Here is a 72,089-nt window from a genome sequence, read left to right as displayed (position 1 = left end):
TCCACTAAAACAGAAAAGCTTTATTGGTATTATTGTCCACAAACACAGTAAGGAAAGTTCTTGCCTTGGTTATAGAGCAGCACTGTCTAATAGAATGTTCTTTGGTGATGGAAACATTCTATATCTGCACTGTCCAATACAGTAGCTGCTAGCCACATGCAGATAATAAGCAACTGAAATATGGCTAGTTTGACGGAGGAATTGAATTTTTTATTATATTTAATTTAATTTATTTCAATTTAAATTAAGAGAATCGCAATGACTAAGGGCTACCATATTCTAGAGCATCATTCAGGGGATTTTAGTGTCACACTTAGCCTTGAACGTGTGGGTCTGCCATTTACCACCGCTATGACATCCAGTTTCTTAGAGTCTCAGTTTCTTGATATGTAAAATAGTTATATCTACCTCCTAGAATAAGTGCAATAATATGTGCAAAGAGCCTGACTTAGTGCAGCTTATAAATATCAGTTCTCTAGCATCTCTACCATCTGGACTGAATGGCTCTTAGACAGACACAGAGCAGAGAGAACCTAGTATCTCTTCTTAGATTTCACAATGAAAAACCAGTCCCTCAATGTTCTTGCTTGCTGTACTTGCTCCACTGTAACTGTTAGTCTGGATTGGAAATGTGATCTTCCGTTCTGACAGAGATACCTGATAATGTCTAAGAATCCCTCAAAAAGCCTGAAACTAAGAGAATCCTTGGAACCATCATATACTCATAGAGCTGCTTGTGGGATGCAGGCCCCTGACAGGCTGTGCTCATGGAGAGCCTATTTGTTCGTGCTCCTCTCTGGTGGTGGCCAAGATCCAAGCAAACTCTTGTAGCTTCCTCATCAAAAAGCAATTACTGAGGGCCAATGTTCCAATAGTCTTGTGATCTGGCATCAATATCTTCATCAAAGAACTGGCTTTAAATACTCAGAACTCCTGGGAGTACCTCATTAAATTGAGAACCCCTCACAATGATATATGTATCAAAAGAGGAAGCAGATAATTTCATGTATCAAATAGAATTGCAGTCTCTTCCAAAACCTGCAAGGACACGGAAGGTGCAACCTCAGGACAAATTTGAGCAAAAAATTATAATAACCCCAGGTCTGCTACATCGAACTTTGGAAATAGAGATTGCTGTAATAGCACTCCTAAAATTGGAACTTGACTTCAAAAGGGCAGGATTGGGTTCAAGAAACTCGGTTAGCAGCCTCAGCCCTTTTCTGAAGTTATCCTCTCTGGTGAGGAAAACTTTTACTATCATATCTTTAATTTGCTACTTTAAAGATTTTAGACAGGTTGGCTTCTAACCAGGTTCTTAGCATACTGGCTTTTTGGACATCCACACTATATGAGAATAACATATCATGATTTTAATCCAAAAATAGGAAGGACCACACATCTTCTCAACCATTATAACCCATATGAATTTGGTGGGGGGGGGGATAATCTGGGGAATTGTGGATAAGAAATATCGATTTTATTCAATTCATGGCTAATGCAACACAAAGGAAAGAGAACAAAAAGGTGCTCAAATTAAGTGAGACTGTAGTGCAGTGGTAACAGCAGAAGGTTGGTGTTATAAAATGCATCCTCATCACTCAGGAACTGTGGGATTTGGGTCCAGTTACTTGACTTTTCTGAACCTCAGTGTCTATATTATGGGAATAATACTACTTTATTTTGAGGAGTTTAGGAATTAATTATGTGCAGAGTGCTTAGCACAATAATTACCATGGGGTGATAGTCTAAAAGACTTGTGCTCTTCACTCCTTAAATATCTCAAAATGATATTACGATATTCCATTTAACTTCCACATTTAGCCCCTGTCTATCCAAAAGTATTTACTTTACCTTTAAGCTAGTTTTCAAAAGTGAATTAATCATATACTAAGCCAGGACACAAACTTCAGCAGATCTGGGATTTAGCATTCATAAGCCACGAAGTTCAAGTAATAAGGATTTGGTTTTATCCATGAGGCACGAATTAAAGGAATAAAACATCCATACTATGGGCCCTGGACACCTTTTTCCTAGATTGGTGCAATTTCTTCTTCATTGAAGTCCACCCATTTATCTTTGTTACCAAGGAGATCTCCACTGTGGGTTCTGACTCCATCAACCCCCTTCTCCCTTAGGAACATCTTATTACATCACAGAGAAACAAGACCCTTGTGAATGGCTACAAAGACCTCTCACAATCACAATTACACACAAGGAATGTTCCACTTCCTTTGTTTCCTTCTACTTCCCTTGGCTGGCTCTTCTCATGCCAGTTTGACCATCATCTTATTCCTCCACTAAACAAACTCTCACCTGTGAGCTTGACTCAGTGGTTTAGATGGAATTAAACATAGACTGGGAACAATTGAAATAATGACTTTTCCAACTCTGAAGTGATTTTAAGGTAACACAACCAAACTTTCTAAGCCGTTGCTTCCTCCTCCTCCCATCCTGGCCATTCCATTCTTTTCAGCAAGTACCAAATGAACACACACACACCCTTTCACCTGCTCCTCCTTATGTCCTCCTTTCTGACACACTTGCTCCACAAAGCCTTATCCAGAACAGAAAGTAAACCTCTTTAGTTTCTTATTAGTTAAAATCACAATGTATAAAAATTCTTCCTAGTCTGATCGTTTGGGACACATTGTAACCACTTCATTTGTAGAGCACCCAAACCAGTGCCAAGCATGTAATTAGCACACCGTAAATACCTGTTAATTGATGGACAATGTTAATATTATCCATTCTTCTCATTTCACATACTTGTTCAGTGTTTTACCTGTTGTCACTTTATCCTCTGTGCCTACCTCCATTGTTGTTTTCTCTTAAACTACAAGCTGCAAAGTGTAGGAGCCAAGTTTCTTTGACTCACTGTAGATAATGGGCTGCAGAGAGTTGCTGAAACAGGCTTTTCAACTGATTGATTAATAGAACGATTGATGGATGTATAGAGGAAAGGGTGAATACATTACAGCCTTCTCCATGTGCTATTCCAACAGACTAAATTTACCAAAGGGGTCCTGCTCTCTCTCTGCCCCCTGAACAAAACGTCAGAGGTAGGTGAGAGAGAGGGGTCAAGGGAAGCCCCCCCTACTGCACACAATAGAGGAGGAGGCTTGGAGAGGACACGGCTTCTTCGGCTCATTGCTCATGACATCTTTTGAGGCACGGTAGTTATTTTATATTATTTCTTGGTCACTTTCTTGGGATAACTTGCATTTTTTAAGTTAAAAAAGTACAAACAAACTAAACTAACAAAACCTAAGCCACACACTTCTTTTTTTTTTTTTAAGCCCCAAACTTTTTAACTTTGGGTTTCAATAAGTGCAGCTGATTCTCTGCTATTTGTAGAGTATTTATTAATTTCCTAGGCCAGTATACATTCAATCTACAGAAGGACTTTGTTTCATAAACCAAAAAAAGGTAAAAAGAAATAAGCAAAATCTTTGAATTGCCAGATTGAATTCAGGTGGCAAGTTAATTTCAAATATAAACTAAGGATCTTGGGGGTCCAAAGGTATTAAAAGCTATTTGGCAACAAAATTTTTGACCAGATTGTTCTGACCAGATGAAGAGTGGGCAGGCCTGGACACACGGAAACAAGTGACAGATCTTAGGGTTTTTGTGAATTCTGGCTGGAAATACGGAGCTGTGCCTCTGCTGGTGTTTATTCCTACAAATGCCACATGCAACACACAAGGAGGATGAGTTCTCTCAGGAGATACACTCTATGGGCATTCCCAAGGCACTAACAGAAAATCCGTTTTTCTCTCTGCCACTCAAGAAAACATATCAGAATCTAATAAGTGAATAAACTAGAATATAGTCAAATTTTTAAAAATTATTTACTTGATAAATATGTATTGAGTATGTACTATGTGTCAGGAATGGTTCTAGACCCTGCAGATATATGGATGAGGGGATTTACATGTTCTCTTCCCTCATGAAGCTTATGCTCACGTCATTTGGGCCCTCGTTTGCTAGTAATCAATTAATTGGACACAGGGCACCATTTGATGCACTCATTCCTTCCTTTTGGCTCCTTGGCACTCCTGGCCCTGTGAAGGGAAGAGTTAGAAGCCAGATCTAACCACATGGAAGGACAGAGCTACAGCCTTAATGAATCTTCGATATCTGCCGTGCGGTGACTTGCGACGGTGGTGCCTGCATCGCCACTTTAGCACTGCAACCATCGTCATGGTTCATGGATATCAAGGGTCTCAGTAGAAGCTGCCATAATATGTGGTTGTAGAAGGATATTTCAATATTTCATGACAGATTTATTCATGTTAAATTGTTAATGCAAAATCAGGTTATAAAACAGTATATGTAGAATGCCACAATTTTAGTTAAAATAAAGAGTATGTGTAGAAAAAGATGGCTAGAAAACATAGCAACATGTTGGCAGTGCTAGCTCTGGGTAGGATCGTGGGCACTCTGCATGCATGAAGGCGCGTGAACACACACATGCACATGCTTTTCAGTGTTTTCTGAATTTTCTATAACGAAAGTGTACTAAATCTCTGACCATAGGGAGAAAATTTTTACCCCTTCCTCTAAGAAAAACTATATCGAATATTGCTGCAATAGAAGATGGGCTCAAATGAATGAGGAGCCAAACTCCTGTGTAGGTAACCTTGTTTTGTAGCTTAGAAGGTGATATTCTTTGGTCTTGTCTGCACTTGGAAATAAAGCTCTGATGTTCTTCTTGTCAAATTTCACCTGAACTTATTGGCTAGCAGCAGCCTAGTGACCATAATTTTTAAACCCTGCTATCAGGTACTGTGTATGGATAGTATTTCAATGCCTATGAAGAATATTTGGTCAGTTCTTCAGTGACATCCTACTAAAATAAATTATGCATTCTACAAAAATGTCACTAAAACTTTTTGCAATTCTATCAAACATAAGACTTTTTGACAACTGATTTTTTTTTTTTAAAAAGGCTTTCTAAATCAACCAAGGTGCTATCCTAACCTGAGACAGATGTATTTTAAAAAGAAAGAGTCTGCCAAAACAAAAACAATGACATAACATATTTTCTTTTGTTTCAGTCTGTTTCTTCCAACCTGAAACCCCCAAAATCTGGAGGAAGTACAAGTCTACTCTCCAGTGGAGGAAAAATAAATGATTGTGTAAACTCTGAGACAGAATCAGCTTTGTCAGAAATTGGCAAATGCAGTTAATGGTTAATTATCTGCAAAGACTTCAGTCTTGTCACTTTTCAATTTGGCTGGTTAGCATTACAGAAAAAATGAGCCAACTTATTTAATTATTAAAATAATTTTTCAGGTCTGATTCTCTATAAAGCTCTTGGACAACTTGTTTTTGTTTTGTATTGTTTTAAGAGTTAATATAATTCCCTCACTCCCATATGGAGAGTTAAGAGCACCTGCACACTAAACCCATCTTCTAATCGGGAAAAAAAACAAAACAAAACAAATTTAAGTTTACAGTTACTTTTTTAAGCCCAGATCTAGGTGCTCTGAGTCTCTGCTGCCATTCAGTGACTGTGCTGAGTGCAGAAAGGGAACTTAAACCTCTCAAATAGAAAGTTGAGTTTAAGAGTTAGTATGAGATTTGCATCAACCATGTGAATTGTCTCGGATTAATAATAGAATCTATACTGAGAAGGGATATGTATAGCTACTATGCGATTAAAATTCTAGATTTAGATATGGATGATTAAAATGAACTACTGATTCTATTTAGAAAAGAATTTCCTCCGGAGAAAAGAGGGTTCGTCTCCTTGTTCTTTACTTCTTTACCTTTGAGCTTTTGGGGGGCCAGAAATGCTAACCTTAATTAATGGAAGATCCACTAGACCCCAGACAAGGGCTTGGCTCCCAGGCCCGGGTCTCCTCCTGGGCCTCTCCCGGGAGTAACGAGCGAGCCGGGCTTCATTACTGGCAGCTGAGGGGAAGGGTCACTGGGAATGGATTTGCGGGGCCCTCATTGAGCGATCACTCCATGCTGAGAAGAGCTGGCCGTGCTCTCGGACACCTGGTCATTAACATTGCTAATTAGCAGCCATTAATCAGGGCGCTCGCTTTTTTTTGTTGTTGTTGCATGTCACCGGCTCAGAGGAACCAAGTGAATAAGAAGATTGTTTCATTACCTCCACAAGAGGTGGAATGAAAGCAGTTCCCATCAGCTCAAGACGAGATGGATTAAGGGAAAGGTTAGACAACAGTTTGAGATGAGCTGAGGAGGGGTGGGTAGGAGGGGGCCGGAGACCTGAGCTGTCTGCTCGGGGAAAATCAGTCACCTATAATTAATGAAATCTTCGGCAACCTAATTCTAATCACCGTGTGAGCGGTCCACCGACAACCAAATTTCTGTATTTTAAGAGCTTTATTTTTTTCAGAGAGTCCGAGGAGTTATTTTCAAGTCATGTTAATCCTGTTTGAAACTCTTACGTTTCTGCCTTCTCATTCTAATTTTTTCCTTCGAAAAGATTATGAAATCATTTACATTTTTAAGAAGTTATAACTAAACTGCATTTTTAGAATACCTTCACAATTTTACCCAAATGAATACACTACGACCAATAGTCAAAGGGGTAGCCTCCAAAAAGTAATTTTATAGTTTTTGTTGATGGTATTAATAAAAAATAAGTGATTTATTCTTAACTTCTAACCAAAAAGGCAAGAAAGAAGTAAAAGCCTCTATTGATTTGTGTATAATGACACTGAGAAGAATAGCTTCAGTCACTAAAAAGGGTTAAAGATTGTGCGTGTGTGTGTGTGAATAAATTGGGATTTTTAATTCAAATGTATTGTGATGAATATGCTTTAATGGAGCATTTTCTCTTCTGGAATGTGTGCTGTAGTGTATATAACATATTATATTTATCTTAATTTCTGGAAAATGGAAGTCTTGGTAACAAACAGGTTGCATGTACCAGCATTTTGTGTTTTTAATCTGGAAAAAAAAAATTGTGAAAATATTTAATTAGCAGCTAGTTAGCAGCTGTGGATTCATTCATTTATTTATTAAAATGTGTTCACCCAAGAGCTGCAAAGCAGATCTCCTCTACTTGTGTGGGAAACTCTGTTAAAGAAGCAGAGACCACTTCATCCAACTTTTTGCCTTGTGTTTGCTGTAAGTTTCTCTGTAGTGGGTTACAAAAGGTAGTTTGTAGTAGCACTAAGAGACTAGGAAGCAGAGGTTGCCCCAGTATTTATTAGTGTTGAGGCCTAATTTAGACACATGTAATAAATATACATTTGCACATATAGTTAACGTACCCCTGCAATTTCAAAGCAAAATTATTCATTTAATATGCCCTACATTTCAAAGCAATAAAAAACTAAATCTGTTTTTTTATGTACCAATTTGTTCTGTTTACAAAGAACTATGAAGTTGTTGGGGTAAGGAAGAAAGTATGTAAAACTAATCTGTGGAGCATTTCAATTGAGTTGGAAATCCGTAATATGATTTCTAGGACTTCATGGGAAAGTTGAACGCTCAAGGGGAAGTTACACAAAGAACAGCTGAGAAAAAGTTGCATTCTGGCACAGAATCATGCAAATGGGGCACATTCTTCAGTTTTCTCTTGATGGATTGCCTCTGAAACCACTGAGCCAAGCTGCAGCAATGCTAATGAGGGAGATGCATCAATGAACAGTGTCATCCCAGGGGCTTCTAAAGGGAACGGGGAGTGGGGGGATCAGAGGGGGTTGGAGGAGGAGGAAGGAAGAAAGGAGAAGGAAAGAAAGAAAGGAGAAAGAAAGAAAGAAAGAAAGAAAGAAAAAGAAAGAAAGAAAAGAAAGAAAGAACGAAAGAAAAAAGAAAAAGAAAAAGGGAGAGCAGTTGAACTTTTAAAATTATTACAGCTAGTCTATTAAAAAACAAAACTAACTTAGGTAGGGATGGAAGGTGCAAAAGGAACAGTGCTATATATACTTATATCCCTTTAAGATTTGGGGGGTTTTAAGAACCAAAATAGAGTGGGAGATAGAAAATTTGTACAAACTGCCTGCTGGACTAAAAATGAAATTAAAGTTGGAGACTAAAATGCTTCTATCCAGAGAATAGTTTGTGGTTTCTTTATTAAGGACTCCAGACTGTAGTGGAAAAGACTTGGGAACCATCTCTGCCAGAAAAAAAAAGTAGCACTTTTGTCTTAACTTCTTTGTAGTTGCAGATTCTTCATTTGAATCATTTTTTGTTTTTTTTAAATCTGTAAACACATACATTTGTAGCTCAGTTACCAGAAATGAAAGACAGTTTGCTTGTCACTCCAGTTGTGTTTTGAAAGATTTTTTATCTTTGAACATATACACAAAAAGATTAGTTTTTTTAAAAAGAACATTTCTCCTTGAGATTAACAAATGATTACTTTTGTAGAGATCTGTGAGCAGATTTTTCTCTTTTCTTGAGTTGCCAATACCTTACATATAACTTGCTTCCATCCCCACCTAGTCAATACCAAAATTGTTAATTTACTTTGCATTTTCCTGCTCTTCTTGGCTTCCAATGAAGTATTTTTTTCTCATGGAAATCAAATCAATAGCAATTATTGAGTTCTTATATGTACAGCACTTAATATCTTTAAAAATAAATTTGTTTTAAAAATAAAAATATGGCTGTTAAATTTCATTTCAGACCCTCTAAAGTGGCATGAAGTTTCTGAACATCGTGAATTAATTCCCCCTGTAATAACACTGCAGTGAGCATAGCCAATTTGGTATTGATGTGAATTATGCAATACACTTTCAAAATGTCCCACTGAAATGTATTCAGTGCTATTTTAATCCAAAGTGAAGTTATAATGTATTACTGTTTTTCTTTAAGTATCTTATTTTACAAGCATGTGATTTTAAAAATGTAAACAACAAACTGTGCTTTCTGTGCTAAGGTGCTTTAATTCAGCTTTTGGTTGTTAGCTCTGCCATTTTAAGCACCTTTCACTAGGTAAATAGACAACTTAAATGGCGGGGGGGGGTAGGAAGCTGTGGGTAAATCTTAATTTCTTTAACCAATGAAGAGTATATAAGGAGCTCTGATCTAATCATCAGTATAGGTTGGTGATGAAATCAAGTCCCCTTTTATTGTTTTGATGGATTTCAACCAAAAGGAGTTAAAAGACTCAGAATTAAAGCTGAAAAAAAAAAAATCCCTAACTCACTGTATTGTGCATTACAGTTCATATGGTATAGTTTCCAAGGCCACCCACAGTTCTGTGATTGCCTAATAGAAGATTCTATCAGCTGCTGTGTACCTAACGACAACTAGATGAGTTAAGAATGAAGTGTGAGCATTCATAGTACTTGTGGACATAAAACAGATTATTCATGTCATTTCAAAGATAACCTTCCTAGCAAAATGCATTCAACACATTTCTAACTATTCAAGTACACCATCTATTGGAATTAGCTAAAAAAATGTTAATTCCTTAGATAAAAAAATAAATTCTATTATATTGAAAGATCTGTCAACATGTATTTAGACAACTTTAAATTATATACTCATGGAAACTGTAAGGTTTCTCACAACATCATATAACAGCACGATTGTGAAGGATGTTATTAATTGGAAGTTCACTATCGTCCATCACAAACCTCAGAGGTCTCAGAGTGTCTCAAAACTTTTGCTGTGAAAAATCTCTAAAGGCAGAATCACAAAATGTCTGGGAGTAAAGGCTGGGGTGAGCCCTGTCTTCTCTCTCCCCAGACTTCCTTCCCCAGAAAAGATGTTTCTTTCAAGTCTCTCGTTTTGTTTATTAAATCACTATGATTTACTCCTCGGGATGGCCATGTCCATTTTACTATAAAAATGATTTAAATTACTACTTAATTTTCTTGCTTCCTTTTAAATCTTAGAGTAAAACTGAAACTCCAGGAAGATGCACCCTGTTGATTTCCCTGGGAATCCTGTGACCCAGGGTGGAAGGAAATGCAACCAAGAAGTCTGCCTCTGGTCTGAAGCCCTGCGACAGGCTCGCCACACGGCTTTGGGCAAGTCGGTCCCTTCGCTGCTTTGGTTCTCATGTGTAAAATGCTGTGGTTAGATTAGGTGTTTGGTCTTTAAAGTCTTTTCACTCCGAGAATGCTATCATAATTCTGTTGACAACTTCAGTTTTTTTTAATGGAGAGAAATGACTACTACAAGAGGAATGACTAACCATGTGAATCTTTTCCAGTAAAGGATTTTAAGAGCACACGGTCGCCATATGTGAAACACAAAATTAAAAACCTACTTACTGTTTTGGCAATTTTAATCCTCCAAAAGTTTAAATATAAAAACCAAGGGGGGAAATATCCTGCTTGGATATCCTTCTGTTTTTGTTTTTTTAAATGCAGTTTAGTTGAGATATATTCACATACCATAAAATCATCCAAAGTGTAAATCAGTTGTTCACAGTACCATCATATAGTTGTGCATTCATCACCACAATCAATTTTTTTAACATTTGCATTGCTCCAAGAAATAAAAATAAAAATAAGAATAAAGATAAAAATGAAAGTAAAAAAGAACACCCAAAACACCTCATACTCTGTTACCCCCTCCCCCATTATTCATTTACTTTTTTGTTCCCCTTTTTTTCCACTCATCTGTCCACACACCAAATAAAGGGAGTGTGGGCCACATTTTCACAATCACACAGTCTTCCCATATGAGCTATATAGTTGTACAATCATCTTCAAGAGTCAAGTATCCTCCTGTTTTTGCATGTCCAGGAAAGCCACATTTAACTGGAAATAAGTAACCATAACCCTTTATTAATGAAAGCTTTTTCTCGGAGCACAGTTCCAGAGAAAGATGCAGAAGGAAATTAAATGACATATGACAAGTTGTTTTTCTCTTAAAAATTTCTAAATTTTGCACACTGCTATTCACCAAATTCAGTGTCCAACATACTCCACATCCTTAATTATGACATTTTGGGTTAGAGCTCAGGCTCTGGAATCAACCCTGAGTTGAAATCCTCCCTCCACAACCGACTTATGGAGTTATTTCTACTCTCTAAACCCCAGTGCTCTAACCTATAAAATGAGGCTAGAAATAATAATACCTCCTAGAGATTGGGGGGAGGATTAAATGAGATAACGTGTGAAAAGTCCCTAGACATAGTGCTTGACCCAAGGTAAGCCCCTCCTTAGCTCTTATTAATACAGTTACCAGATGGTGGGAATCCATATTCCTCTTAAACACTAGAGGCCCATTGTCTGGGGAAGACAGATTCATGAAGCATACTGGACATATTATGACAGGAAGGTGAACCAGCACAATTATCTGCTAAATGTTTCCCACATTATTCTCCAACAATACCCTCTTTTATCAAAACCAAAAAGGCTTCCATACTTCCTACCAAATTCCTCTGGGATGATCCCACCCCAAAACACCATCAGCCTATAAGGACCATCCTCTCCACCGTGACGGCATCTGCTTGCACTTTCACAACCGGTCCCTAGGGATGGGTGCCATGTTACCCCCATCCTAGTCAGCCAAACATAATCCACCCCACCAGCCCCCTCAGGCCCAGTCTGGCAAGTTCTTCCTTAGGCTTCACCCTCAGCTCTGCTGCCACTTGTATGTCCACCTCCACTCAGTCCACCCCAACACAATCTCTTTCAACTGAGATTTCAGTTTGGTACTCTTAACTTCTTCATTAACTCCTTATTTCATTCAGTATCCAGTCTGAACTCCTTTGCTTGGTCTCCAAGTTCCTTCCTTACTTCTTCAGCCTCAACACTCTATCTCTGCCCTCTGTGCTCTATCCTCTCCCCCCAACAGAAAGCTTGCACTTAACCTATAGCAATATTGAGCTACTTCAAGTTCTCAAGAGTCCCCACATTCACTTTCATTTCAGGGTCTTTGGGCATGCTATTCTCTTTTTTTCCTGGAATACTCTTTCCCTCCCTCCTCTATTCTCCCCCTTCAGATCCACCTAGCTAATTCCTTTTTGGTCTTAAGTTCTCATCTTATATGAAGGCCTTTCCTAACTTCAGAAGATTTGATTAGGGTCCTGCTCATGTGTTCCATGGCACTCCAGTCCTTACTCTTATCAGACTTCTCATCAAATGCCATCACAATAGGCCGTGTGCTTGTTTGTCGTGCTCTACATAATAAATTCCTTGGAGGCAGGGGTGGTACTGTTCCCCATGCTACCCCAGCCCCTAGCACAGAGCCTTCACATGTTAAGCCCTCTGTGACTATTTGTTAAATAGATTTCTCATATCTTTATATCTATCAGAGTGCTTAGAACAGTGCTAGGAACAACTTCCGTGCCCAACATAAAACATATTGATTATGAAAGTCATTTTTAATCAATTGTATCAACATTAGAAAGCACCATTAACTAGCCAACCACAGAACAGATACGAACCTAATGAAACACGACACTCACTTTCCTGAGGAACAAGAATGTGATGTTGCAAAGAGGTCACTTGAAGAATTACTAAATTTTCTATTGAACAAAAATTTGCTGACTTGTTTATGCATCATAAAGGCCGTCCCTTACATCCTAGATGCTGAAGAACATGGGCAAGTGTGTTGTGGGGAGATGAGGACCACATAAACACTAGGAATAGCTGGAAAGATTTAATGAAGTCATGACTGGTTGTGTGGAAGAGTTTGGGGCAACTATCTCAAAAAGTGCTTTGTTTATGATTAAGAAAAACTTTGAGTTTTTCAATCCCCGTACCTCTGTAGGATGTGTGCATGTTTATGTATGCGTGTGTGTAGGTAGGATGGCAATTCTCCCCAGTGAATTTTAGGACTCATGCTAATAAGTGCTTTTCTTCATTTCCTCCTCTACCCCAAGTCTTTTAACCAGGCAGACCCTTCTGTACATCAGATGCCTGTAAATCAAGTCTTACACCTCAGCTCTGATCACAAACACTGCTCCAAACCCATCACACTTGACTTTTGACCTTATGCCCATTCCACTTTTTCCAGACTTTTGATCCCATTTTTGGCTCCCATTTTTGCCATTTGGGTCTTAGAATTTGGTTTTCTCAAGTTTTCCCCTTGGTGTTCTCTTAGAACTTTGGTTCCTTATGCTCAATGTTTGACTAATTCTGCTAATGGACCCTGATTCTCCTGGAAGAGCTACTGCTCTTGTCTCCCCTTTACTGGATATATAATTGTGTGTGTGTATGTATAGATACATACAAACACACACACACATATACATGCATATATATATATTTCATAAGCATCAAGAGCCAACTTAAAAAATATAGTCATCCTAGAACCAAATATACCTGGTGGGCACTGGGCCACCAGAGACCACTCCTGCAGTGTTGGACATGCACCACATGTGGACGTGCTGCAGGAGATGACTCTAGGAGGTTCCGGCACGGCATTAGGCACTGTCAGTTCACAAGTGAAGAAGCTATTCTCTTTCCAGTTCTCCTTCAGTCCTTCTGATGACAGTAAGAACAAAGCCTGAGTGCTAATCTTGAATGTGTTTTTCATACTTTCTAACACAGAAGAATTTAACAACTGTTTTCATTTGTTTACCTTTATGGTTGCCTTCTCTTTATTGCAAATCACATATGCTTACCATTTATAGCACCAATATTTAGTAGTAACTAGTGTCCTTTACAAGTACATTATATTTAAAAAGCAAGTGCAATTTAAAGAAAATATTACTTAAACAATAGGACAGAAAGTGTGTGGATAAGATAAAGATCCCAAGCATGGTCACAGACAGTGGAATTTTAGTAAACACTATAATAGGCCAAAGTCAAAAGTCAAAATTACAAATTAGAAGTAAGTATAATTAATAGTTTACTTCTTTTCAGACCCTCAAAATACCAGGTTTTTTTTTTAAATCAACAATAAAAGTGTTTTCATTAATTCTGTAAGCATTCTTACATGGCATTAAAAAAATAAAATAGAATCTCCCCATACTTTCATCACTATCCCTTTCTGCCTCAAAATCATAAAATGATTGTTCCATGGAGTACGGCATTTTGGGGTAACCTCCCTCTTCCCCCTAGAGAAACGGCTCCTTTAGTTCCATAATTACCAAAGGAATAAGCAGAACCTTGGGAAAGCAAGCTGATGTTCAAGAAAATAATTTTCATTGCCAGCACCTAGCTACTTGGCCTTTTTCTTAAGAAGACGGATGAGGCCCACAGCATAATAAAAGACCCTATAGAACCGCATAAAAGTTCCACATGTGCTGCTCCCTGAGTGGCCTTCAAGGGGGTGGGGGCTAGAGGGGGCCACGAGAACAGAGCTAAGAGCAAGGCAAAAAAATCTTGCCTCTGTAGAGGCAGCTCATCTTACACAAAAATTAATTAACAGGATGGGTCCCTGTGTGCATAAGATCTTGTTATCAGCGAAACACAGCAACAATAACAACAGCAATAATAATAATAAAATGAGCCCAAGCAGTTGGGATTTCTGCAATTACAGTGTGAATTGCACGAGAGGATTATGTGAAGTGCTCTTGGCTTGGAGGGGGGAAGCAAGACGCTTTGGCTTGCAAGTCACAAGCAGCTGCTTGGGGGCCGTGCACCTGCTGATTCCAAGGCTGTTTTCACCTCGAGAGGAAAACAGGCCCCTTCTCTTTCCCTTTCACAACCCCCAATCTGAAAACCACGACTAAAAGGGGTGGGGGGAAATGGGAAGGAAAGTAGAGAGGAGAGAAATGTGGAAAAATAAAAGCTAAAAAAGTTCGTCCATAGCAAAGGAGGCTCCTCCACTTAGGAAGAAAATTGCGGCGCTGGAGAGCAAGGGTAAGGATGGGGGGAGGGAAACAAGTGGGAGGGAATGACTTCATTTTAATGCAGCAACAGACAGAGTGCGATCTGATATTGGCAAAGTTTCAACGAAAATGGGGGGTGAGGGGGCGAGAGGAGAAGAAAGGACTCTTTTACTGTTTCATGCTTCTGAGTCTTCCCGAGGAGCATAAGCTCAGCTCGACATTCTGGGAATAGCAATGAGGCCCGCACGACAATCACAACACACTAAATCTGTTTGATGATTCAAACACATCGTGCATCTGCACCCACAAAATAGGACTTCCATTAAATAACCTTGCAGATTTGAGCAGGAAAAGAAGGGAGAGCATGAGAATTTTTAATTAGTAATTCCAAATACAAGCAGTTTTGTAAAAATTAGGTGTTTGCACTACACTTTATTCTAAAGTGAGCTGTAAGCGTGTGCTGTTACAACCTAACCTGTGTGTTCTTCCCTGATATTTGCTTAAAGTTGTGTTTTCCTTTCTTATCAAGGGGACTATAGGCAATTGATTCAACCAGACCTTGTCAAAGAGCTGAGAAGAGTCTAAATGAGGTTTTTTTCTTACACAGTCACATTCCTATTCACATTTTCAAGTATTACAGTAAATCTCTTCATGGTTTATTAAAATAAAACAAAAAACAATAAATAGAAAAAGAATAAAATTCCATGTTTCAAATCAACTGATTGTGCAAAACATAATTTCCAAGAATTTTTACTTACAGGGATTTCTATTTCTATGGTAGGGGTATGTTATTTCACTCCATAAATACTACTTAGTCTTTGAGCATATGAGTTATCAGCTATGTTTGCATCCACCCTGTAAAATAGCATACAGTCAGCTGTGAAGGATGTACTAGGTGCCCCAGAAAATGCCTTTCTTTTTTTTTAGAGAGATCCAGATTCACCTATTTTCAGACTGACCTCCAAATAAGCTTGGCCTGGTCTCTGCTTTCTTTAAAAAAATCAAAGGGAAATAAATCAGATTAAAAAGTGGGAAAGTGGTTGTAAAGCTTTTCTTTGGACTCATAGAACACTTCTCTCTTTTCCTGAAAATGTATTCCACCTAGCAACTTAAATAGAAGTTTAGGGGAATGGGAAAAAATATTTGAACCCCCTAGGCTATGTCCCCTCTTGGAAAAAAAAAAAAAAAAAAAAAGGCTTCAAATGTATCAGTCATCTGTCAAAATATAAATAATTAAGCATTTTTCTCAACCTGGGTCTCTGAGTTTAATACTATCAGTAAATAAAGAAAGCTAAATATGTGATTTAAAAGACAGGAAGATTAAATCATTCTTTAGGGTCTCAAAATATAAATGAATCATGAAAGGGAGGCAAGAGTTCAAGAGTGGGAGCATGAAGCTAAAATGCCTCACCACATTGATATTTTCAATGAATAATTTGAGCAGTTTGGTGGTTTTGACTATGGTGGCATTTATGCTTTTTAGAAAGCATACAGCTTTGGGTCAAAAACAGAGTTCAAAGGAAACCAAACCAGGGACATTGGCTATACCCGTCAGCCCCAATGAAAATATGCCCACTTTAAAAGCTACTCCTTTTAACTTGAAGGAGTAGCCAAGTACAGAGGCTGTCAGTCGGTTCCACTTCTGTGAATAAGCAAAGCTTTGCCTCCCCCTATAGAATGAGGCCAGATTTGGGGTAAATTCTTCCCTAATGGAAATGAGGAAGATACCTTAAACCCGGGAGGCAGAATCCAGTGTCCCAATCCGAAGTCAGTGTGGCCTTGAGGAAGTAGCTTGCTCTCTCTGGGCCTCAGTGTTTTCATCTATGAAACAAGGGAGTTGAATCTCAGATAGTCTCAGAGACATCATCAGTTCTGAAATCCTATAAAACCGATAATATGTTTTGTGCCACGTTGTAGACAAGAGTTGCACTCTCCCACTGCCAAGATTAAAATCCCCAAAGAGACGCATGGAAGTTCTTCCATTAGGCTGGGTAATCTCAAAAGAGCCTAAAAGAATCAAAGTAACTTGTCAGTTGTAGAATCCCTGAAAGTTCTAACCACTCACCCACCTTTAAAGCTTCATGGTTTTTCATGGTGCATATCAGGCGGGAGGTCAGAATCACAGTGGGGAACAGGGTGGCAAGCATTTTTTAGCGACTTAAAACTCCTTCCCCCAAATTCAAAACGCTCACCCCACACTGAGTCACCGTTATTAATGGAAGGGTATCCTATCAGGTGCTAGGAGGAAAAAGATGAAAAACCACCTTGCTACCTTACCTCCCACCTAGCCAGATCTAATCTATTCTTCAAGCTTCCCTTTTCCTTCAAGAATATTTTGCAGACTATTTCACATTAATCTTTTCCTTTTTCAAGTTGGTGCCATATGGAGTCTAGCACTTATCTGGCATTAATTATGCCTGTGACATCTCATAGTTTTATTTAACTTTTAAAGCACCATTTCCTCGAGTATAATATTACTAGGTGTTCCTTAAAGTAATCCTATGATCAGAATCTATTATATACTGGATGAAAGAGAGTTGAACAAACTTTGTAGCAAATGTCTAGAGCCATTAATAAACTGATGTGCTTTGTGACAGTCCAAGTGAGGTAGATAGCCCTTGGTCTTCCCAAGCTTATTTAAAAAAAAAAAAAAAAAATGCCTTCATCAGAAACGATTGTCTAATCTTTATAAAATCTTTATAACAGGAGGTTACTTAATTAAGATTCAAAAATTCATTTATTCATTTGATCATTAATGCCACAAATATTTATTGAGTACCTGCTTTGTGACAAGCTATGCTAGAACGAAGACATCAGATGGGTAATTCCCAGGCCTACAGCCTAGCAGGGAAAACTCAATAACAGCTAATCATAATGCAATGTGATCAGTACAGTGACAGCGAAATGCACAGGAAAAGAAAAATGTCATGGAGGGCCACCCACCTGGTGTGGAAGAGTGGTCAGCAAGTTAAAAAAGCTTTCTACATGGGTGACATCAGAAGTGGGGGTGTGGGGGTTGCTGTCAAATTACTGACATATGTATCACAATTTCTAAAGCTTGTGTCTTATTTTACAATATACCTGCTTTCTCGTATCCCCTTGAGCACTTCCAATATGTTAGCTATCTTGAATTTATTTGTGCTTTAATTTGCCTTTCTGAGAAGGTGCATTCTTTTCATTTTCCCATATATTTTTCCTATCTGTGAAATGCTTCAATCACAACCCCAGCCCCCACCCCCAGGCCATTAAGTTTGGGCCTCCCATATAAGCCTTATACTTCTTTCATATATTTCTTAGGGCAAAAATCTTTAAGCAATATCTAAGAAAGCCTCAAGGAAAATATAGGGTGACCTTTTTCAAAATAGTGAGATTTAAAGCCTTGCACAGTTCAAATCACATGAAGGAAATTTTTGTTTGTCCCTGGGAACGTTTGATTTGGAATTCCTGGGAAAAGGAAGGGACACGGTGGATCCTGAAAGGAAGAGAGCTTGATAAGGACAAAGTAGTTTTGCCTGAATGAAAATCCTTAAAGACACTGACACTGAAGGGAGGCCAAAGCTATGAATCAGCATGTTTTAAGCATAGATCACCCAAACCCATTTGATAGTGACCTGTGGGTTTACTGGGATTCTGAAATATTTACTCTAATATCAGTCCTCACCCATATATAAATAGCATGAGTCACCTATATGGGCAACATCTCTGATAGCTCCTTTAAAATAGAATTTACACTACTTACCTTTCTTCAGTGATACATTAGAAAGATTCATGGCATAGTAGGCTGCATTCATGCCTTTACTACAATAATTTATGGGAAACAATATAAGGTAGGTCCTTCCCATCCCTACCAGGCACAGGATAGAAAAGATCCTTCCTCCTCTGCCATTCCTATCTGGCTGCAGAGAGAAATTTTCTTTGGATTTTTTAAAATCAATTATAGGAAACCTGGATATGGGAGGATGGGGCAGCAAAAGGAGGGGCCATGTGTAGGGAACATAGGAATAACTGTGAGCATGCGGTAGACCCTTCATTCACTCCCTAGTGAAAAAAGCCTGAAACTGGAAGTCAAACAGCCTAAGTGGCCCAACTCTCTCTTACTAACCATGTAACCTTCCTGCTCTAAAACCTTATTTCCTTGTCTTCAAATGGAATAATCATGACCTTCCAGTGTCACACCCAGGGTGCTTGGGAGGTCCAAATGAGTCAAAACAGGTGAAAGCACTGTGCAAATTTGAAGTTCCAATGCTTTATCTGAGACCTCTCTCCACTCTGTGTATGATTTGGTCAAGTTCTTGGACTCTGGAGTGAGAACCACCTGGGTTAGAATTCCGGCTCTGCCTCGTATTAGCTGTGTGATACTGGGTAAGTTTCACTCTCTAAGCTTCATGTTCTTCATCTATAAAATGGAGAGTACCCACCCTCAAAGAGTTGTGAGAATTTAATGAGATCATAAATGTAGCACTCTGACCGTGTCTGCAATAGAGGTCTCTCAGAGAATGCTGGCTCACATCATTAGTGAATAGCTACTGCTGTATGTATCACCATGTGGGAGAATGAGACTCATCAAGTGTGGTGGCAACTTCATCAGATAGATAATTCATATGTCACTTCTTCTGTGGAGGTTTTCCTCACCACTCCCACCCCTGCCCAAGTTCATTAATCTCTCTCTCTCATACCACCTCTGTTTCAATATTCTATTGTACTTACTTGACACAGTTTTGTCATTCATTTACTTAAAAGTGTCCCTTACTAAATTAGAAGAAACTGGAGGGCAGGGAATATGTCCTAGTATCTCAGAATCCCCCTTGCCTAACACAGTGCCTACATCATAGCATGCACTTAATAAAAGCCTGTGGAATTGGATACATGGATATTTAATGCATATTAATATATACACTCACTGAGGGTCAGCCACTCCAGGAAGCAAGGGAGACATGAAAGCAGAGGTACCATGATAGAGGAGAACGATATTGTCCCATGTCTAGGACAGCCTTTAGTCCTTTCCCACGATGTACTGTGGTTCTTTATACAGATCCGGTGCTTCTACGATGTGGTTCAAGCAAACATTAATAATTCAATTACTTTACCAGTCTTTTAAAGGCAATAAAAATGAAGCGAGACAGAGTTGGAAGGAAATTAAAAAAAAAAAAAAAAAAAAAAAAAAATATATATATATATATATATATATATATCAGTCAACTCCACCTTTCTCCAGATTTTGTATCCCTAACATAATTTCACAAAGTCCAAAACTCTGTATCAAAGCACAAATATAAACTGTCTCAGAATCGGGGAGATTAAAGTGGTCTAGGACTAGACAAAGTAGATAGTCTCCCACACGGCATCATTTCCAGATATAACCATAAGAACCTGCCCTCCCAATAATTTTCACCCATAAGCTTTACCTTCCCTCCCTAACTAGCCTGAAATTTGTGCCACTGTAAATTTGTGTGTGTGCGTTTTGGGTGAGGATGAGGGGTGAGATGGGCATGGCGTCATCAGAAAACCCTTGCAAAAATGCCTGTTATTTTAACCTGCCTTTTCTCATTAGCATATCAGCATCATCCATGGAAATATGCCTTATAAATTATAAAACTATGTTACTATTAACACAGAATAGTAAATCAGATCAGGTTTTTGAACCCACAGAAGACGGTTTGGCCCTGAGGGAAAGAGAAATTGGAAAGGACAGGTAGATTTCAGTCATGGGCCTCAGGTGGCTGTGGGATTGGAACAAGGTGCAGTCTGGAGAAGGTGGACCAGGGGGAGGTGACTTCATTAGAGCCCAGGCCCTGGATAGCTGGGGATGAAGCAAAATTATGGAAATCAGTTTCAATATTCAATCCTGTTGTCCCTTGAGTCTACTCATTATTTTTTTGTTTGTTTGTTTGTTTATAAGTAAGGCTAATTGATCACTGAGTATATGCTAGCGCTAGGATGGGTCCTTGGTATACAGTGGTGACAATGCAGATATGGTACCTTCCCTTGTGGAATATACAATCCTAGTGGGAGAGACAGAAATCAAGCAAGCAAATACTAATGAATATTTAATTTTAAAATGGACTCAGTGTTAAACAGGAAAGATCAGCAGACTACAATAGAATAATGGGACAGGGGAACCTATATTTTGGGTTGGTTGCAGAGTGGATTTACCTTGAAAATCATGAAGTTTAAGCTTAACGGCCTTTCATTTGCAGGAGCTCCTTCCAAGGTCCTGGGGGGCCCCGCAGTGTATTCACATGTATATAATTTTATAAAATTTGCAACTGTAAGTGATTTCAAATGCAATCAGTGAAGACCACTGTCTCTACTCCGATTCCCCTTTTCTCACACTTCCCCTTATGTTGGGTGGTCTTGGTATTTGGAAGATCTAGTTAAGGGAAAGTTGAGTTGGGAATACACTTCATTTGGGTTTGGTGAGTACCAGTTTGGATATATTATGTCTCCCCAAAAGCCATGTTTTAATCCAATCTTGTGGGATATTTGGATTAGGTTGTTTCCATGGAGATGTGACTCACCCAACTGCAGGTGAAACATTTTGATTAGATATTTCCATGAAGGTCCTTTAAGAGGAGCAGGAGCCAACAGGGACACTTAGAGATGCTTGGAGATGCGGACGGAAGGACACTTGGAGATGCTAAGCTAAGAGACAAAGCCCTGAGTTTTCCCCAGAGAATCTAAGAGAGGATCCTCAGATGCTTAGAAACACCCTGGGAGAGAAAAGCAATGACACATAGGAGCTGAGAGAGAGAGGAGCTGAAACCCAATCCAGGAGCAAAGGACCAGCAGACGCCAGCCACATGCCTTCCCAGCTCACAGAGGTTTTCTAGACGCCATCAGCCTTTCTTCATTGAAGGCATCTTCTTGTTGATGCCTTAATTTGGACACTTTTATGGCCTTAAACCGTACATTTGTAAGCAAATAAACCCCCTTATAAAAGCCAATCCATTTCTGGTATTTGCATAATGGCAGCTTTAGCAAACCAGAACAAGTGAGATATATTACGATATATAATTAAGTTGTAATGTAGTAAATGTTTCCCTCACTACTCCTCCTATCTCTGTGCCAACTCATGCAGCAGTATGACACAAGGACATGGGGCTAGAGGGTGTACTATAATAGGTATCCTCCATCTCCTGGCACCAGAAGTATGTGGAGAGTGGGGGAGAAACAAGGTTTGAAATGCAGAGGGCAAGATAGAGCATTTGCCACATGTGACAATAATAACACTAAACATTTGCAAAGCTTTACTAACAAATAATTGTGAAGCTGAAATAAACTTTTCTAAACTGTCAAAAATAAAAAACAAAATTTGATGATTATGCTAGAAGAAAACTATCTTTCCATTCTCACTTTAGGAAATATTATAAGATTGTTGTCATATGAAGAGACAATCAAAAATATGTAGCCAGAAAATGTAGGGAGAAAAACAATTAAAGCAGTGTTTATGGTACTGGTTATAATTTTAAATGCATTATTTTTTGTGATGTCTTTTCTTATTCCAAATAAATATTCATTTTTGCATATAAATTTTTGTTCATAATTGTGTATTCTTTTTCCTAAGGAGAATGCCAAAATTGTATAATCTGCAGGCCCACAAAACCTGGATCTGCTCCTGGTCACAGCCTCCTTGTGGAGAAGACATTTCAGCCAAAACCTTAGGAAAATTAAGGAAACTGCCAAGAGAAAAGAAAATCCTGGGCAGTGGGAAGAGAATGCAGAAAGGTTTAGGGTAGGAATGAGCTTGGAGAGTTCACATGTAAGACCACCAGTTCCACTTATTTCTAACCACATACATTTAATTATAAAATTAATGCACATTCACTGCAGTAAATTTGAAAACCTCACAGAGGGACACACCATATGTGTCCCAATTTTTTACTGGAAAACACAATTGTTCTGGGTATACCACAAGGGCTCTGGACCAGATAGGATAACTTTAAAATGATCTGGAGCCTGGAAAATTTGTAGAGCAGTGTGCAAATGTCAAGAACTATTTTATCATCATCACCATCACCGTCATCAATGCCCAGTTAGGAAAGAGCTCTAAAATTATCCTCTTTAAAATCTTTCATCAAGGTCATCTGTCTATGAAGATAGCAGAAAAGATGCCAGAAAAGACATGGGTGAAGAGGGGTCCTTTGGGATTCCCAGTGCAGAGAACACTGATTGTTCTGCTGCACAGCACCCTTCCCTTATTCTAGAAGCAGCACCTCTTCATTCAGGGGACTGACCTACCTTACTTCAACCATATGGCTTTAACAGGAAGTGATAATCACCATTGCTTCTCCCAGCTCCCAACCCGATTGAGGGGTTGGAGCATGGGCACATGACCCCATTGGGGCCTGTTCCAATCCTACTCCCATGATTTTCTAACTGGAGCTCAGGAAGGATTGGCCCAGTCTCTCGTGGCAAAGATGGGAGATGTGGGCCTGAGAGCAGTAGAAGGCCATGTTTCAAGGCAAATAGAAAGAAGTACGTCTGAGAAGGTAAGGCTGGGAGTCCAGGAGAGGAACAGAGAAGATGAAGCATGTCCTGGTGGCCGTCCCAGTGAGTCCTGGTTCTAGGCATCCCTGCGAGCCGCTCCACTCACAGCCTTTCCTGCAGATTGGCTAGGTGAAACAGGAAATCTCCCTCTTACCTAAGTTAGTTCAAGTCGAGTGTCTGCTACTTGCAACCAAATGATCCCCAATATCCTAAATTTGAGTGCCTCCCATGGATCTTTATCTAGTACTTTATTGAGTCCAAGGCACATGCCCGAGTCGGGGTTGCTATTAAAGAAAAAAGGAACAAGAGCTAAGATTTACTGAGAGTCTACTATATTTCAGGTGATTTATATCACTTACAGCAACTCTAGGAAGTATTGATTTTCAGAAAATGAGATTGAGTGTGGTTGATAACTTGTCCAAATTTTTATAGGAAGTAACAGAGGGAAAATTGGAACTTAGATCTCACTCCAAATCCCATTTTTATTCCTCTGCTCCCTGTTGCATTTGATGGGGTCTTATAATACAATATAATGGGATATAAAGTGATGCCAAACAAGGAGTGGCAAAGGAGAGAGGAAATCCTTGGACCCTTGGACCTGTTGCCCAAGGAACCACCCAAATTCCAGGAACCAAATTGGAATCATGAAGCCTTGCTATTGCTTTTAAACCCTGTCCTTGCCATGAACCTAAAAAATGTCATTGTTTCTAGATAGGGAACTTAGTCAAGTTTCCTCACTTAAGTATGTCCAGATCTGTAAGTTGGTGGTAGAAAATAAAATCTTCAAAGACTTAAGCAAGTTTATTGGGAGAGGAGTAATGTTTAACCAAGTCTATAATAAAATGTGAGGGGGTGGGGGTCAGCAGAATACAGCCACCCAAAGATACAGCAGGGAAAATGGGTCTAAGCCACAGCAGAAGTGACTTAAGTCCTTTATATGGGAAAACTGCTGGCTGATCATGAGGGCTGTTAAACAAAGAAATGGGTTACCAGGGCAAGCTAAGGAATCTCCCCATCTAGAGGCCTCTAAAATAGTAAAATTTTCTTGTTCTAAATAGCTTTACGTGTGGTCTTCCTTGAGGTGGGGAGGGGTCAGGGAGCTAGGGAGGGGGGATGACCCCTCCAAATCCCTTCCTAAAGCCTGGGATTCTCTCTACCTGACAGCATCATCTTGAGGAAGGCAGTCCTTTTTATCCATCCACCTACCCTCTTTCCTAGTTCTTGCCCACCTGAGTAATGCACTAATTCACAACTGATGCAGAAATGATTGAAATATTTAGACATAATGGAGTTAGTTTAATAGGGTCCAGTGGGAAACCCAGGTGTTTAGATCAGCTTAAAAATAATAACCACCTCCCCTGCCAGGGGCTTTCTATTCACAATCAGCTCTGCTTTTATTCTTAACCATAAAGGCTACCTCAGACAGGAAATTATTCACGTGATTGGTCTTTACAAGTGCTGTTGGGTCTAAACTGAGGGCTGTAGAGGTCATTAGTAGCAGCCATGTGATTAACCTTTGCTAGCCCGTTGCTTTTCACACTTTGTTAACAGCTTCCATTATTGCTCCTCTGAGTCTGGAGGAAGCTGTTTATTGACAGTATTAAAAATACATAGCTACAAATTCTTAAGAGCCTTGAGTTAAAGAAAAAAGAAAAAAAAAAAACCTTCCCAACATCTTATAGCCAGCCGGCTGGGGAAATAGGAAACCTCTAATTTGCCATAAAGGTTTATCAAGAAATGCATTAAGTAACGCTCCATTTAACTCAATGGTAGTCCTTGACGAAGTTCCTTTCCTTTCATATTTATATATATTATGGTGACACCAGAGAATTTTAAAATTTGAAAAAGGAGCTATAAAAAGCGGGAGGTATTTGAGGATTGATTGGACTTTGTTATTTCTGAAGAAATTGTGTTGTATGTACATTTGGGGAGGAGTGAGGAAAAGAGGTGATAAGAAAAATGTTCCTCTTCAGAAAACATAAAGCCCTCTTTCACATAAAAACACAAGTTTCAGGAAGGATTATTATCTGTGGCTTAGTACTTATTCTGATGTGAATAAATGATGGTTGTTTTAGTTTTTACCCACCCCTAATCCCACCCTGGGCTATAAAATGTCTAGGGAGGCATTTCCTAGAATTGTTTGTGCAAAAAAGACCGTAATGATGCTTCCCTATCAGTGATATGCCTAAAACCATATTAAAGGATGGCATTCTTCAAATGATCCTTGGTCCTTGACCCCTCCCACTGCCCCCATGACCTTCCTGCAAGAATGAATGGCCTTTCTATGACCCCTAGATCAGCAGATGATTTTTTCCCAAGCACTTCCCTTTTACTTGCCGAATTCCAGTGAGGAATTTAACTGCCTGTCAGAAGTGGCTAAAGCTTTCCCCTAGTAAGTCAGAATCCATAGTCAAGGGAGGGAAAGTCTCAAACAATTCTTCAAGAAATTCATCCCCTGGTGATGATGCACATGCACACGTACACACACACACACACACACACACACACACACGAGGGGGAAAAAGAACCATTAGAGTTCCATTTGGAATTTCTGTGCTTAAAAGAAACGGACAGTGTACAAAATGAGGGATGATTCTCCTTCAGTTGTCTTGGACTTTTGGTTGTTTTCTGTTTTGATGCTATTGCTCTACCTTATTCATGTGCGGTTCAAAATGTACAGCTATAGACCCAAACTCTTCTCCTGGAAATAATCATAGGGCAAGTCTAATCTATCTCAAATAAAAATGTGAATTGATTAAAGTTCTTATTAAAAGAAGTCAAGCAAAGTAAGTGGGACTATCATGTCCCAGCAGAATTATTCATTCTATATTACAATGACTTCTGATGTTTGTGTGAATTTTACTTTATCTGGACTTGGGTTCCCATATATACATTCTGATCAAGAAATTCAAGCAAGCAAACAAAAAGGTTCAATTCCCATTTAAAAATACCTTTATAACTTTTAAAACTGACAAGCCACATATTGCTATATTTCATGATTGGAAGTATAGAGGGGAAATTGTTGCTAGGATAAGGCTTTGTATTTGATGTCAAATTTTATCTGGAAGCTCATTTTTAAAGTGGAATTATAACCCGCCCACCCCCCAAAAGCAGGGATTTGAGATGAAAATGCCAAAATAACTTTAATTGTAGGTTTGTTGGGGGTGTGACGTTAAAATATCAGTCAGTTGAAAACTTCACATTGTTAATGTGTCACTCAAAAAATTCAAAATTTGTGTTATACCATTACTATTTATTTGTACAGTCTTGGTCTCCAATGCATATTCTTGCTAGATAAGAGCCCAACTCACTGTAACAAGAGGTCCAACATTTTCAAATTTCTTTTAAAATCAGAGCTAAGTATAAATCATTGCAGAATTGTTCATTTAAAACCTTGGTTCCACTTACTCCTGATTTTTGGGCTGAATCATATATAATTTTTTAATGTAGAAAAATAACAAATTTTGGTTCGACCTATACACCTGTCACTTTTTTTTGGACAAAATTCAGAATAATATTGTGATGGGGGAAATGTATAGTAGTCCGTAACTTCAAGCTACTATTTCTTACCCTAGACTTATTGTAGATAGTAATTGGTTTTCTCTGATCCCTCTCCCAAGCTGCCTGAGAAAGGAAACCATGGAAACTGGGCTGCCATAAAGCAATGCTTTCTAACCTCAGTTGAGCTCTCACTGATCCACAGAAATGGTTTTACACATCCTGTGTTGACTGATTATTACGGGGTGGGGGGGGTGGGGGCAAAGTGATTATTTTTAACCATCTCCATGCTCGAGGGCCAGCCCCTGGACTTCCTTCAACTTAACCTCACTCACGAAGGTGACCTTAGGGCCTACATCACTGAGGAAGGTCAGTTAGCATGAACTCTTTGTGCTGGTGCTTGACCAAACTAGACTTGGGTCTTGAGCTGACTAGTTGGCCTAGCTAGTCTGGCTTGTGTAGTTAGCTTAGTTCTCCCACCTTTGCCAGGCAGTCCCAGCTTGACTGTTCTTCTTTATTAACAGCCAATATGTCACACTCAAGTCCCAGCTAACCTTGGTCCCAAATCCATCCTGACTTTTAACAGCATCTTCTATCCATTCCATCACTGGCTCTGTCTTCTATGTTAGGAACATGGCCGGTTCTCCCTTATCCTTAAAATTTCCCTTTAAGGCCTGTCTCTCCACCACTTCTTCTCTCTTCCCCAAGGCTTTGCTCTTGGATTTTCCCCTTAGTTCTCTTTTTCTCTCTCTTATGATCTCAGTCTTCACCATTTTCCTTGGCAAACTTACCAAATCGTGGTGTTTCTACGCTGATCGTTAAGCAACTAATTCCAAAATCCCTAAACTCTAGTTTCTAACTTTAGAAACAATCAATTAATTCCTCAAACTAGAATTCTGTTTCCCCATCAAACCAGCCCTTTTTCTCAATGTCCTTATTTCAATAAATATTGTCATTAAAGTCCCAGAGCCATAAATGTTTCTTCTCTCTCCATGGCCACTGCATCTAATAAACGGCCATTGCACTTAAAATGAAATGCAAACCCCTTTCCCTGTCCTTTAACTCCATGTAATCTCTGACTTCACATGTCCCTCCCTTTCCCTGGCTCACCATGATTTAGCCACACTGGCCTTGTCACTGCTCCTTAAACTCTCCAAGTTTGTCCTCTCCTTAGAGATTTTGTGCTTCCTCCTCTCTCCTCCTGGAACTCCCTGTCCTCAGATCATACCAGTTTGTCTCCTTGTCCTCTGGCCAAAATGTCACCTCCTCAGAGTGATGGCCCCAAACTCTGTCACATCACCCTGTTTATATTTTCCCCCAAACAACTTTCATGACTGGTATTAACTTCTTATTTATTTTTAACTTGTTTATTGTTTGCCTCCCTTCTGTAGAATAAAGGCTCCTTGAGAGCAAGGACCTGTGTATTTTGTTCTGTACTGTAAGTCTGGGGTAAAGGGCAATGCCCTACAGAAACTCAATAACTCTTTGTTCTAATAAATAAATGAAGTCAGATTCAACTGTCATTATACCTCTTGAATCTATCCTTTGTGTTCCCACTGCCACCACTATTGATTAATCCTTCATTATGCAGCACCATGACACTGCATGTCACACCCATGCTTCATGGTACTCCTATATTAATCCACGTGGACGTCACTTCTGATATTACTATCATTCCCTTGCTCAAAACGTTTGGTAAACTGAAAATTTTACAACCCAAATTAAGCATAAACTTATCACCATACCTTTCAACATCCTTCCATCTACTCAACAATCATTTTGGGGTCTCCTATATATATAAGACCCTGCATTGAATATTGCAAAGATGAAGATTAAGTAAACCATACTACAGTGTTCTATTATAGGTATAGATGTGTGCCTAAGATTTGAAGGTGAATGAGAAGAAAACCCTAACTCTGCCTTGAGAGAGTGATACTTCAGCTGAATCTTAAAGAACAGATAGTAGTTTGTCAGCCAAGCAAAAAGTGTGTGCACGTGTTAGGTGTGTCTGTTTTCTAAGAAGAGGGAATAGCATTGCAAAGATACAAGGCATGTGGTGAACGAGTGATCCAGTTGTCAAGATTATGGGGTGTGTTTGGGGCAAGAAATGAGGCAGAGTGGTCAGCAGGGATGAGATCATTAAGTACCCTGTATGCTGCACTAACATTCAGAAAGGCAGAATAGAGAACGTATTAAGAGCATAGATTCTGGAGTCAGACTATCTGGGTTTGATCCTACCATACCTAGGAAAATTACTCCTTCTTTGCCTGTTTCCTCTTCTGTAAAATAGAGACAAAAATATAATAACAGCTACCTATTTCATAAGATTACTATGAGAATTAAATGAGTTAATATATGTAAAGCAATAAAACAGTACTTGGCACATATGATAACATTATTTTTCATTGTTATCCTACATATAATGGGGAGCTGTGGAAGAATTTCAAGCAAGAAAGTAATCTAAAATTCAGATCTCTTTGGAATAAATCTTATAGCAGCATATAAAATAGATGATCAGGAGAACAAGACAGGAAGCAGAAAACTCAGGATTAAGAAATGATGAGCATCTAAACTATGGTAGGGACAATAAGCAGGTGAAAGAACAGACAGGCTCTAGAGATGTAATCAAGAGAATCTGATGAACAATTATGTAGGTCAGAAGGATGAGAGAGGTATTGGATGACTCCCAGATTTCTGGCCAGGGGGACTGTGTGTATGGGGGAGCTATTAAGCAGCACCAGAAATACAAGAGGAAGAACTGATTTGGGAGGAGAGAAAATGAGTTCATTTTTGGATGTGTTGGATTTGTGGTGCCTACAGTTCAGACATGAGAGATTTCCACTAGGCAATTTAATATGTGGGTCCAGCACCCCGGGAGAAAGCATTTGAAGCCGCATGAGGAGAATACATGGGATATGAAGAGTAAGAGCAGAAGAGGGCCCCAGAGACCACTGCAGAACATCAGCATGAAAGAGAAGAGAAACTCACAAAAAAGAGGAAGGCAATTTAAGAAGGGAATTGTAGACACCAAAGAGGAGTTTCAAGATTAAGAGGAAGATCAATAGTGTCAAACCACAGAACTGTTGCCTAAGATAAGAACTTTAACATGCCCACTGGATTTGGAGATTGTGTCATTAGTAAATTCAGTGAGAGCAATTTCAGAGAAAAGGTGGAGGCAGAGGCCAGGCTACCTTAGGTCAAGGAGTTTAGGAGCCAACAAGAGAGGAGGAAAGAAACTTCAGACAAGTCTCAAGAAGCTGAGCTTTGACGGAGAGAAGGCAATAGTTAACGGGGAATATAGGATTGACATGAGTTCTTTCTTTTTCATGATTAGGGAGACTCACTGTCAGTTGTATTAGTATGTTGAGAGGAAGAAACTGAAAAGAGAAAGGCCTCCCTGCCTGGTCCTAGCCTGACATTTCCAGTCTTATCTCTCACTTCTCTCTAGCTCACCCCACATGCCCCCAAACTGAAGCTGTGTGATTGAAGGAAGGCACTGGAAGAGGAGAGGATAGGCAAGAAACCAAAGATATCTGCCTCATCATTATGCATCCAGCCAACTCCACATACCTGACCTGCAAGTGTCGGATGATTCAGCTATTTCGCCAGTTGTGGTGTGACATGTTTACCCCACCCAGATTGAACAGTGCTTGGGATTCAGAGGGTGTGTAAGGGAAAGTACCTCTGTCTTGAAAGAGCAAAAACTCCATGTGTCTTTACTGAAACAGAAAATGACGCTCTATCCTCCCCAAAGCCTTCTCTGTTCTAAACAGGAATTTATTCATGCACTAAAGATTCTGAATACACTGTAAATAAATGTCAAGCTCTCAGCTGTAAATTTTTTTAATGCCCATTAATATCACTTTCAAGTAGGGAAGAAAAAAGAAAAGAAAGAAAACAATAGTCTTTACAAAGAATCCCACATTCTTCTTGCTTTCACGACACCTTTATTTTTCATAAAAGCATTGCAATTGTTCTTATTATCATCTTTCACCTTGAGCCTTTTTGATCTTAGCCTGCATAATTAGCTCTCAAATAATAGCTGTCTAGGTTGTACCCAAAGACAGTCATCTGGCTGCATGACATGGATCAATCATTTCACTTCTCAGAGTAAAGTTTCTACCCAATTTACTTGCAGCTCAGTTACATCATGAGACCAAATCTCACGTTATATCTTCACCACTTGCTCTACTGCAAGTGAGATGTATTGGAAACCTACTGGAAACATCTTTTGAGATGTGTTAGAGAATTTCCATTTCACTTTCGAAAGCACAGTGGAAGCTTGAAAGTGGGAGCTTTGGGGAAACTTACAAGGTCACTGAATAATAGAAAGATCAAAAAATGTTACTGCAAACTGCTATTGTAATTCATTCTTCCATAAAGATTACCACTGTTACACTAGCAAGTTCAGCAAGAACTTGGGTTATCAGCCAAATAAATGCCACTTCAGTAAGTTATTGCTGCCTGAGGCCAGCTTTAACGTGCCTAGTCAACTTTTTCCCTGTCTAAATTTCTACTGCAAGTTTTGCAATCAAAAACCCTATTACCCCTTGGCTTTACTGCTGTAGACTGTGACATTTCCCCTTCTCTTGATTGTTCAAGAGTGCCCCATTGTGTGGACTAACCACCAAGAGCTTCACCCACTGATGTAAATGAGCCACATTCAAATAATTTTGGGGGTAGAACAAAATGCAAAGCTCACTGAACATTTCTGACCATGTGAAAATTGCTGCCTGCATCTTTTCACTGCAGTTCTTGAAATTCAATTCAAAAGTGATGTGTTTGGAAGTATATGACTTTGGCTCCCATGAATGATCATGAGACAATGGACAAACACTAAACTTTGTGACAATTTTTCAAATTTGTGGTTCTTTGCAAAATTTCACCAGCTTTCCATCACTTGACTGGAATCCAAAATGAATTCAGAGAATGTGGTACTTGTCTAAATGAAAATAAATGTTGTTTCATCAGTCTTTTCCCCTCCGCTTTAAATTGATGGTTAAGAGTATAACAAAAGAAGACAACAAACAACATATACATATTTGTCTTTAAAAAGCCAAAAAAAAAAAAAAAAAAAAAAAAAAGAAATGCCACCCACACACGGAGAATACCACACACAGTCACTTTATGAAGAAAAGTCAGATGCCATATAGGGTAACTATTGTATATTGAAGACATTTTTTTTTCTACCCCATACAAATTACTTCTTCTAAAGTGTACCCAGCTTGTTTTTGCCAGTGTTTCTCTCCATTATACTGTCAAGTATACATTAAGGACACATCCTAGGAGCATCCTCCCTAATAACATTTCTCTCTGTGCTACTTAAGTAAGGTTTTTCATGTTAATCCTCTGTGTCACTGGCTTTTGAAAATCAGGAAAGAATCTGGTTAAAAACAAGAGTATAATAAACTTTTTCTAGGAAATAATCAACAGGTGGAAATAGTTTGTAGCGTTTGAAAGTACAAAACCCAGTAACCTAATGTATATTCTCCTTCCATAACGTGAGGATGGCTAGCATTGCCAATATGTCCCCCGTGTATCTGTAATGAATCTAGAACCATTTCCACTAAGTTGCTAGAACTGATGTCTTTAAAGGCATACTCAGTACTCCATGTTACTAAAGAAAAACCTGGTTAATCCCACAGGACAGATTGTACTGATTTGAGGTAGAGATTCTTGAGCTTACTTTGAAGTAAGAGTATGTCGGAGAATTTATAGAGCAGAGCAGAGAAATAAAAATACGCAGCAAAGTTCTGAGTTCTCCACTTTGCCTCCTTTGCTTAACTCATTCTCTCCTCCCAATTTCATGCTAAGCAATTATTCATTAATTCAACAGTATCTACTGAGCATTTAATATGTCCCAGGCACGATTCTGGACACTGAGGATACAGTAATGAACAAAACAGGCAATTTCTGCTTATATTCGTCATCTCTCAGACTTAAGAACCAAACTAAAGTAGAGTGGTATCCTCTCGCCTCCAAATCTTGCTGATCTTCCCTTTCACTAAGGATGGGGGTCAATTGTCTAAGACAGTCTATTTCTGCTGGTTCAGAGTGGACAAAGGTCTGCATTCAATAATCATTCACTCATTTACCCAACAGTTATTGATGAGCATTATCCAGAAACCAGGCTCTGGGCTTAGACAGGGACAGCAAGATGAAAACCTTAGAGTCCTTGGCCTACTATATGTTTTAATGCCTTTTATGTGAGCAAATTAGCAATTGATAGTCTTAAAATCGAGTTTGAGTTTTTGAAGTCTGCTGATAGCTGAGAATAAGTTGCTTTTCCTTTTTTCCCAGGCCAAATATGTCTCTTGAAGCACTTAAGTATACTTTCTAGGGATAATGGCCATTTCTTGAAAATGTGTCACTGCCCAACTTGAAGGGGGGAAACTAAACTTGGACATGCATCTAAGTTTTTTCACTCTATTTTCTACATCCCGCTATGTTTTCAATTAGCCAGAGTAACTGAAATTAATACTCCATTACACTTTTTTATAGTGCTTTAATTTATTCAACAATAATGATCAGGGCATAAAATATCCCAAGTCCTTTGTTTTGGATTTAATGAATAGAACCATTTGTCTGACCTCAACCCTTTGGGGAATGGGTATTCAGAAAGTATTTACCAGGCCCCTCAACTTTTGTTCTTCTCCTGTTGCTTTTTCAGTCTATGTAGCTTTGCTTATTCCAGTCAGTATATGTGGGGGATCAGGCTTAAGTCGGATTTTGCTTTACTTCTGGAATTATGGTATTTGAGAATGTTGCCCCATTTATCATTCATTGTGCCTCTTTTCTGTTATGTATTTATTCCAGAAGCCTTTGGCCAAAGTGACCAAAGAAATTAACAAACTTTTCTTGTCCTTTTTTTCTGGTCGATTATGTGTGTGTGTATGTGTATGTGTGTGAGAGAGAATGAGTGCATGTGTGTGTGTGTGTGTGTAGGTGTGTGTGAATCAGTAGATAAAGGAAGAACTGATTTAAAGTGCTGATATACAGATAACCTACTTTAAGTGGGAGGCTGGCAATCTATAATCCAAATGCCCCGAATAAGGTATTCAGGGTCCTGGCACTAAATTACTCTCATTCCGCACCAGGTGAATGTTTTGCAGCTTTGGGGCCAGACATTCCTTAGAGCAAATCCCGGCTTTACCTCTTACCAGTGCGTTGGGCAAGTTACTCCTTAACCTCTCTGAACCTCGGTCTGCTCATCTACACAATAAAAAAAAATAAAGGTTGCTGACCTCACTGGCTGGGTTATGAAGATTAGAGATAATATATGTGTTGAATAGAACATAGAACCCCTATGATAGGAATTCATAGCTGTAGGTTTCATTATTTTATCATTTCTTCCTTCTCCTCCATCTTTCTCCTTGCTCTCATAACCTGAACATTCCCATTTCCCTTTTATCTTTTCTTCTTGCTTTTTCATTCTCCTTTTCTCCATTTTCTCCACCAATGCCTCAGCATTATGAGTGGTATCCACAGGTATTGCTCAGATCTACCAACGGCACTCAGAGACAAAAGTGTTGTAGATCCTTTTTCTCCAGGACCAGCCAAAGGAGAACTAGGCCAAGAGAAAACCACCTAGAAAATATCGTATGCTGTCAATGCTGAAGTTACCCCACTGCCCCCAGAATTTGAATTTCTTTCTGCAGGTGCTATCAAGCCCCAGAATTTTAATATTTCTTCATTCATTTATTTATTCACTTGGAAAATGTATTAAAGATATATGATGGGCTGGATCCTCTGCTAAAGTTGGAGCTGTGAAAGGTTTATTTCTTATTTATCTTTATCAACTCACAGCATAGCTATGTACTGAGTTGTTAGGAAGTAAATGATGAACAACACAAAGTTTTCAGGTTTGAAGACCTTGAAGAGAAAAAAATGAAGTTTTCATTCATTAATGTAGGTCACATATACACACTATAGCTTCTTTTTCAATGAAATGAATCAGGACCTTCTATATTTCAAGCACTAAGCAGGTACTAAGACACAGAGATGAAAAGATAAGTAATGGTCCCTGATCATTCATTCATTCATTCAGTAAACATTTCCATACACCTGCTTTGTAGCAGGACAAGGCTAGGGGCTGCAGACATGTGTTTTGGTCTGCCAAAGCTACCAGAATGCAATATGCCAGAAATGGGTTGGCTTTCACAATGAGGATTTATTGACTTACAATTTACAGTTCTTAGGCTGTGAAAATGTCCCAATAAAGGCATCAACAGGATGTTACCTAGACTCTGAAAAAAGACCTCCAGCATCTGGGACACCTCTGTCACATGGGAAAGCACATGGTTGGCACCTGTAGGTCCTTCGCTCCCAGGTTCTGTTGCTTTCAGCTTCTGATTCCAGTGGTTTTCTCTCTGAGCCTCTGTGGATCTTCTCTTAGCATCTCTGGAGATTTTCTCCCTCTGTAAGCTCTCTCTCCAGGTGTTTCTCTCTAAGTTCTCTGGACTTTTCATGTCTTTTATCCTCATAAAGGACTCCAATAAAGGATTAAGACACATGGGTCACATCTCAATTGAAACAACCTAATCAAAAGGCCCCACCCACAATAGGTCTGCACCCACCAGAATGGATTAAAAGAACATAGCATTTTCTGGGGTACATAACAGCTTCAAACAAGCACAACACAGAACCTGATCTCATGAAGTGCACCTCCTAATAAAGAAAATACAAAGGAAAACAAAGAAACAAAAAATCGTACATAACATAATTACCAGTTATAAAGGGAGCTATAAAGGAAACAGTACTTGGCTAAGATGGCCAGGACACCTACCTTACATATAGTTTAGTGGGAGACAGTTGAGTTATAATTCAATATTTGCTTCTCTGTCAGCCTATGGGTTAATTATTCCCAGCTTCAACCCCCAAAAGTTTTGAAGGCACAATAAAATATCTAAGAGTAGATGAGCACACAAGGCAATGGGAACATGGCTGAATGGGCACCTTAATCTGTGTGGGGTCTCAATATTAACACAGAAATGTAGGAAAGCAAGTTATACATTTAGTAGAAAGGACAAAAAAGACCTCTAGAAAAGAGAAAGTAATTGAGAGTAGGGTTTCCAGAAAGCCACTTACTTCTTACCAGGTCAGTGGCAGCAGCATTTATTCCATAATGTCATCAAGGCATAACTGTGGCATCAAGACCTCAGATCTCTCAGCACCATCTCAGTGGTCCTTCTATAGTATGGCCCCAGGGTTCTCTACTTGTCCTGCTGCTGAAGGTGCCCTAACTTGGTGACACATGGCCTAGGCTAAGTCCACCTCTGCCACCCCTTAGCCGTGAGAACTTGGGCAAGACACTTTTCTTCTCCAAGCCTCCGTTTCCTCATCTATACGATGGGGTGGATTTGTCAGACAACAAAGTCCACTCTAACTAATTAAAATAAAAAGGACCTGATTACTGAGTATAAGTAGTTTTCCAAATCACTGAAAGGACTAGAGGACCAGGCCCTGGGCTAAGTTTCCAGAGAGAGCGTCCAGCCCCTAGGACCACTTGCTTCTGTCATCTTACTTATGCCTCATGCCTAACTTCTCTCCCTATATCTAACTCTGTTGCCAATCCAAGTTTTGTGAGAATACAGTTGATAAAAGCAAAATCACACTCAAAAGTCTAATTTCTAGGGTATGGAGGAAATCCATCTTTAGCTTTACAGCCTCTGCAGGAAGGCACACCTGGAGGGGTTGGAATGGGTAGAGCAAGCCAGCCCACACAGTATGCCCCAAGAGGAAGCAATTTATCCCTCATGATGTTACAAGGATTGGAATACGTAAAGATGTTTTACATATTGGAATATGTAAACACTGGCTTGACCTGACGCCATCTGCCAGCATTCCTTATGCCCCTTCCTAACACTGGGTCCTAAGGGTACTGAGTCCAACCAGAAACCCCAGACAACCACCAATGTCCAGAGTGTGGGCCTTGCTTCCAGTAACCACCCCTCCTGCTAAGGGACCTTGCTGACTTAGAGCCTGGATCCCACCAAGAAAGAGACAGGTTTCTGCCCTGCAGCTACTAAAATCCCTCAATGCAGGGTGGTAAATGCTTAATTCACATCTTTATAGGGTACTGTAAAATTCCCTTTGGGAAGCAACTAAGTCTGCCTGGAAGGATTAGGTAAGACTTCACATATCATCCCTGAGAATTAATGGTTAAACAGCTGAATAGAATTCCACTCTATTGGCTTTCCTTCTTGCCTTATAATCCCCCCTAGAATTTTCAGCACCAAAAGTTGCTTGTATGACATATAGACTCTGTTATAAGCATATTTAGATGTATGAAAATGTGACCCCAATGCCCTAAACCAGAAAAAAAATGGCTCAGTCATTTTTTAAATTAAAACTTCTTTAAATATAATTTTTCGTAATTATGAAACTAGTGCATACCTACTAAAGAAAATTTGAAAACTACCGAAAAGCATAAAGAAAATAGCAATTACTTTTTATCTCATTACTTGTCATTAACTACTGTTGACCCTGTGGAAGGAATTATTTCCTTCTAAACAAACACCAACCAAAAGAAAGCTAGTGTGATTGTATTAATATCACATAAAATAGACGCTAAGGTGAAAAGCATTATTAGAAATAAGAATGGACACTACATAATAATAAAAGCTTCAATCCACAAGGAACATATAACAATTTTAAACCCTTAGGTATGTGTTATACCTTCAAAATATATGAATACAAAATTGAGATATCTGTTCATAGAAATTGATATGTTCACACACTTTAACACACTTCTCTTAGTAATTGATAGATCAAGCAAAGAACAGCAAGGATATAGATTTGAACAATGCAAATAACAAGCTTGATCTAAAGGACTTATTATAGAACACTGCATCCAACTACTTGTCAAAATTAACCACGCATTATGCTGTAAAGCAAGTCCTAACAATTTCAGACTCTGTAGGCCACACCCTCAATGCATTGCATCCACAATGCCAAAAAGATAACTTTTTTTTTATTTTTTAATCTTCATTTTATTGAGATATATTCACATACCATGCAGTCATACAAAACAAATCGTACATTCGATTGTTCACAGTACCATTACATAGTTGTACATTCATCACCTAAATCAATCCCTGACACCTTCATTAGCACACACACAAAAATAACAAGAATAATAATTAAAGTGAAAAAGAGCAATTGAAGTAAAAAAGAACACTGGGTACCTTTGTCTGTCTGTTTGTTTGTTTCCTTCCCCTATTTTTCTACTTATCCATCCATAAACTAGACAAAGTGGAGTGTGGTCCTTATGGCTTTCCCAATCCCCTTGTCACCCCTCATAAGCTACATTTTTATACAATTGTCTTCAAGATTCATGGGTTCTCGGTTGTAGTTTGATAGTTTCAGGTATCCACCACCAGCTACCTCAATTCTTTAGAACCTAAAAAGGGTTGTCTAAATTGTGCGTAAGAGTGCCCACCAGAGTGACCTCTCGGCCCCTTTTGGAAACTCTCTGCCACTGAAGCTTATTTCATTTCCTTTCACATCCCCCTTTTGGTCAAGGTGTTCTCCGTCCCACGATGCCAGGTCTACATTCCTCCCCGGGAGTCATATTCCACATTGCCAGGGAGATTCACTCCACTGGGTGTCTGATCCCACGTAGTGGGGAGGGCAGTGATTTCACCTTTCAAGTTGGCTTAGCCAGAGAGAGAGGGCCACATCTGAGCAACAAAGAGGCATTCGGGAGGAGGCTCTTAGGCACAGTTATAGGGAGGCCTAGCCTCCCCTTCGCAGCAACAGCCCTCCCAAGGGTAAAACCTACGGTAGAGGGCTCAACCCATCAAACCACCAGTCCCCTATGTCTGTTTAAAAGCACAAAATAAAAATCTATTTCATTGTAAATTTTTAAATAAATTTTAAATAACTCATGGAAAGGAAATTAGATAATTACGTAATATTTCAAAAGAACTATAAGCCAAAACTGAAAACTTCAATATATCAACACTTGAGGGATGCAGCTAAAGCATTACTTGGAAGGAATGTTATACCTTAAATGCTTATGCTGGAAAGAAAAAATGGCTCAAAATTCATGAGTTAAACATATATATACTAAAATTAGAAAAATAATGGTAGACTGAACCTAAAGAAAGTAAAGTGAAGGCAAAAAGAGCAAAGCAAAATCATATCAAATGGGAACAAACACACAACAGTGGTAAACAATGACTAAGTAAGATCATTGAAAGCCTAATAAAATTGAAAGATTTCTTGCAATATTAATGAAAAAAAAAGAAGGAATAAATAACAATATTAGGAAAGAAGAGGTTGTAATTACAGATGCTACATAAATTTAAAGGATAATAAATTAATAGTATGAATAATTCTATGCCAAAACATTTAAAAACTTAGAAGAAATAGATAAATTCTTACAAATATACAACTTAGCAAGAAGAAAAGAAGAAAAGGAACGTCTGAATAGATCTATAAATGTATGGTTTATCATAGAAATGCAAGGTTGACTTAATACTAGGAAGTAATACATTATAGATAATGCAAGTACCCACATTAATAAATAGAAGGAGAAAAATATTCTCTGTAGAAGTAGAAAACCCAATATCCATTCATGATGTTTTAAAAAAACTCTTAAACTAGGTATAGGAGGACATTTCTTAACCTAACAGAGGGTAACCACAAAAACCCACTGCAAATGACATACTTAATAGTAAAATGTTGAAAATACCCCTTTGAAATATGTTCACACATCCACTGTAGCACTTATTACAAATCGTAATGATCCATTTACATGTTTGCCTCTTCTCTCCCTACTCCCCTCCACACTGTCCCAACACTTAGTACTCCTGGAAACACCATGCCAATTATGTTTATTAGATGAATGGATACAGGAATAAAGCTGAGTTCCTTAGTGCTAAAATACAGGTTACATAAAGGTCACCAGGTAGGTTCTGATTCCCCAGCTGTAACCATTTAATACTCAGGGCCTCTTTGAATGGAATTTGAGTACTGTAAATGTATTGCCCTGTGATATTTAAGACAATCCAGATGGCTCTTGTACCTCCTCAACTTTACTGTACAAACATCATGTCCTCAATTTATTTTCACTTACTTAACGTTTCTAAGAATCAGTTTTTCCCTTGTAAATGGAAATAACAACAATAACAATAATAATAATGTATTTGCCTCACAGAGGTGTTGTGAAAATTAAACGAATGCTCATGAAGCAGTTACTACAGTGCTTGCCACCAATAAGTATTCAATATGTGCCAGCTATTGTAGTAATTGTAATTATTAGTAGTTGTAATTACTGGTAGCATTACCAGTATTATGACTATATCATATTTCCATGGTATCTAGTTTAGTGCTTTGTACATAAAATCAACTTCTCAAAATATGTTGCTAACTGAGTGAATGATGGATCTGGATGAAATATATGGTGACCTTTATGTAATCTCCATTCACTCATTTATTCATTCATTCCTTCAACAAACGTGAATTGCATGCCTGCTGTGCATCAGAAGCTATACTAAGCATTGAGAATACAGAGATGATTAATGCTTGACATTCCCGACTTTGAGGAGCTCACAGTATATTTGAAATAAACAGGCTGCAAGAATTTATTTTACTAGAAAAATCTTGATTGGCAGTTGTCTATTTTTACACCTATCTCTTACAAGGAACCTACATTGACCCTTATCAATATAAAATCAACATGGAAGGAAAACATGCTACAACAGGGCAGAAACCATGTCACAAGGATTGAACCTGGGACTAGTGTGAACTCACCTGGCAGTAGTGGTTGGTTTAATGGGCAGCCAGAGAGTGAAGGACTATCAAAGGGAGTCACAAGCTGAGGCGTGGTTCATGAAGTTATTAGCAAGTAAGGGTCCCATCTAGAGACTGGGCGTTTGCCACCAGGGATGGTATGTGTGCTCCCATTTGGATGTCATCATCAGAAGACATCCCATATTTCAAGTTCCCCATCAATAACTGGGAGAATAAATTTGGGAAAACTGACAATGTGAGGGAGGTAATAAGGATCAGGGTCTACTATTAGGGATGGGAAAGTTAGTCCAAACCCAAAATCCCAGAAAAAGGACACACTACTGTACTGTACCGTACCAAACGGACTGAAAAAAAATTGGTGTGATCAAGGCATTTTAAAAATGTTGGCTAAGATAAAAATATCAATGTCTCGCAGGATATTAGATTAGATTTTTGCCATGTTTCCTAGTTGCTTAGCACCTTTTGAGTGCCTTTGAAATATTTGGAAACACTTCTGTCTTATGAATCTCAACTTCTCAAGGTAGAAACCAGAAAACAAGCATCCTCAGCTCCCTGGCTGCTAAGACAAATGCCAGAGACCCAGGATCCACCAATCAAATGCAACCATTTAAGACTTGCATTCAAAAGTAAAGAATGTGAAGAAGAAGGCTAGTGAAATTCACCCTCTAGAGAATATGCTGCAAATGTGTCTCAAAGGGCAGCAGAGGCAAAGCTCCAGGTGTCTAGTCCCTTAGGTTGTGATGACAGCTTCCCTGTGTTTTTTGAGCTATCAAGTTGTTGCCTGATGTGCCATGGGTGGCATTTTTGCCAATGAAATCCCTCTGTCACAGTTGGCCATTGTTCTTGGTTGTGTAGCATTCAAGCCAGATTTTCTGCCCACCAGGAGATTGGGGAGCTTCTCTGCTTAACCCAGCCTGCTTGCATTCTTGCCACCAATAATCCTGATGGAAACACTGGGTTAGACCAGTAATCTGAAAGAGCCTCAACCCTGAGGAGGGACAGAGTGCTATGATTTGGGACGGACTTGTACTCCCTTGGGTCACTGAATGGCAGCTCTCACTGCTTGTTAAGGAGTCAGGACATACAACTGCTCTACCAGCTGTAGCTGGATCACCAAATCCTTTTTCTGCAGAATTGGCTTATCTCAGAAGTCTGTGTGTTATATACTGTTTTCTCCTCTGAAGAAGGTTCAGGATTCAGGGCTGGCCTGCAGCCTGCTGGTGGAAAATCCAGGAAGGGAGAAAACAGTGAGAACCTGAGAAAATAAAGCTAAATGTAGTTACCTCCATCCTACCTTTCAGAACTGCCTCCATTTCTCATCCGAACTCTGTTAACATTCTAAGTTTTCCTTGTGACCAGGCATTTCCAAGAAAAATCTTAAAACATGATCAGCTACTGCTCTTTCCTTATTCTTATGGCTACTAGTAACACAAGATACATTCAACATGAAAAACATCATTTCATTTCTTCACCAACATTAAAAAGGTTGATGATATGCTTCTGTGATAGAAAGGCTGGAGGCCCACTTTTCTAAGTAATTACTGAGTTAAGAATTGGGTTATAAAGAAGAGGAAGGCACAGTTTCTGCCCTTAGGGTGCTGGGTTGAGGGGAAGAGACACACAGATGAACCACAACGAAATAAAGTACAGTATAATAGATACATAGACAAAGTATTGCGGAAGCCATGTTTGCCTTCTATGTACGGAGGTGTGGATGGCGGAGGACTTTGAAGACTTTACAGCAAGAAGTAACATTTTGGCCTTTAGGCATGAATAGAACTTGGAGGAGAGAATGAAAACATCCCAGGAAGAGAAAGCAGCATAAATATGGGCAGGGAAATATAAAATTACAAGTTATATTCAGCAAGCATTGAATAACTTGTCGGACTAGAGCATGGGGTATGTGGAATAGAAGAATGGGGTCATTGGGACTAGCTCTTCTCTCAGCTTCTTTCGCAGTTAGAAAGGAACCAGATATTATACTTGTTGTTTGAAATACTATGGAATAGAGTCATAAAAAAGTTGAAAGAGAGTAAAAGTTCTCCCCACCACCACCAAATCCAGAAACTTTAATCCAATATCCCATTCACTGAGCTCTTCAAAAAAGCTCTTACAGAGCTCCAAATATTGTTTGGTGAAGCATGATTTTTATTAAGTGGGGGGTCCTTTGATATGATTTTTTATAAAGTACTTTAATTCAGTTAAAAATCAGCATGATGATGATGGCAAGGGACTCAGAATAGATTGAAGAGCTCCTGAACCATCTAGAGAAAGAAGTCCTGAAAGGGAAATATTCAAACTTGGATCACTCAGTTCATGCTCCTGCCCCTGACATGGCTAAATTTTCAGGCTACTCCAATTTCTTCTTGACTAGTTCACACTCTTCTGGTTCCTACCCTACCTCACCTCTGCCCTCTTTGCCACCCGTAAGTAGAAATGTCCCTCTTAAAGAGATCAAATGAAACAGGTAGAGAAACCATATATTTTAGTCTGAATCCCCCATCAGCCCAGAAAGGAGGCAGCACTGACCTAACCGAGCACCATATACCTCACCTTTCAGCTGGTGCCTTTGTGTACCCTTGGCTGATGCCAGCAACTCGGCCCCATGTCTCCCACTCAGCTCTCCCAGGCTTCTTGGAACTCAGATTCCCAAGACAAAGGACAATTGAGGCCCAGTTAGTGCTCAAGTTTTCTGAGAATTAAACCATAGGCAGATACCATCAAAACACATTTCACTTGTGACCTTTCACAGCCAACGAATTGGAAGGATTTTCCTTTGCCGGGGATTGAATTTAAAACGACTTCCCAGGAGCAAAAGGTCAGTCCATGGAATCATGATATCCAGTTAAACACAGCTAAATAGAACATTTTAGCATGACAATAAATCGAGTTATATTTAGCTGCTTTGGGAAACTATCTGGCTGGGGAAAAGGAGAGGATAGAGATTCTCCAGCCACTGCCCCTCCTCCCTTGGCAGGGAAAAGTAATGGAGTAGTGCAAAAAAAGCACAAAGGTGAAGAATTTTACTAAATCTGTCCAGCGAGACCATTTGTGCTTCCCCAACATTTACCATGTTCTGAGTAGGACGTGTTGGCTGAATTACATAAAGGCTATATTGTCCTCTTGACGCACACATGAAATTCCCATCAGCGTGACCAGAGCAAGATGGGCTCCAAAGGGAGAACATACCCTCAAATAACTTTCTAGGCAGCTTTGATTTCTAGATATGTGTGAGGTGAAAGCACATTAGCCCAAATGGCTTTGATAACAAATGCATTCTTCTTTAACAAGGAAAGACTGAAGGGAAAAAAATCGTTGGCACCCTCTGCCCTTAACTTGAAATGCCCCATGCCAATTGAAATAGCCTTATATTTTGCTGCTGTTAACTAACAGATGGTTTTGTTAGCCAGGGACTGTTTCTCTAAATAACTCCCAACAATAAAAGGCTGTGACACATGAGAGCAAATGGGATCCATAAGCGGTAGCCTTTTACCTCCAGAATCTTACCTTGTCGTCCGTCCTGAAATTTGATGTGTGTAATTGCAGCCACTGGGAAGGTGTAGAGTGCTATAGAATCACAGATCTGCCAATAGTTTGAAGAGATTACAGGTGTATGTTGTTTTCTTAGAAGGAAAAAAAATGTATTAATTGAAACCAATTTAGAAATCAGAATCCCTCTCCTCTGAGTTTAGAGTGAGAACTTTTTCAATGAAACAGTTTCATCCTGGCTATGAGACACCCATAACGTTTCTCTCCCAGGCTAACTGCGCTATTTGATAGGGGATCCTCTGTTTATTCTTGTCCCCCAAGACCCTATTTGCTACACAGTGAACTGGTACTCTGGGTAAATACAATCCTACAGTGATTTAGCAGCAACCATCAGCCTTAGCACTGTGGATTCTAACATTCAGTTTCACATATGGTGACTAATTGCTCCACTTACAAAGTCTTTTCATGCTTCTTTCATTTCTGTCTTTTAAAAAAATCTCACCTGATCTAGTATTTTTTACTTTGTTACCTATCTTTTATTTTATTATCTGCCTATGGACAGTCCAAATCGGGCATGACCCAACCTGCTTGGACACAACATTGGCTGCTTTTGTATCTCAAGCTAAGGAAAAGGTATGGCCAAAGTGCATTACTAAACCCTTAGAAATGAAATCAGACTTCAAGCCCTGAGCTCCTAAGTGTCTATACCAGCCCAGCCACTTTGAGACTACCCTCAACCTGAGAAGACCTTGATACCATCTAAAGAAGAACATTACCCTTACGTGATTCAACAAACATGTCCTACTTAGAACATGGTAATTGTTGGGAAAGTAACCATCTTACTTCTCCAACTTTGCCTTGCTCTTTTTTATAGTTCTCTTAATACCTTCACCTAACCTTTGCAGAGAGACCCACTGACCTATTATGCCCAGGGTCCAAAGCCAACTCCATTCCTTAGTTATTGATTTAATATCTCATTCCCCAGTTTCCTTTCTGGTGAAAGTTGACACATTTTTTACAAAGTAACTAGTCTAGTACTTGGCACATTATGCTAAATAAATGGTAGCTAGTAGAGTTTATGATCTGGAATCTCTTACTGCATATGATCTGAAGATTGAGTCAGGCCATTTTGGAAACCAAAAACTGAGCCAACAACAAAGAGTTGACAAATGCAAGGGGCACATAGCCTAGGTTGTGATCTCATGGAGTCACTGCTATTGCACTTTACCTAGCAAAATTCAACATCTATCATTATCACTTACCAAATACCGGAAATGATGATAACACTTCACAGATGGGGAAACCCAGTACCTTTGCTGACAGGAATCATATGGTACAACTCAAACAAGTTCAAACATTTGAGGATCTAAAGTCATTGTGAACAAATCGCTATACCAAGACATCAAAGAAAACAACCTAAAAGTATCTCTGGCCTTCTCTGTCTGATGACTGAGGCTGAGTAACTGTGTTGTATCTACAGGATATGCCACTTCAGATAAATTTGGAGGTGGGGGGTGAAGTTATGCAAGCCTTTCCCTCAAAGATGGCCTTTTGTTCTCTCTTTCTGAAAATGACAAATTATGAGCAATCTGTCATTTTCACATAAAAAATAACTACCTCGGAGAATTGATTGTACATGCAAATACATAAAACAAATAGAAAATCAAAATGTGTCTCAAAAAAAAGGACAACCTGTTTTGTGAATAAAACAGACCCACGTTTTTCCCACGCCTGTTGCCACTGACTGAAATCTTCTTTAAATGAACTGATCATGTCTTCATGCAAGTGATTTTCAGAATCAACTACCATGGTTTTCAATATAAGCTACCAACAACCCACATACCCGCCCACAAGGATGAGTGTATCAGTTAGGATTATTTGATTGCAGGTGACAGAAATGAACTCTGGTTAAGTTAAGCAAAATAATAACAACAATAATTAACAATAATAAAGTAAAATATAGAATCTAAAGAAAAGCACAACAATTAGGACTTAGGAAGAAGGATAGAAATCAAAGATGCTCCAAGAAATTAGGAAATAGGAATTAATTAGCAGACTATCACTTCAAGACTTTATGGGCCCATCTCAATTCTTTGTGTCAATGTCTACTCACCGAAGATTTAAATTCCTGGGAGGGTAGGCTTAGTCTTACCCCAGACATGTGTCCAATGATGGTAGGGGCAGTGAACATGGAAAGAGGGAAGAGAAGCCTCCAGAAAAAAAAGTGGAGTATTAACTAAGAAAGGAGGAAAGGCTGCTGGGCAGGCCAAAATCACCAAAAAAACCCTCAAAACCCTTCTCAGAGAATATTGGTACCAGATAGAAACAAGCCCTCGTTCATGACACCCATTTGTGCAGTTTGATTTGCATTGTCAATGCAATATGAAAACTTATATTATTATAGAATGCAATTTGGGGAAAAATCTTATGTAAGCTCATACTCAAAAAAAAATCTTCCCCAGCTCTCATTAAAAGTATACCATCTTCAGTAGCAGCAGCACTTGTACACACAGCTTTCCACCACAAGTAACTCATAAAGCACAGTTTTGGTCTCAAATCACCCTCAGAGGAAGCAGGACTCCTTGGAAGGTGCCTGACTGAATTCATGTCTTAGGGCAGGAAAAATTAGTATAGTGATGGTACCTCCTGTGGTTACAGAAGATCAGGACTCATTCTAGGGATGACAGGAGATGCACAAAAAGGCAATAGATTCAGTTGAAAAAGCTTCTACTCACCAACCTGTGACAACTCAAACATCCAAAGCAAACAAAAACATAATAATGATAAAGTTAACTAAAACAGTTGAATCTGTGAGAGAGACAGAATGCATTATGGCATTGAAAACAGAAAAGTGAAATTAAAAGGTATGTAAAAAAGTAATTGTAATGTAAAAGCAGTTCTTTAATAAATAGTGAAGTGTTGATCTAAGTGGGTTTTTTTTTAACTTCTCCAAGTGTATGTGTGTTTATAAAGTACAGATATATACTTGATTCTATCTATGTGTACAAAATGAGTCAGCACAGGAAACTGTGTATAAGTCAAACAAAATCAGGAGAGGTAGTTACTGTACCAACAATGAAAAAGACTGATTAACGCCAGTAGTCATAGATAATAACCAGATAGAAAATGAGTCTATCAGTTGATCAGTGGTCATACACAATAACAAATTAAAAAGTGGGACTAACAATGTGTGACATAATGAAAAATTCAATCAAAATACCAAAGAAGATAAGTAAACTGAGCCAAATTCATCCTGCTTTGTCTGGTAGAGAAAACCTCCAGGTGAGCCTGCTAATTAAAGCTAATACTATCTGGGAAATGGAAAAGTTTTTTGTAATGGATGGTGGTGATGATAGCATAATTATCAGCACCAAATTATATATTTGAATTTGGTTGAAAGGGGAAATTTGAAGTTGTATATATGGCATTAGGATAAAAAATTTTTAAAACTCCATGGAACTGCACAACACAACAGTGAACCCTAGATTAAACTATGGACTATAGTTAATAGTGCAATTACAAAAATGTGCTTTCACTAATTGTAACAAATGTACCACACCAATGCAAGGTGTTAATAATAGGGTGGTATATCAGAATCCTATATTTTATGCATGCTTGTTCTATAAACCTGCAACTTCTCTAATAAAAAATACTAGTTAAAAAATAAAAAAACAACCTAAATACTGATTTGAAGTAAAATTTGGTGCCAGTAATACTGAAACCAGATCAATATATAATAATGACAGGACAATACCTGTGGGAGGTGGGGGTTACTCCAAATTTCAAAAAATGTAAAAAGTCAAGGAATTAAAATTCCACCACTAAGCACCAAGGATGAGACTTAACCATAAAAGGGGCTTCATCCTAATGATCGCAGATTTGAGTTTGATTCAACTTGGGCTGTGCAACCAGATGCTATCTCTTTATCAAGAAGCAATCCAAATCCTACAGGCTCAGTAGTCTAAAATGGGCTTTTTTGTTTGTTTGCTTGATTGTTTTTTGGTGTCTGGTAATAGTACTGCAACTAGAAAGGTTACTGCAACTTAGAAATAGCATCTGCTTAATTACAACTCAGGAAGGTAATCTTGACAAAGGCATAAAATTAAAATTAAGAATAAGACAGAAATAGAGATAATGGAACAAATTCAAATCCACGGTATTAGAACTTTTGTACACAGTTTTAGTGTAAGAGTTTTTGTGAGTTTTGTATTCACTATGATATTCTGTGTGTTTGATTTATTTTGGGGGTGTTTCAAATTTTTAGGAAAATAAGATATATTAAGCTTGTGGGTTTAATTAAAAGTCAAAAAGAGTGTGATGAAATATGCAATCACTGTCTATGCTTTGGAATACTTATTTTGTTACAGTTATAGTTTTTTCATATGCGCTAGGTCAGCAGAGTGGAAATATTTAGACAGGACTCAGTAAAGGATCAGATAGTACATATTTCAGACATGTGGGCCAGATCATCTGTGGTGGTTTGAAGTTGTATACGACCCAGAAAAACATGTCCTTAAATTTAGTCCATTCCTGTGGATGTGAACTCATTATAAGTAGGAACTTTTGATGAGGTTACTGTAGTTAAGAAGGTGTGGCCCACCTCAATCAGGATGGGTCTTAATCTTAATACTGGAGTCATTTATAAGGTGAGTGAAATTCAGACAGAAAGAGAGAAAGTCACAAGAAGCAAGTGGCTGGACATTGACAGAATCCAGAAGTGAAGGGAGAGATCAGGATTTGCACCATGTGCTTTGCCATGTGACAGAGGAGCCAAGGATTGCCAGCAGCCAAGACCAGAATGCTAGTCTTAGGGATGAAAGAAATGGCTTGATGATGCCGTGATTTAGACTATCTTTTAAAGAGCCTCAAAACCATAAGCAAATAAATTCCCATTGTTTAACCTTACCCAATTCATGGTATTTGTTTGAGCAGCCAAGGAAACTAAAATACCATCTCTGTCACAGCTACTCAACTCTGCTGTTGTAAAACAAAGGTAGCCATAGACAATATGTAAAAAAGAACAAGACTGTGTTATAATAAAACTTTATAAAAACATGCAAATGACTGGATTTGGTCCATGGAGAGTACTTTGTCAACTATTCATTTCGAGGATTTTTTTTATATTTTAAAAATTGTTTATTTTTTATTAAATTCAAAAGGTAAATAAATTGGGTATTAAACAAGATACAAACGTTATTGAGTATTTTTCTCCATACACAAAATCCTGGAATATGAAAGAAACCACTCCCTTTCCAATCCCAGTCAAATTTGCAGCCAACTATAAATTTTTCACAGCCCAGTTTCCCTTGTTTTTCCCTTGGTCCTGTGCTGATAATGGATCAGTAACCCTTATTTCTGTCCAAGTTAAGGAGATGTGCTTTATCTTCATTAAGGTTAAGGTGCAGTTCAAAATCTACTCCCACATATAAGTTTTCTCTTGTAATAAACTTCCAACTATTCTGATGGATGGAAGGAAAGAAGGAAGGAGGGAAGGAGGGAGGGAGGGAGGGAGGGAAGGAAGGAAAGAAGGAGGGAGGGAGGGAGAGAGGGAAGGAAGGAAGGAAGGAAGGAGGGAGGGAGGGAGGGAGGAAAAAGAGAAGGGAAAGGAAGGAAAAGGAAAGGAAATGTTGAGACCTCAAATTACTGAAAATTGGGAAATGGTCATGAGCTATATACAACCTTATGCAGATAATAGACAAATGACAAACAATAACCATTTAATTAGTTGCTTTCTTTTAGAAATAAATTATATTCAAAACACGAAACTTGTATGCCTTTTTCATTCCTATAACACTTGTGTCTAGAACAAACGTGCTTAACACATAATAGGTGTTCAAAAATATTTGTAAAATGAATGAATGCATGCAGGTACTATTTTACCATGATGGCTGGTCAACATGGTAACTAGACTGAAACTGTGTCAGTTCAGATACTTTTAAAAACAAACACAAAGTCAAAATTAGAATATATTGGGGTTAATATATCCTGTGGAGGATAAAGGGAACGAGAGTGGAAAGGGAAAGCCTTTAGGTCACAATGTTGATCTAACACCTGTGAAAGGGGCTGAGCAAATAGGAGGATTAGGTAGTGACAGCCTCCAATTTCAGTGCAGCTGAGAGTCTTGGCCAGGCCAATGGAGAGCCCCAGAGCAAAGATCTCCCATTAGAGGAACTTCACATTAGGCAGAAATGGCTTGTCCCTAGTTCCCTGCTGTGATCAGTCACTGGCTAGGAACAGCCCTAGGAGAGTAGGGACTTAGAGTTGAAGGCTATGGTGGACCCCAAAGGTGCAACATATGAGGCTGTCTGCTAACTACTCAAGCAGCTTTTCTCCTGATGGGAGATCTGAGTGGCACACCTCCATGCCTGCCACAGAAACCAATGGCCTCCCTGCTTCTAATCATGGGTAGATTAGATTCAATCCCAGCACTAAATTTTCTCTCTTCTTTTCTACCATGAACTTTGTGACATTTCACCTCCTTGAAGGACAGGAGGACATTCTTTCTTTCCATTAAAATGTGGGCATGGATTTGAAACGTTTCACTTATGTGAATGTTTCTTTCATCAAAAAAAGCCGACGTGCCAACTTTTAAAGTTGCACATAGAAAGGACATCTCTATGTGCCCAGGCCATCAAAGAGCAAAACATTGTTCCATCATCTTTCATATATGCTCCACTTAAGTGGCAAGCTTTCAGTAAATGTCCGTATTTAGCTTGTAACCAAAGCTGGCATCCCTTTGCTTCCATACCTAATTCTGGGAAACCACTCCCATCTATTAGTCCAAAAGAAGGGCTAAAGCACATGTACATATGACCTGTTCTATTAAAACATTGTATAAAATATGTAAAATATATAGTGATCACATAATACTGTAATGCAGATCATGAAAAGTGCTAATAAAATGCAACTAAATGCTATGATAGCTAAGAGAAAGGAGAGATTATTTCAACAGGGAGTATCAGTAGAAAATTTCATGGGAAGATGCCATTTAATTTGGGGTCTTCAAAGATAAGTAAGATTCATACATTTGGAGATGAGACAAATGGCATTGGCAGATGCAATCACATGCACAAAAGCATGGAGCCAAGAAAGCACAACTTCTTAAAAAATCTCTGGGCATAATAATTTTCATGGCAACGAGATAGATTCACTGAATCTGACAAATTTCAGGTGGCTTTTGGTTCTCAGATTATAAATCTAAAACACTGTTGGCATGCTAATCACTAGAAAATATACCATTACCATTGTTTTTCTGTTAGTTTGACATCAGAAAAATTCACCTGAGTATAGGCCTGAAGATTGCCTCTTGACTTCAGGACAATTCTGCCTTCAGGATACATTTCATTAGCATATGCAACATATGTTAGAAGACTGAACTGAAGAGACCCACAATGTGTAGCTTTTGCATGACAGACAGGGTGTTTAAAAATAAGTTTAAGAGGGTGTCATTAGTTCAGGTGGTGGCTCTGACACGGAACAGCTGCTCTTTGACTGATCTAAGAATGAATGCGTTCTCTCTGTACAGCGTTCCATTAGTGATTTTAATTGCATGCTAAGCTTTATAATTTGTTGCTGTCATTTAGGTTCATGTACTGTACTAATATTTATTCTGCTTATTACATAACACCTTATTAAGTTCATTGCCCGCTTTCTATAAACTTTTTTCATTTGACTTTACTTGCATGTGAGAAGCTAACTTACATATATATTCGAAGGTAGCGCTGGAGTTACAGGCCCTCTTAGTATTCTCAACAAGGGTTTTTTTTCTTTTTAACTATTTATATCTATGGAAGAATAAAGAAGATGGTTTGCTTTCTAAATAGAAAGAAAAAAATTATATACATATATATATATATATCTATATATATATATCCTGTTACATAAAATTTATGCTCTGAGGACCATCAGTAATATAAATGCTAACAACTTGGTTGGTCTTTTCTATGCCCTCCATGGAACCCTCCCTGACACATGGGACTGAAATATGTACCCTCTGCTAACTCAGATCCAATAAGCACCACTCTTTAAGTATCTAGACCAATGTCTCAGACTGGTAGATGCTCGGTTTGATGAAAGAATAAAGATGTAATAAGTTAAGATTCATTTTCTAAACATCATATCATATGGTGTATTCTCAATAAATAGCAATGGTGGTAAGAACACAAATCCATAATATAATCACAGAGTCACAACAAATCCTCAACATCATTTCACCACATATCTTTGCCTCTTTGATTCTTTGTCTGCTCCTTTCTAAACCCAACTCTTCGATATACCATCCCCTGCTGAACACCTGTATGTGAATATTGAGAATATGTAAGCATTCAGGAACATTTATGAAAGGCATCTCTCTCTTCTGCTCTTGTGTTTTTCCAAATTTCTTTCATGAAAAAAAAAAAATCTCCAAAACATGAACATATGAATCCACAGGTCCTATTCTCCCCACCAAACCAAAAAATGTAAAAAAGAAAATTTTCCTTTCATTACAGGCCAGAGAAAATTACCAGATGGTATGGCAGTTTCAAAGATGTTAGGTACTCTTTTCTTACAAAAGTAAATTAGACAAAAAGTCTCTGAACAGTCAGCACTGTATATTCATGCTCTAGGGAAATATAATTATTTTTGGGTGCTGCTACAGTGATCCAGCTGAATGATTGTTCCCATTCTCCTGACGTGTTTGGCACAAAGTTCAATGACAGAGCACGGACTGACCCACATGACCCCCCACCAACAAGAGTGAAATGTGGCATTGCTCTCCTGCTAGTAAGTGTTGTCACAGTGGAATGAGCATGGACCCCAGAGTCAGTTATGCCTGGGCTTGAATCTAGGTCTTCTGTGGAGTATATCATTCAACGTCTCTGGGCCTCGGGGTCCTGAGCCATGAAGTAAGGTAATAATACCTACTTTATAAGGTGATTGTCAGAATGAAATGGAAAAATGTACATAGTGTATCTGGCACAGAGCAGGTGCTCCAAAAAAAGTTGTTTTTATTCCTAAAAAATTTCCTTTTTCTTAACTTTACTCAACACCCTTTAAAGTTGCCCTAGAATCATGTGCTACATGCACATGCAGCAACAGCATTTCTAGAAAGTTCTTGTTAGGTCACTTCACCATTGGTATGTGTAGCAACCCTCAAATCAATCAAGGCAGGGAGGACAAATTAAAATAGGTATAGTTTTTCTTAGAATACAACTTAGAGAGACAATATGCTTGTCACAAAGTATGTACTGCTGAAGGGGGGTTTAAAATTTTAAAATAAAAGAATCCAGAGTCTAAGTTATGAATAAATCACTGCAACTCTGAAAAATTTTTGCTGAAGTTTTGGTTTTTTTCATCACTTCCCACTAATAAAAATGCTAGATGCGTGAGGAGATGACAGGGGAGAAATGGAACTGATGGTGTTAATTATGACCGATTGCATCTGTTGTTGAACAGCAAAATTCGACACAGAGGTGTAAGAAGGAAATGAATGATAGATGCCTTTGACAATGCACTATCACAAGACATCTGTATCTGTAGCTCATTTTTAAAAAACCCTCTGAAGATATGTATTATTAAAAATAAATACAGTCCTCCCATCAAGGAGCTTGTGATGAATAAGATTTTTATTATCACAAGTATAAAGGTGTGATCAGAGATTACTTCCCACTTCAGATGCCAAACACATGGTCGAAGAGCTGGGATACCCTTATGGGACTCAGAGCAGAATATTTTGAACCTGGACATACAGGTACAAATCTAGCAATCTTTGAGGATGTCATAATTCCAATAATAGTTTCAACATAATTTCTCCAAGATACATATTCACCTCATGTCCTTTTAAATTGATATTAAGCTGCTGAGAGAAAAAAAAAAAAATCTTGGTTTATTCAAATCAGTGTAAGTTGGTTGGTTCTCCCACCTTGTTTCTTTAAAGAAAAGGTAATTAGATGATTTCTGAAAAATTAAGCCATAGTTACTAAAATGTTCCAAGTGAGTCCTGCTTAATATGTTTGTTTTTTGTTGTGGTTGTTTTGTGCTACTGTTTAAAGGGAAATCTATTTTTAAAAAGATGTTCAGGAAGATCTGAGAATGACTGAGATAGAGCCAATTAAGACCTCATTACAATGGAACATATCTTCAAAGAAAAACTTCCAGACACACCTAGCCAAACATTAGGGATACAGTCTTGCAGAGGGTGGAACTGTCTCTGATAGTAAAGAAAAATGACCTATATTCTCAAGGTCAGTGAACCAGAGGTGTAAATATAGTTAACGATGTGTTTTTACAAGTTCCCATTTTTCCTTTCATCCCTACTAAGACCATGGTCATTTTGGCATTTCCATATTTGATGCTAACCTAACAGCTAATGTGTGTTTTCAAACGAAGTAGCTAGAGAAAAATTTTAGAATAGAAGTCCTACCGCAATGCAGCTTTTAAATATACTTTCAACTATTGTTTGATCTTTTTGCAAGGAAAACTTCGTATGAACTCTAAAGAATTCTTTCATCTATTCCACTTTAGGTGACTTATTCATTTTATTTCTACCTTCATCATGCATATCCATCACCAAAAATATATATGATTCATCTATTTTATCAAGTCTCAGCATTTCATCTTCAATTTGAGTTTATATGCCCTTGATTGTACACGATGTCAAAAAAGATGTATTTGTATGTCTTTACCCAACTCTCAATTAGAGTTATTAGCCACAATACAGCCAAGAAAGATTTTGTGTAAACTAGGTTCTGGGCTCCTTGGCAACCGATTAAAAAAGAAATCCAGGACATTTCCTTCACAACAATCTCCTTCCATCTTATAGTCTTTTGTTGGATCTTTTCATTTTAGATTTTCTTCCCAAGAAAGTAGGTAGATAGGACTGCTGGCATCCCTACAGCCTTTTGTTAATACTGTAAAGACAGAACTAGTCCACTCAATGGTATGCTTGAAGTAATGCAATTTCCAGGTCCTTTTGAATGGTTCAATACACACCTTTTGCTTTGATTCAAACTAAACAAAACCAAAGGTATTCCTCTAGAAATTATGGGTTTTTTGCTTTCCAATTCCATACTTCCTATTTACATAGACCTGTAAATCAGGTGGTTATTAAATTTAGACTAAGGAGAATGTGGGGAGGAGGAGATTTCCTTTCTTTTAAACAACCTCTAGGAACTCTGTTACATTCATGGTGATTTTTTTAATGCCATTTACCATGATGACAAACCATCATGATCCTACTTCACTGTAATAAAGCACATAAAGTATCAGGTGAAGCAAACAGGAGACACACTTTTGCCCTACTATTAGAGTAATTTTTACTATACAAAAGATATGATTACTTGGGGGGAGTGGTGGAGACTGGCGTATTGATCTCAAAATGAATTTTGCTGCATATTCCCCAAGTGCTTCAATACCTAAGACTTAATGTCTAAAAATTAAGATTTGGAAAATATCTAATAAGTGGACAGCTCAGTTAAATTTTTTATCTCTGGTTTTATTTTATTTTATTTTTTATTAACCACCATCTTCTCTTACCAAGGAGGAATGAACACTGATTACTGGAATCCCTAGGAGGCCCTAGTAAAAAATATTTCTAAATTCATGTTTGTCATTTATTTGCTCAAGGACAGTTTATGCTATTAATAGTCATTTAGGATCAGATGTGTTTTAGAGGATTTTGGAGTGGGTTTGGCAAAGAAATGTGAAGGAAAACATGAACGCACCAAGAAATTCAGGAGACCTGGGAAATTGGTTCCTACCCTTTCACCAGCCATGATGTATCAGCTCTTGTATTATAAGGTTAAATAAAGCTTGCCTTTAGTAAAATTATCAGGGTCTAGTAAATTCGGGAATAAAGGCCTGTAGGGAGTTGGGGATTGGAGATTATTACCAATTTGACGTCTTTAAAAGTTATTGAATAGTTGCTGATGTGCTCACAGACATAGGGGGCTGGTGGTTTGATGGGTTGAGCCTTCTGCCCCAGGACTTGCCTTTGGGAAGACTCTTGCTGCAAAGGAGAGACTAGGCCTCCCTATAACTGTGCCTGAGAGCCTCCTCCCGAATGCCTCTTTGTTGCCCAGATGTGGCCCTCTCTCTCTCTAGCTAAGCCAACTTGAAAGGTGAAATCACTGCCCTCCCCTCTACGTGGGATCTGACACCCAGGGAAGTGAATCTCCCTGGCAACGTGGAATATGACTCCCGGGGAGGAATGTAGACCCGGCATCGTGGGACGGAGAACATCTTCCTGACCAAAAGGGGGATGTGAAAGGAAATGAAATAAGCTTCAGTGGCAGAGAGATTCCAAAAGGAGCCGAGAGGTCACTCTGGTGGGCACTCTTACGCACAATATAGACAACCCTTTTTAGGTTCTAATCAATTGGAATAGCTAGCAGTAAATACCTGAAGCTATCAAACTACAACCCAGAACCCATGAATCTTGAAGATGATTGTACAAAAATGTAGCTTATGAGGGGTGACAATGTGATTGGGAAAGCCGTGTGGACCACACTCCCCTTTGTCTAGTTCATGGATGGAGGAGTAGAAAAATGGGGGAAGAAAAAAAAACAAAAACAAAAGAAAACCAAAAAAAGGCACCCAATGTTCTTTTTTACTTTAATTGCTCTTTTTCACTTTAATTTTTATTCTTATTATTTGTGTGTGTGTGGTAATGAATATGTCAAAAATTAATTTTGGTGATGAATGCACAACGATATAATGATACTGTAAACAATTGAATGTACACTTTGTTTTGTATGACTGCATGGTATGTGAATATGTCTCAATAAAATGAATAAAAAAGTTATTGCATTATTTAATTTTTCATTTATTTTTAGTTGATTCTGATAATTTACATTTTTCTGAATAAGTATCCATTTGATTTAAGCTTTCAACATTATTGGTTTAAAGCTCTGTGTATTAGTCATGAGATTTTTTTTTTTTTTAAATCTCTACTTTATTTTGTCCTTAGTATTGATTCAAATTGAACCTGTCTCTTTTCGTTTTCTTTATCAGGTGGTCTAGATTTGTCTATTTTTAAAGTACTCATAAAACATTTACAAAATTTGCCATCTAGTAGGCTACATAGGATAAAATATCAGTTAAAAAATACATTTCATATAGATAAGTACTTGGAAAATAATGTCTTCTTTATTGGGTGCAGAAGACTATTTCTATATATTAGATAAAATGCTAATTTTGGTGTTCAAATTTTTTTTAGCCTGCTTGATTCATCAGTCTTTGATAGAGACGTGGTAAATCTGCAATGAATAGGATTTCTTCTTGCATTTAGTACATACAAGTTCATGGCTGTAATATTTTTCTTACTGGATTGTTACATTTATTGTTTGTAGCTTTTTTTCACTATTTTAATTAACACCTTTGCCTTAAACTCTTTTTATTCTGATATCAACATTTCTACACTAGCTTTCTTTTTGTTGGTTTTTGCATGGTATAGCCTTACCTTTTTTTTTTTTTTTTTTTTGAGAAAGTAGTAAGGATTTTTACTGTCAAAACAAGAGAAGCAAGCATAACAGAAGACACAAATTAATTAATTGTTCTGATCATCTTAGACTCCAGGATCTCTCTATGGAAAGGTCGGCTCCTTATGTAAACAAGATAATATCCAAAAACATAAAACAGCAGGTATTTGAGACAGGGCTCAAGACAATGACTGAACATGTAAATAAAAAGGCAGATTCCCTCTTTCCGCACCTCAGTATGTATGTGTATGAAGGTACAAGGCTCATTTTGGTGAAAAATGCTTTCCTATAGAAAATCTGAATTTACAAAAATAGATAATGATGGCCACCAGTATATCACTGCTGAGATTAGTCTAACTTCAAACTAAAGCAGTACAAAATGGCTGCTTCTACACAACAGAGACAAGCTTTGCACTAATGTTTCTCAAAAGCCAATTTTGTCTCCAGCTCTAGCCTCAGTTTCATAGGTTTTTTTAAAAATATACCTTTGCTATGTCAAAGCCAAAGTGAAACTGGGGTGGGGTGGAGGTGGGGAAAACAAGACACCCTCTATTCAGAGTCCCTAGAATAGAAAGCACTCTAGAACGCAGCACATTCAAGTCACGGTGTTTGAGATTATGGGTCCGCGCTGATAGTCTCTTCCCTTCCATCACTGGCATGTCCACCTTGGGTGGCTTGAAGACTGCTGGGTCCTGGGCCATATGGGTGACCTGGACATGCATCAGTTCCATTGGAGAGGGCTTCTGAGCACCTCTATAGGCCTGGGTGGCAAAGCCTCCTGAATCAGACTTCTGGAGAGATCTTGGTCCAAAGAGGTTCCATTTTTCTGATGCTTTCTCTCCTTATCCTCACTTCCAGAATCCATGATGTTAGAATTTGGGCCAGGTAAAGCTATGGAAGAACCAGAAGTGAACCAGCCTCTGGGTTTCTGCTTAAGGGAAGATTGTGAGGTGCTGCTTGGTGTAGACTGGGCTGATGCAGGCTGCTTTTCTTCTTTTATTATCTCTCCACTCTGTAGCTTTAGTTTACGGTGTTCTCAGTGGTAAGGCCCTTGTGGGGTGTGTAGCCAGCATCTCTCAGTCCTCACTGTTAGTCATAATGCTGAATGCTCTTCTGGGTCTGTTCTGTGATCAGACAACTCATTATGACATGGGTAGCTTTAGCCTTCACCACTGGGACCTTGTCCACACTGCCAGTGGCCAGTGATGGGGTCACAGCAGGAGAGAATGCACTGGCCTCTCCTTCCTCCACCTTGTCGAGGTACTAATATTTGCACTCTGGAATCACTGGCTTCCAGGGGATGCTGCCCATGTCTGACAGAGGAGAAGTCATAGGTGTGGGGTCCTCGAGGGCATCATCATAGCTGAATGACCAGCAGTACATCCCGATGGGCAGGGACATCTCGCCTACAGACCACTAGGCTCAACAGCAGATATTTCTGGTTGTCTCAAAGCCATTGATAGGCTGGGATCCAGATGCTTTCCCTATATAGAATTCCAGAGCTGAGTCCCTGTCACCACGGTGAAATGATGTGACGATTATGCTGACAGACAGATATTAGTGAGGAAAATTGTCCAGTTGCTGCAAATTAGCAAAGCTTCCTAGGAAGTGCCCATCCAGAGGGTCTGTTCCTCCACCGCCATGGGGCTGCCCATGGCCTGAGCTCTGGCGTTAAAGAGGCTCCAAGGACCCACAAATCTCTAGACACTGTGGCGCAGTCTGGACCCAAGCCATGTTGTCTCTAACTTTTAACATGCCTGTGAGACTTTATTTCAGTTTTATCCCTTGAAGAACATGTAGCTGGATTGTCTTTTTTCTGTCTATTCTAATAATCCCTATCTTCTAACATACAAGTTTAACCCATTAATTTTTGCTGTGATTACTGATGTATTTGGCCTTATTTCTATGATTTCATTTTGTTTTCTATGTACCATTCTTTTCTTTTGCTTCCTTTTCCCCCCTCCATTACTACTTTCCGTTAAATCAATACTCCTTTTCTTCTTTCTGCTAATTATAAAACTATACGTTAAATTTCTATTGCTTTAGTGGTCACACTCAATATTTTAACATTCTCATCTAGCTATAAAGTTCTGTAACAATTACTAAATATGTTCAAGATGTTTTTCACTTTTCCAAAACTCTGTGGCCTTTAACATGCTAATATTATAACACCAACCCATTGTTGACTTTTTATTATTTCCCAGAGCTTTAGTTTTATACCTTTGGATTGTTTTTGTTTTGTTTTTTACTTGCTATATCTATTAAATTTATAAACATTTTATTTACTGTCGATAGTCACTGTTACTTCTTGTATCCGAAGCCTTCCTCTGTATTCACTTTTCTTTTTAGGGAAATGCACATTTTAGCAGATCTTTTAGTAAGGATGTATGGGTGGTAAATTCTCTTGGACTTCTATGCATAAAAATGTTTTAATTTTGCTCTGATTCCTCAATGGTAGTTTAAGTAGAAATAAAATTATAATTTGGCAGCCATTTTTCTCATCATTTTGAAGATAATGTTTCATTTTAAAAAAATCATTAGTTTTTGCTGATAACTCTGCTATTGTTCTAGAGATGTTGATATATTTAGATAATCTATATTTCCTCCCTGTTAGCTTTTAAGTTATTTTTCTTTAATCCTCAATAGTTTGAAGTCTTGCTATGATTTGTCCAGGCATAGATTTATAATTTAAGTATATTCCTTGATACTCAGAGAGCAATTTTAATCTAATGACTCCTGTCTCTATTCAATTCAGGAAAACTCGCATGTGATAACTCGTCAAACATTGCTCCCTCTCATTCCTACCATTCTGTTTTTCTGGGACTCCTAATGGACATTTGCTGAAGCTTTTTAATCGCTCCTCTGTGCCTCTGACGTTTCTTCTTTTTCTTTTCCTCCTCCTTCTCCTCCTCCTCCTCCTCCTCCACTTCTTCCATTTCCTTGTCCATTTACTGGACAAATTACAGACCAGCAAAATTAGAGTTCCAGTTGCTCCATATTCATTATAACACTAGGTATTGTCAACTTTTAAATGTTAGCCATTCTACTGTGTGTATATGATATGTCCTTAGGATGTGAATTTCCAGTTACCTGATGACTAATGATGTTGGATATCTTTCCCGTATATACTGGTAATTCACATACTTCTTTGGCAAAGTGTCTGTTCAATCCTTTACCCATTCTCTATTGAATTACTCACCTTCTTTTCATTGAATTGTAGATTTCTTTTTATATTTTGGATATGAGTCCCTTTTCAGATATAAGTTTTGCAAATGTTTTCTCCCAGTCTGTGGTTTGCTTTTTCATTTTCTTAATGGTGTCTTTCAAAAAGCAGGAGACTTTAATTCTGATGAAGACTTTGATTTGAATACTTTGAATTTTTGATCATTTTTTTTTCCTTTTTTGTTTAGTGATTTTGTACCTTTGTAAGATATCCGTGCCTACCAAGGTCATTTTTGATCATTTTTTTTCCTTTTTTGTTTAGTGATTTTGTACCTTTGTAAGATATCCGTGCCTACCAAGGTCATGAAGATTTCTCTTATGTTTTCTTCTGGATTATCTAAAGTTTTAAGTTTTATGTTTAGGCCTATGATTCATTTTGAATTAATAATTATGTATAGTGTGAAGTAAAAGTCAAAGTTCATTTTTTTTCAATTGAATATCCAGCTGTTGCAGCATGATATGTTGAAAAGAATTCCTTGCTCATTAATTACATCAGCCTGTCAAAAATTATTTTACTGTATATACATATGTGTGTGTGTATATATATATATGTCTATTTCTGGAGTTTTTATTCTATTCCTTTTATCTCTACATCTAGTCCTATGTAAATGCCACACTCTCTTGGTTACTGCAGCTTTGTAGTAAGTTTTATTGTTTGGTAGTATAAACCTTTGTATTGCCCATATAAATTTCAGAATCAGGTCAGTCAATTTTTATCAGAGAAAAAAGTTGCTCGGTTTTAGGGTGTTTTTTCTTGAATATGTACATTATCTGGGAAGAACTGACATTTTAACAAAATTGAATCATCTGATACTTAAATATCGTATCCCTATAAATCTAGGTCTTATTTAATTTCTCTCAGCAATTCATTGTAGTTTTCAGTATACACATTTTGTTAAATTTACCCCTGGGAATTTCATGTTTTTTTAATCCATCATTAAGTGATACAATTTTTGTAATTTCCTTTTTTAATAAGTTGGTGGCTAATACGTAGAGATACAATTGACTTTTTATATTAACTTTGTATGCATGACTTTGCTAAGTTTACTTATTAGTTCTAGCAATTTCTCTTGGATTTTTAGAGAATTTCTTCATACAAAGTCATATAATTCTTGAATCAAGTTTCATGTCTTTTCAGTATGTATGTGTTTTCTTTCTTTTATTTGCTTTACTGCACTAGCTAAGACCTCCAGTAGTGGTGAAACAAGCAACCTTGTTTTGTTTCCAGTCTTGGGAGCAAAGCATTCATATTTCCACCTTAAGTATGATGTTAGCTCTAGGCTATAAGTAGATGCCTTATAACAAGTTTAGAAAGTACTCTTCTATTCTTAGTTTGATGAGAATTTCAACCCTGAATTAATGTTAAATTTTGTCAAATGCTTTTGGTAAATTTTTATTGAAATGATGATATGGTTTTTCTCTTTTCTTCCATTAATATGGTAAACTGCACTGATTTTTTGTATGTTAAACCAAACTTATATTTCTTGGATAAACCCCATTTAGTCATAATGCACTATCCATTTTATTTATTGCTATAGTCAATTAGCTAATGTTTTTTTAAAATGCTGCATCTATGTTGATGAAGGATGTTGGCTGAAATTGTCTTTTCTTATAATATCTTTGTTTCTGGTTTTGGTACCAAAATAATGCTGGCCTCAAAAAATATATATGTTGAGAAGTTTTCCCTCCTTTTCTATATTTTGAAAGAGTCTCTTTAAAATCAATGTGCTTCTTCCTTAAATGTTGGAGAGACTTTGCAGTTGAAAGCATCTAGGTCTAGCATTTTAGTAGGTGGAAAAATGTTTTAATTATGAATTTAATTCCTTTAACAGGGCTTCTAATTTTTTCTATTTCTTCTTGTGTCAATTTTGGTAAAGTATGGCTTTCAAGGAAATTTCCATCATGTCTAAGTTGTCAAATTTATTAACATTATTCATAACATTCCTTTATTATAATTTTAATGTCTTTAGAGTCTATAGTGGTGTTTTTACTTTCATTTTTGTTAATTAGTAATTGGCAACTTCTCTTTTATTCTTGATCAGACTATTTAGGAGCTTATACATTTCTCCTTTTTTATCTTTTCAAAGTACCATCTTTTGGTTTTGGAGATTTTCTCTATCTTCTAGCACATTGATTTCACTCTTATCTTTATTGTTTCCTTTTTCTACATACTTTGGTCTTTGTTTTATAGTTTCATTTACTTTCTTTTTCTAGTTGTTAGGGTGGCAGCTTAAAAGCTTCTAGACCTTTAGTCTTTTCTAATATACACATTTATTGGTATATATTTCCCTTTAAGCCCTTAAGATGCTTTACCTGCATTCCACCAATGTTGAAATGTATTTTCATTATTAATTTGTTCAAATATTTTCTAATTTCCTTTGTGATTTCTTTGACCCATGAGTTATATAAAAGTGTGTTGTTAAATTTCTAACTGTTTGGTGATTTTCCAGATATCTTTTTGTTATTCATTTGCATTTCCATTTTATCATGGTCACAGAACATGCTTTGTATGATTTTACTTCTCTAAAATTTGTTAAAGTTTGTTTTATGGCCCAGAATATGGTCTAATTTGGTTTAGTGTTTCATGTGCACTTGAAAAGAATGTGCATTTTGCTATTATTGGGGAGAATGTTCTATAAACACAGATTAGGACAAATTGATTAGTTGTGTTATTTACATCATCTACATCCCTTCTGATTTTCTGTTTGCAACTCCTTACTGTGAAGAAGTTGTTGAACTCTCCAAGTCTAAATTTAGATTTGTCCCTTTGTCCTTTTAGTTTTGATTTTTTTTTCTATTTTGAAGCTCTGTTATTAGGAGAATATATATTTAAGATTGTTTTGTCTTCTTGGTTAATGTACATTTTAACCATTCTAAAATCCTCTTTATCCAAGGTAATAGTCTTCATCTCTGGTAATAATTGACCTGCCATTGCCAGTTGTTAAAATTGACTATTCAAGCTTTTTATTATTAGGTTTGCAAGGTATATCCTTTTTTATTCTTTTGCTTCTAATCCATCTCTGTCTTTATAACTAAAATGTGTTTCTCATAGATAGCCTATAGTTGGTTCTTGCTTTGTCATCAAATATGACAACCTCTGTCTTTTAATTGAAATGTATAGTCTATTGATATAGCTGGTTCTGTCTCCCATATTGTCATTTGTTTTATATTTGTCCAGTTTATCTTTGTTATTATTTTCCTGTTTTGATTTCTTTGGGATTTTTTGAGGTTTTTATGGTTTCATTTTATTCCTCTACTAGCTTATTAGTTGTAACTCTTTATTGTAATTGTTAATTTTTAGTCTGGACTTTACATTGTCAAACATTTTACTTCCACATATGTTATAAACACCTTAAAACATTGCTAATACTTTTGCTTTAGATGTTAAATTCTGTTTTAAAAGAGATTAAAGTGATTTAAAAATGTCTTTTATTATTTACCCACATATTTTCTATTCCTGGTACTCTTCATTCTTTTGTGTATATCTAGTTCCCATATACCCCTACTGTAGACTCTTTGAATTACTGTAGTACCTTTGTTATAGTTGATAACAGAATATTAAAATAGTACTATTAACTATAGACCATCATTTACAACAGGTGTATTTTTCCCATATACCACCCTACATTAACACCTTGTACTAGTTTTGTACATTTTGTTATAATTCATGAAAAAACATTCTTATTCTTGTACTATTAACCCACATCTATCGTCCACAGCAGAGTTCACCAGGTTATGCTGTCTAATGTTTTGCCTTCTAACTTTTATTCTAGTAACATATACAACCTAAAACTTCCCTGTTCAACCACATTTGCATACATAATTCAGCACTATTAACTATATTTTCAATAATGTGCTACCATCACCTCTATCCATTTTTAAACCTTTACAATCAACCTAAATAGGAATTCTGTACAAATTAAGCACCATCTTCCCATTCTCTACCTAATCTATCCCATGTAAACCTATATTCTAACACTGTGAGTTTGCTTACATAATTAGTTCATATCAATGAGATCATAAGATATTCGTCCTTTTGTACCTAGCTTATTTCACTCACCATAAGGTTCACCCATGTTGTCACATACATCAGGACTTCATTCCTTTTTATGGCTGAATAATCTTCCTTGTATGTATATACCATCTTTTGTTTATCCATTCATCATTTGATGGTCACATGGTGTTCTAGTTTACTAATGCTGCCAGAATACAAAACACCAGAAATGGATTGGCTTTTATAAAAAGGGGTTTATTTGGTTACAAAGTTACAGTCTTAAGGCCATAAAGCATCCAAGGTAAGTCATCAACAATCAGCTACCTTCACTGGAGGATGGCCAATGGTGTCCGGAAAACCTCTGTTATCTGGGAAGGCATGTGGCTGGCAACTGCTCCAGGTTCTGGTTTCAAAATGGCTTTCTCCCAGGATGTTCCTCTCTAGGCTGCAGTTCCTCAAAAATGTCACTCTTAGTTGCACTTGGGGTATTTGTACTCTCTCAGCTTCTCTGGAGCAAGAGTCTGCTTTCAGTGGCTGTCTTCAAACTGTCTCTCATCTGCAGCTACTCTCATCTCTGTGCATTCTTCAAAGTGTCCCTCTTGGCTGTAGCAAGCTCGCTCTTTCTGTCTGAGCTTGTATAGTGCTCTAGTAAATGAATCAAGGCCCATGCTGAATGGGTGGGGTCACACCTCCATGGAAATTATCCAATTAGAGTCATCACCCACAGTTGGGTGGGTCGCATGTCCATGGAATCACTCAAAGAACTACAATCTAATCAACACTAAAACATCTGCCCACACAAGATTACATCAAAGATAATGGTGTTTTGGGGGACATAATACATTCAAACTGGTACACATTGGTTGCTTCCATCTTTTGGCAATTGGGGTAATATTGCTATGAACATCAGTGTGAAAATATCTGTTTGCATCTCTGCTTTCAATTCTTCTGGGTATATACCTAGTAACAGGATTGCCAGATATGGTAGTTCCATATTTAACTTCCTGGGGATCTTCCAATCTGTCTTCCACAGTGGTCGCATCATTTTATATTCCAACCAGTAATGAATAAGTGTTCCTATTTCTACACATCTTTTCCAACACATGTAATTTTCTGTTTTTTTTTTTTTAAATGGTAGCCACTCTAGTGGATGTGAAATGATTATCTCATTGGGGTTCTGATTTACATTTCCCTAATAGCTAGTGATGTTCAGCATATTTTCATGTGCTTTTAGTAATTTGTATATCCTCTTTGGAGAAATGTCTATTCAAGCCTTTTGCCCATTTATAAACTGGGTTGTTTGTCTTTTTATTGTTGAGTTGTAGGATTGCTATGTGTATTCTGGATATTAAACCCTTATCAGATATGTGGTTTCCAAATATTTCCTCCCATTGGGTAGGTTGTCCCTTCACTTTTGTAACAAAGTCATTTGATGTACTGAAATTTTTAATTTGGGGAAGGTCCCATTTATCTATTTTATCTTCCATTGTGCATTGGGTGTAAAGTCAAAGAAAGCATTGCCTACCACAGGATCTTGAAGATGCCTCCCTACATTTTTTTCTAAGAGTTTTATAGTCCTGGCTCTTAGATTTAGGTCTTTGGTTCATCTTGAGTTAATTTTTGAAAATGGTGTGAGATAGGGATCCGATTTCATTCTTTTGCATATGTATATACAGATCTCCCAGCACCATTGTTGAAAAGACTATTCTTTCCCAATTGAGTGGACTGGACACCCTTGTAAAAAATCAATTGACCATAAGTGTTAGGGTCTGAACTCTCAATTTAATTCCATTGTTTGATATATTTATCCTTTGTGCCATGCTGTTTTGACTTCTGCAGCTTTGTAATATGCTTTAAAGTTAGGAAGTGTGTGTCTTCCAACTTTGTTCTTCTTTTTCAAGATGTTTTTGGCTATTTGGGGCCACTTACCCTTCCAAATAAATTTCATAATTAGCTTTTCCAATTCTGCAAAGTAGGCTGTTGGAATTTTGATTGGAATTACCTTGTGTCTGTAAATCATTTTGGGTAGAATTCACATCTTAATGAAATTTAGTCTTCCTGTCCATGAACACAGAATGTCCTTCCATTTATTTAGGTTCTTCTTTGATTTCTTTTTAGCAATGTTTGTGATTTTCTGTGTACAAGTGCTTTACATCCTTGGTTAAATTTATTCCTAGATATTTGATTCTTTTAGTTGCTATTGTAATTGTGAATTTTTCTTGATTTCCTTTTCAGCTCATTTATTACCCAGTGTATAAAAATACTACTGGGTTCAACATGGTGATATAACTAGCTACTGAAAACTGCTCTCCAGACACACAGTGAAAAAAAGGACAATTCTGAATTGTTAGAAAATCTGGAGGAGGATATAGACTGGAGAAGGTCCTTGCAGATGCCGAATTGAAGAAAGAGAAGAAATATCAGGTGGGAATCTTCCATCCAGACCAGCCAGTCCTCTCCCCCTCACTTGAACTCAGTACAGGAAAGGCACAGAATCAGCAGACAGGAACCTTCCCACCAGGGACACAGATTTTAAAATCTCTCACAGCAGTGAGACATACCACCACTGTTTGAAGACCTGGGGGACAGGGGAGGACATTGCAAGGCCCAGGTCAGTGAGGGACAAAGAGACTGAGAAAATATGGACAGAGACAGCATTTCCAGTCCTGGGTGTGAAAACCCTTCCCCGACTCTTGAGGGAAGTAGCAGCCAGCAGCTGTTTCCTTGCCTTGGGGATGGCTGGAGTACTGGGTCAGCTGAGGGATTACTCTGCCACAGGTGTAGCCCCACATCAAGCTAGATTTTGGCTGCAAAAGTGAGGGCATAGGAATCCTGCAGTTTCAGCTCATCTGTGTAGATGCAGCCTGTGCTCAGAGGCAAAGCAGCCTCTGAGGATGATTAAGTTACCAAACACTGCCATCTGCTGGACAGTATGTAAACTGCAAGGGGATACTGACAACTCACCAGTAAGAGAAACAAAGAAATATAGAGAGCAAAGAAAACCAACAAGAAAATCCAAGGCAAAGGAGAGAAAACAACCTCCAGAATAAACTAATCAAGAAAATTAGATGCCTAGACAGCAAAAAAAACCACAAACCACACCAGGAAACATGAAGATATAGCCCAAAGGAACCATAACACCTCAACTGAGATTCAAGAGTTGAAACAACTAAAGATGTTGAAACAAATATTCTAAATCAAATAAATGTAACAAAAGGGATGAAATGATGTAAGAAGACACTGGGTGACCATAAGGAAGAATTTGTAAGCTTGAAAACACAAATGGCAGAACTTATGGGAATGAAAGGCACAATAGAAGAGATGAAAAACACAATGGAGACATACAACAGAAGATTTGGAGAGGAAGAAGAAAGGGTCCAATTACAGATATGAATGAAATGGACTTGGTTAGGACTAAGGTAAATCAGACAGGACAACTGAAATCCTACACACCAAAGAACAGATAGGGAAAAGATGGAAAAATATGAGCAGGGGCTCAGCGAACTGAATGACAACATGAAGCACATGAATATACATACTATAGTGTCCAAGAAGGAGAAGAGAAGGGAGAAGGGGCAGAAAGAATAATAGAGAAAATAATCAATGAAAACTTTCCAACTCTTATGAAAGACATAAAATTATAGGTCCAAGAACTGCAGCATGCCCCAAACAGAATTGATCCAAATAGACCTACTCCAAGACACTTACTAATCAGATGGTCAAATGTCAAAGACAAAGAGAATTCTGAAAGCAGCAAGAGAAAAGCCATCCATCACATACAAGGGAAGCTCAATAGGACTAAATGGATTTCTTGGTAGAAACCATGGAGGCAAGTAGGCAATGGTATGATACATTTAAGATATTGAAAGAGAAAAACTGCCTAACAAGAATCCTATATCAAGCAAAACTGTCCTTCAAAAATAAGGGAGAGTTTAAAATATTTACAGATAAATAGACACTGAGAGAGTTCATGAACAGTTCCTCTAAAAGATATACTAAAGGGAGTGCTACAGACAGGAAAAGACAGGAGACAGAGGTTTAGAGAAGAGTGTAGAAACAAAGATACCAGGAGATATAAAGAGAGTAGAGTTCAGGCATTTGTTGCTGAAGGAGTACAGAATATTCAAAAGGATTAGTTGTATAGATCCAGAAATGGATAGCACAATACTGGGTGATGGTGGCACAATATTGTAAATACACTGAACAAAGATGACTGTGAGTATGTTGGAAGAGGAAGGTTAGGGGTATGTAGGACACCAGAAGTAAAGATAGAAGATAAGGACTGGGACAGTACAACTTAGTGAAATCTAGAGTGGTCAATGATTGTGATTAAATGTACAAATATATGAATGTTTTTGCATGAGTGAGAACAAATGAATGTCAATATTGCAAGGTATTGAAAATGAGATTGTATTGGGGAAAAAATACAATCAATGCAAACTAGAGTCTGTAGTTAACAGTAACATTGTAATATGCTTCCATTAATTGTAACAAAGGTAATATACCAAAGCTAAATGTCTATAAGAGGAAGATAAAAGGGAGGGGTATGGGATTCTTGGCATTGGTGGCATTGTCTGACTTTTTATATTGTATTTTATTTTAATTTTGTTTTTTCTTTCATTGTTTTTTTTAATTGTCATTATTTTTCTTTCTTTTTCTTTTTTCTTTTTTTTTTTTTCTTTCTCTTTGTGGAAGAAATGGAAATGTCCTCATATAGCTAGTGGTGGTGAATGCATAACTATGTGATTATACAGGGAAATACTGATTGTTTACTTAGGATGGAATGTATGGTGTGTGAATAAAACTGTCTAAAAAATAAACAGAGGGATATAAATGCTGGAGAAAATGTGAAAAAAGGGATGTACCTAATCACCATTGGTGGGGAAGTAGAATGGTGCAGCCCATCTAGAGGGCAGTGTGGTGGTTCCACAGGAAGCTAAGCATGGGGTTGGCATATGGTCTTGCAACCCTGTTATTGGGTATATATTTGGAAGAACTGAAAAAAGGGGGACATGAATGGACACTAACGCAGTGGGGTTTATGGCAGCAGTATTCATGATTCATGGTGGATGGAGGTGGCCTAAGGGTACATCAACTGATGAATGGAATGGTGAACTGTTATGTTTACATGCAATGGAATATTGAGCTGGTACAAGAAGGAATGAAGTTGTGAGGTGAATGGACATTGAGGACAACATATTGAGTGAAATAAACCAGAAATGAAAAGAAAAACATTATAATGCCTCACTAACACGGACTAACTGTAATGTGCAAACTCTGAGAATTGAATCTGAGAGCATAGGTTATCAGGAGATGGCTTATTGTAAAGTTTCCTAGATTGTAAGTTCTTACAGCAGTTACATCTATTCCTGAGTTGTAATGGTTATTTCTAAATTCTGAGATGCTGAGCTCTATGTGTATAACCTGGTTGGTCCCTGGAACTTTGTGTATCTGTGTGACACCTGAGACTCAGAGCCAGGGTCTGGCAGCTATGAATGTCAGCATTACCCCAAACAGGAAATGTTAACAAGTCTGAAAAAGAGATCAGACTTCAATTACAGATATGAATGAAATGGACTTGGTTAGGACTAAGGTAAATCAGACTAAAGGATAAATGACAATATTGAAAGTATTTTTAAAACTTCAACTTCTGTGTGAGACCAAAGGAAGAGATGTTTAGTAAGTGCAAAATCTATATTTTTTTGTAACACACTAAATAATTTAACTTGTATGGTTAGTTTATTCAAGCAACATAATTACTGGAAAATAGGGAATGAAATCTGATTGGTTTGTACAGATTAGTATGAAGCCCTGATACATCCCAGAGTAATATGGGCAGAGAATAAAAATGTATTTGCAAAGCCCCCTTGAGGGACTGGAGGGAAATTTGGAAATATTAAACTTCCCCACCTGAAGAATTCATGTTATTCTCACATGCATTGGGGACTACCAATTTAGAAGGCCGAGTCCTCAATCTTGAGTCTTGCCCTTATAAAGTTTTGTTACTGTAAAGGAGAGGCTAAGCCTACTTAAAATTGTGTTTAGGAGCTGCCCCCAGGGAACCTCTTTTGTTGCTCAGATGTGGCCTCTCTCTCTAAGCCAATTCTACAGGTAAACTCACTGCCCTCCCCTCTGTGGAACGTGATTCCCAGGGGAGCTAAATATTTGTCAATTTTATCTATCTTTTCAAAGAACCAACTTTTGGTTTTATTGATTCTCTATATTGGTTTTTTTTTTTTCTGTTCTATTTCATTTATCTCCACTGTAATCTTTATTTCCTTACTTCTCCTCATAGTGCATTTAGTTTGCTCTCTCTCTCTCTCTCTCTCTCTCTCTCTCTCTCTCTCTCTCTCTCTCTCTCTCTCTCTCTTTGTAGTTCTTCCAGTTTTGAGGTTGTTTCTGATTTGAAATCTTTTTTCTTTCCCAGCCTTTCTATTGTGATCTCTCCTTCTCCTTCTCCTTCTCCTTCTCCTTCTCCTTCTCCTTCTCCTTCTCCTTCTTCTTCTTCTTCTTCTTTTTTTTTTTTTTTTTTTTTTTTTTGCCCCTGGAGTGTCCCTTTTGTATGCAGCACTCCTCAGTGGCTTGTGTTCTACCCTGGGCCCCTGTGGACTTTGGTCCCTGTGTCTAGATATGTGTGGAGTTCCAACTCACTGCTTTAAGTCACTTTACAGTCTCAGTCCATTGTGGGAGGGATTCAGACTGTGCTGCCTGTGTGACTTCCAAACCTGTGGAACCAAATGAGGAGGAGGGGAACAGGAAAAAACCAGAGTCCAGGACAGAATTCTCCTACCTGTAATTTTTCTGTTCCTTGATTCAGCATTTGTGGAGTCCTTCTCCTTTCTCTCCTATCCTCCAGAGTTCCAAGAAAGTGGGATTTGTCCTTTTATTCCCTAAATCTCTGGGGGGGGGGGGAGGCTTTGTCAGGGGATGTCTTTCATAGCCATGTTGACAGCATCACTCAGTACATATATCTTTATGATGAACTTTTCTGTAGGATAAATTACTAGAAGTAGAATTGCTATTTTAAAGCATTTTGAAAAATTTTAAATCTGCATCTATTTACACAACCCACCACCAGTGTATTTCTCTACATATTTATCCATGAATATTACTAATTCTCTTAATTTTTACCAGATTGATGACCAAAATCTTGATATTTGTATTTCCCTGATTTCCAGTGGGTTTGAGCATCTTTTCATCTACTTGTTGGCCATTCATATTTGTATTGGCTAGAAGACAATAATTAATTGTCTGTAAATAATAATTAATTATCTGTAAAGTATAATATATAATTATATTGTTATATATTATAATAATTGTAGTAATATTAACAGACAATAATAGCTATCTGTAAAGTTATTAATAATAACTATCTGTAAAGATAATAATAATCTGTAAAGTATTAGCCCCAGATCTGTAATCAGATTTGCAGAATTTGATCAAATAAATTCACTTTTCTGAACCTCAGCTTCTCAATCTGATAAATAGAAATAACAATCTCTATCCTGCCTTA

The 72,089-nt window shown here is 38.0% G+C and overlaps 1 pseudogene; it reads right to left on the bottom strand.

Moving 5' to 3' along the window:
- Positions 1-57,833: 57,833 nt before the first annotated feature.
- Positions 57,834-58,817, bottom strand: LOC119520869 (annotated as a pseudogene).
- Between the last annotated feature and the right edge of the window lie 13,272 nt (positions 58,818-72,089).

This window comes from Choloepus didactylus, chromosome 1, assembly GCF_015220235.1.
Source record: "Choloepus didactylus isolate mChoDid1 chromosome 1, mChoDid1.pri, whole genome shotgun sequence".
Lineage (NCBI taxonomy): Eukaryota > Metazoa > Chordata > Mammalia > Pilosa > Megalonychidae > Choloepus > Choloepus didactylus.
This window is presented reverse-complemented; position numbering and strand designations above follow the sequence as displayed.